Consider the following 70,239-nt stretch of genomic DNA (forward strand, 5'->3'; position numbering starts at 1 on the left):
TCTCCATTTCCCCATCATCATGATGGGTTTCTGCCCTGAAGACCACAGTACACCAGGCACCCTGCCTGGGCTTCTCCATTTCCCCATCATCATGATGGGTTTCTGCCCTGAAGACCACAGTACACCAGGCACCCTGCCTGGGCTTCTCCATTTCCCCATCATCATGATGGGTTTCTGCCCTGAAGACCACAGTACACCAGGCACCCTGCCTGGGCTTCTCCATTTCCCCATCATCATGATGGGTTTCTGCCCTGTAGACCACAGTACACCAGGCACCCTGCCTGGGCTTCTCCATTTCCCCATCATCATGATGGGTTTCTGCCCTGAAGACCACAGTACACCAGGCACCCTGCCTGGGCTTCTCCATTTCCCCATCATCATGATGGGTTTCTGCCCTGTAGACCACAGTACACCAGGCACCCTGCCTGGGCTTCTCCATTTCCCCATCATCATGATGGGTTTCTGCCCTGTAGACCACAGTACACCAGGCACCCTGCCTGGGCTTCTCCATTTCCCCATCATCATGATGGGTTTCTGCCCTGAAGACCACAGTACACCAGGCACCCTGCACCAGGCACACACACACACACGCACACACACACACACACAAACCCCATGCCCTCTCAAACAGGCAGTAATACTAAAAGCACTATGACAACATGCATAATTAAAGCTGCCCTACCCAAAAATAGCTGGATGACAGAGAGGGTGGGAGGAGTCTGGAAATAAGAGGATGGGAGAGGGAGAGACAGGGGGAGAAATGGAGGAAGAAGAGCAAGGGAGAGAAAGACAAAGAGAAGTAAGAGAACAGAGTGAAGACTGGGAAATAAAAGGGTAGAAGGTAGGAGGAGAGGTAGGGCGGAAGAGAAAGGAGGTTGAGGGAGAGAAAAGAGGTGGAGTAGGAGAGAAAAGAGGTGGAGTAGGAGAGAAAAGAGGTGGAGTAGGAGAGAAAAGAGGTGGAGTAGGAGAGAAAAGAGGTGGAGTAGGAGAGAAAAGAGGTGGAGTATTAGAGAAAAGAGGTGGAGTAGGAGAGAAAAGAGGTGGAGTATGAGAGAAAAGAGGTGGAGTAGGAGAGAAAAGAGGTGGAGTAGGAGAGAAAAGAGGTGGAGTAGGAGAGAAAAGAGGTGGAGTATTAGAGAAAAGAGGTGGAGTAGGAGAGAAAAGAGGTGGAGTAGGAGAGAAAAGAGGTGGAGTAGGAGAGAAAAGAGGTGGAGTATGAGAGAAAAGAGGTGGAGTAGGAGAGAAAAGAGGTGGAGTAGGAGAGAAAAGAGGTGGAGTAGGAGAGAAAAGAGGTGGAGTAGGATAGAAAAGAGGTGGAGTATGAAAGAAAAGAGGTGGAGTATGAGAGAAAAAAGGTGGAGTAGGAGAGTGGGTGGATCATTGTTTTAGTAATGTATATTTCACTGGGGTGCGTTCAGTTTGCTTGAAAGTTTGCTAAGTATGCAGTTCTGTCCTTGAGCTGTTCTTGTCTATTAATGTTCTTTATTGTTTCATGTTTCATGTGGACCCCAGGAAGAGTATCTGTGGCTTTTGCAACAGATAATGGGGATCCTAATAAAATAAAATAATACGAAATACTTTGCGGAACGGTTTGTACTGAACGACACATTTTCCCAAAACATTCTTGTATGCTGTTGAGCAGACTGTAATGAGCACGAGGGGAGACAGAGAGCTGGTTTCAAGGGCAGGATGCAGCAGGTGTTTATATGTAAGGGATCACAGGAGGAGGCGGGTAGCTGGGTCCAGGGGCAGGCAGAAGGGTCCAAAAGGGCAACATTACAGGCAGGGAAAACGCTAGTAACGTAGTCCGGGAGATCAAGCAATAGGTAGATAACAGGGAATCCGACAGGCTAAAGTACAGGCAGGGAATAGGCATGGTTAGTGAGGCGGACAAAAACTATCATACAAGGGAAGAGTCAATCATGGGAAAAACAGAGCTCTGAAAGCCATGTGTCACAAAACAAACAATACCTCACAGTTATGGGGTGCAAAGAACTGAACTAAATAGTGTGAGATAATGACATGTTTGGGATCTGGAGAGTGAGCTGCGTTCAGGGGATCTAGGTGTTTGAGAGTGTGAGTTGGACGCAGACGTTACACAGACTTTGAGTTACGTTTGCTCCATTCGGTGGGTGTGCTGGGATGTGGCTTGAAGCAATGAGTGACTTATTTAAAAGGCAGCAGTGCATTTTCAACCCACAACCCAACCAATCCCCGTTTTTCAACTAGTCGTTCAGTACAGTAGCGTTTCCGTTCAATTCAACATTCTATTCTGTTTTTGTATACTGAACGCAGCCCTGCATCTTCTTGTAGAGACTGCACATCCAGACTCTCTCAGTGCCAGGGTAAGTCTGAGAGGGTTATATAGTTTGACTTGCATGAAACCTGCATCTCAAGGATGGTCAATGGAAACAGGATGCAGCTGAGCTCAATTTCGAGTCTCATAGTAAAGGGTCTGAATACTTATGTAAATAAGGTATTTCTGTGTTTTATTTGTAATGCAAAATTCTAAAAACTATTTTTTTTCTTTGTTATTATGGGGTATTGTGTTGATGAGGGGAAAAAAACAATACATTTTAGAATAAGGCTGTAACATACTGTAACACAATGTGAAGACAAGTCAAGGGGTATAAATACTTTCCGAATGCCCTGTATTTACACGTTTAGCAATGTTTCACTTTGTTTCAATAGTCTAACTGGAGCCATCATCTGTCAGGGCCTTCATGGCTCAGGCCCCCTCTCCAACGCCAGGACCCCTCAGTGATATGACTGCCACCTACTGGTGGGATGAGTTTTTGGTGTTGAATGAAAATGGCTGAATTAATGTTAGCATAGTTTTACAGCTTGTACGCTTTGATGTATGGATCTTAATGTGTGTGTATAAATTACACTTTAGATATTCTGTATTTTCCCTGATTGTCTATGAAATTAAAATGTGGGTCAAAATGGAAATAAAAGTATTAGAGTTTTAATTTAGGCTATGCTATCATTCTATTGTAAATCATGTGCCATTTGTTAGCTTAAAATCGATGTGTAATCTCTTGATGGATTGGATAGCAGATGTAACATTAACAGAACTGCGAGAAAACAGTGCTCGTCGGACGGGGGCAAAGGACACTGTGTACCGTTCATACGTTCATTAGTTTAGACCTAAAGTGCGTTTTCAGTCGTTCGAATGCTGTCCTCTCTGAGGTAAATGGAACAAAAATCTTCCACGTCATGTGTTAGGCCCGGAAGTGACGGCTGGGGTGTTTGAGAGATGATGGGCCTGAGAGATGATGGGCCTGAGAGATGATGGGTCTGAGAGATGATGGGTCTGAGAGATGATGGGCCTGAGAGATGATGGGCCTGAGAGATGATGGGCCTGAGAGATGATGGGCCTGAGAGATGATGGGTCTGAGAGATGATGGGTCTGAGAGATGATGGGCCTGAGAGATGATGGGCCTGAGAGATGATGGGCCTGAGAGATGATTGGTCGGAAAGAACGTTCATATAGTGAATATACCTGTTTACTGGTGTGAATGGTTTATGCTAAATTAGGGTAATTCCTTTTAGGATGCCTGTGCTCATGATTCTAGGAGAGGTGGGCTATGTTGTTGCAGAGCACTACCAGATTATATTCAGCTATGTTGTTGCAGAGCACTACCAGATTATATTCAGCTATGTTGTTGCAGAGCACTACCAGATTATATTCAGCTATGTTGTTGCAGCGCACTACCAGATAATATTCAGCTATGTTGTTGCAGAGCACTACCAGATTATATTCAGCTATGTTGTTGCAGCGCACTACCAGATAATATTCAGCTATGTTGTTGCAGCGCACTACCAGATTATATTCAGCTATGTTGTTGCAGAGCACTACCAGATTATATTCAGCTATGTTGTTGCAGCGCACTACCAGATTATATTCAGCTATGTTGTTGCAGAGCACTACCAGATTATATTCAGCTATGTTGTTGCAGAGTACTACCAGATTATATTCAGCTGAATGGTTTATGCTAAATTCCTTTTAGGATGCCTGTGCTCATGATTCTAGGAGATGTTGTTGCAGAGCACTACCAGATTATATTCAGCTATGTTGTTGCAGAGCACTACCAGATAATATTCAGCTATGTTGTTGCAGAGCACTACCAGGTTATATTCAGCTATGTTGTTGCAGGGCACTACCAGATTATATTCAGCTATGTTGTTGCAGAGCACTACCAGGTTATATTCAGCTATGTTGTTGCAGCGCACTACCAGATTATATTCAGCTATGTTGTTGCAGCGCACTACCAGGTTATATTCAGCTATGTTGTTGCAGAGCACTACCAGATTATATTCAGCTATGTTGTTGCAGAGCACTACCAGATTATATTCAGCTATGTTGTTGCAGAGCACTACCAGATTATATTCAGCTATGTTGTTGCAGAGCACTACCAGATTATATTCAGCTATGTTGTTGCAGAGCACTACCAGATTATATTCAGCTATGTTGTTGCAGAGCACTACCAGATTATATTCAGCTATGTTGTTGCAGAGCACTACCAGATTATATTCAGCTATGTTGTTGCAGAGCACTACCAGATTATATTCAGCTATGTTGTTGCAGAGCACTACCAGATTATATTCAGCTATGTTGTTGCAGAGCACTACCAGATTATATTCAGCTATGTTGTTGCAGAGCACTACCAGATTATATTCAGCTATGTTGTTGCAGAGCACTACCAGATTATATTCAGCTATGTTGTTGCAGAGTACTACCAGATTATATTCAGCTATGTTGTTGCAGAGCACTACCAGATTATATTCAGCTATGTTGTTGCAGAGCACTACCAGATTATATTCAGCTATGTTGTTGCAGAGCACTACCAGATTATATTCAGCTATGTTCTTAGGGCACTACCAGATTATATTCAGCTGGGAGAGGTTCACTATGTTGTTGTTAGGGCACAACCAGGTTATATTCAGATAGGAGAGGTTCACTATGTTGTTGTTAGGGCACTACCAGATTATATTCAGATAGGAGAGGTTCACTATGTTGTTGTTAGGGCACAACCAGGTTATATTCAGATAGGACAGGTTCACTATGTTGTTGTTAGGGCACTACCAGATTATATTCAGATAGGAGAGGTTCACTATGTTGTTGTTAGGGCACAACCAGATTATATTCAGATAGGAGAGGTTCACTATGTTGTTAGGGCACCACCAGGTTATATTCAGCTCTGTTGTTGCATGGCACTAACAGGTTATATTCAGCTCTGTTGTTGCAGATCGCTACCAGATTATATTCAGATAGGAGAGGTTCACTATGTTGTTGTTAGGGCACTACCAGGTTATATTCAGATAGGACAGGTTCACTATGTTGTTGTTAGGGCACTACCAGATTATATTCAGATAGGAGAGGTTCACTATGTTGTTGTTAGGGCACAACCAGATTATATTCAGATAGGAGAGGTTCACTCTGTTGTTAGGGCAATACCAGGTTATATTCAGCTCTGTTGTTGCAGGGCACTAGCAGGTTATATTCAGCTCTGTTGTTGCAGGGCACAAGCTACTTTATTGGGGGAAATTTAGTTACTATCAGAGACGGAAGAGGAAGTGAGACTTCCCACTCCCACATTTTTTCGGTTCATATACAGTCAATGAACTCAGCAGACCAGACCCAGCTGCTATCACATTGGTGCCTGTCAGTGGAAGCTGGTGGGAGGAGCTATTGGAGGATGGGCTCATTATTATGGCTGGAATGGACGTTTGGAACGCTTGGGACAGAATGTAGTTTCCATGTTTGATGTGTTTTATACTGTTCCATGTATTCAATTCCAGCTATTACAATGAGCCTGTCCTCTTACAGCTCCTCCCACCACCAGCCTCCAGTGGTACCTGTGAGAGAGCCAGCCCCTTAAGCAGACCGGGACATGACAAAGACTGTGGAACTATGACTGTGATATGTGGTTATCAAAGCTAGCTAGGATGAATACACTAACTGTAACTCACTCTGAATAAGAGCCTCTGGTAAATGAATCAAATGTAATTCTATTGATTAAGTTTATTGTTTTTCAAGATAACAGTATATATTTTTGCCAACTATTTTTATAACATTTTGCCATGTGGACATTTTGTAAATACTCAACTCTTTTACTGCTCCACCCCAACTCAATAGACGACCGAGTCCTCTGTCTTAAAACACTACAGTGGGACTGTAATAGAAGACTATAGTATGGTACTGAGGACAGAAAGGGGAGGAAGATGGATGAGAGACAGGGATGAGAGAAAGAGAGAAAGAGGGATGTAGATAGAGGGATGGGGGGGAGAAAGATAGATTATAGAGAAAGAGGGATCGTGCCTGGTAATGCTATAGAAGAGGCTACTGGGTTTAGTTGGACAGAAAATGGTCCTGGAAGTTTCCGTGTAAGCCTACCCAATGCTGTTGCCGTTTTACATTTTCCTGGCAATCTTCAGAACGAAAAAAACATTTTTTTTCCCTTTCCTCTCTTCCCGAGCTTATTCTTCCTTCCACAGCGATTAAGGAAGAGAGACTGGCGCTGGTAAACCATGTTGAGATTATACACAGTAACTTCCAGAGACTGGCTGACTTCTCATGTTTGAATAGTAAGTAATCCTTGAGCAGACACACACACACACACACACACACACACACACACACACACACACATTCATTTATGCCTTGGTTCATGTTAGAAACCATGAGAACCCCGGTGCTGATCTTATTATCATAAGAGAACTCATTCCAAGCATATGTGTAACTTTTTCTTCTTAAAACGTACTCTGTGAAATTACTGAGGCAGCAACATGTCTGTCTCTGATTCATTATGTGGGAAAAAAAATAACAAGCATCAAACAGCAAGGTTTTCTGAGAGTTGCATTATAGGGAGAAGATTAAAACAGAACCTGAACTGCTCTATATTCAGAGGACACACTGAATTGTTTTGCCCAAAGCATCACATTCCTCTTTATTTTTTTTCCGGCCACTTCAATTAAACAAAAACCACCTTGCTGTTACAAATCAATCCATTATTTTTTGCTTTTTTCTTTCATTCTCCCACCTTCCCTCCATCAGCTAATTTCAGATATGCAATCTCCTTTTAGCTCCTTCTGCTCTCTCATTGACTGTGCTTCGGTGCTCCTTATTAAAATGTATATTTTCAAATCATTCTTCAAAGGGGAACTGTTAGCCCGGAGAGCCAAACCAATGCTCCGTGTAACAGGAAATTAAAAGAAGGCTGAGTGAAACGAGATATCCGTCTTTGCCGTTGCATTCTGCATTCGGCGCATCAGTGTGGTGACGCGAGGCGGCCGTGTATCTCCTGGCTGACAAAACACGGCAGAGGTATCTCTGACTCCATCTCTGACAGTTTACTGAGGCCTGGATGGAATAAAAACATGCGACTTTGTGCAGGTGTGTTGGAACATCTTGTGTTGACAACAGCTGCCTTGGGTAAATTGCGAAGATGGGGTTGGGGATGGTACTGTATCTCTTTGAAAACATTCACAATCACCATCCTTAGAGAGAATGTGAATCATAGAGGTGTTCACTGCTTGTGTCATTAACTGTTCAATTGCAAAACATTGACCAAGAGATGAAAACAAGGCCATCCACTAAATCCTCAAGAAGGTAATATGATGACTGGTATGGGAAAAGAGGCTTCTGGCTGATTGACTAATCATTTTGTTGTTCTCTACATTTGTCCTATTTAACACATGTACAAGTGTGTATTATCTGTATGAATTGGACATGTGTTTTTTCATATCCCAGCAGCCCCTGAGACACCCTCAGAGAGTGCGGTCACACTGGCAACTCTGGAGCAATTTGTGTTAAAGTACCTTGCAGAAAGCACAGCAACATATTTTTTTCACCTTTTTGGCCAGGGATTCAAACTAGTGACCATTCAGTTACTGGCCCAAAGCTCTAACCGCTCGGCTACCTGCCACCCACAACGTGATTGGCCCAGGCTGCCATGTTTAATTAACCACTGATTTATCAAACCCAACGCAGGCTCTTTAACCTGCACATCAAAAAGCTCCTATTGGATCAAACCAATAATTGACAATGAGTGATAACCCCCGCACATTGTCTCCTACCGGCCATATCCCTGCTCACTAACTAACCCAGACCTTCTTATAAAAGGGAAATAGAGAGAATGAAAGAGGGATGGAGAGACAGAACAGTTCTCTCCTCTGCCAGTACCTTTCTATCAATAAAGTGCAGGAAGCAGCAGCAAAAAGCAGGGCTAGGCCCCTTTTTCTCAATTTCCACCTGAATGACGTACCCAAAGTAAACTGCCTGTTGCTCAGGCCCTGAAGCCAGGATATGAACATAATTGGTACCATTGGAAAGGAAACACGTTGAAGTTTGTGGAAATGTTAAAACATGTAGGAGAATATAACATAATATAGATGGTAGGAGAAAATCCAAAGAAAAACCAACCAGACTTTTCTTTTGGAGAGACCATCCTTCTTTTGGAGAGACCGCGGTCATATTGAAAATTAGCTCCCTGGATGCAATTCCTATTGCTTCCACAGGGTGTCAGCAGTATATGTTCAAGGTTTCAGGCTTGTAACTTCAAAAACAAATAAGAAATGTGTGTTTGCGTGCACCATGAAGACAGGGCTCACCTGCTAAAATCTGTTTCCTATTGAACATACTGCTTTCCTTAAGAAATATTATGTAAGAAACGTATTTTGTATTTTGTTGAAAGAAAGTTTAGGGGTAGACTTTCGGATTCCTTTCTCTGCATGTTGTACGAGTGGATTACTCAAATCGATGGTGCCAACTAAACTGACTTTTTGGGATATAAAGAAGGATTTTATCTAACAAAACAACATTACATGTTATAGCTGGGACCCTTTGGATTACAAATCAGAGGAAGATTTTCCAAAAGTAAGTGAATATTTCATTACTATTTCTGAATTTATGAAACCTGTCCCGGTGTAAAAATATTTTGATGTGGGGTGCCGTCCTCAAACAATCGCATGGCATGATTTTGCTGTAATTGGACAGTGCATATGGATTAACAAGAATTTAAGCTTTCAACCGATATAAGCCCTGTGTACCTAAATGTTTAATATCCATAATTTCTATGATTATTTATTTGAATTGTGCGCCCTCCAGTTTCACCGGAAGTTGTCGCACTAGCAGGACGCCAAGGCCTAAAAGGTTAAATCAAATCAAATTTAATTTAATTTTGTTGGTCACATACACGTGTTTAGCAGATGTTATTGTGGGCGTTGTGAAATGCCTGTGCTTCTAGTACACTGCCAAATACATTTAAACTCAGTTTTTCACAATTCCTGACATTTAATCCTAGTAAAAATTCCCTCTCTTAGGTCAATTAGGATCACCGCTTTTATTTAAGAATGTGAAATATCAGAATAATCAGAGATTTTCGTCAGCTTATATTCTTTCATCACATTCCCAGTGGGTCAGAAGTTTACATACACTCAAGTAGTACTTGTTAGCATTGCCTTTAAATTGCTTAACTTGGGTCAAACGTTTCGGTAGCCTTCCACAAGCTTCCCACAATAACTTAGGTGAATTTTGGCCCATTCCTCCTGACAGAGCTGGTGTAATTGAGTCAGGTTTGTAGGCCTCCTTGCTTGCACACGCTTTTTCAGTTCTGCCCACAAATGTTCTATAGGATTGATGTCAGGGCTTTGTGATGGCCACTCCAATACCTTGACTTTGTTATCCTTAAGCCATTTTGCCACAACTTTGGAAGCATGCTTGGGGTCATTGTCCATTTGGAAGACCCATTTGCGACCAAGCTTTAACTTCCTGACTGTGGTCTTGAGATGTTGCGTCAATATATCCATATAATTTTCCTACCTCATAATGCCATCTATTTTGTGATGTGCACCAGTCCCTCCTGCAGCAAAGCACCCCCACAACATGATGCTGCCACCCCCGAGCGTCATGGATGGTGTTCCTCGGCTTGCAAGCCTCCCCCTTTTTCCTCCAAACATAATGATGGTCATTATGGCCAAACAGTTCTATTTTTTTTTCATCAGACCAGAGGTAATTTCTCCAAAAGTACAATCTTTGTCCCCATGTGCAGTTGCCAACCATAGTCTGGCTTTTTTATGGAGGTTTTGGAGCAGTGGCTTCCTCCTTGCTGAGTGTCCTTTTAGTAGGTCATGTCGATATAGGACTCGTTTTACTGAGGATATAGATACTTTTGTGCCTGTTTCCTCCAGCATCTTCACAAGGTCTTTTGCTGTTGTTCTGTGATTGATTTGTACTTTTCGCAACAAAGTATGTTCATCTCTAGGAGACAGAACGCATCTCCTTCCTGACGGCTACGTGTGCACATGGTGTTTATACTTGTGTACTATTGTTTGTACAGATGAACGTGGTACCTGCAGGCATTTGGAAATTTCTCCCAAGGATGAACCAGACTTGTGGAGGTCTTCTTTTCTGAAGTCTTGGCTGATTTCTTTTGATTTCCCCATGATTTCCAGCAAAGAGGCACCGCGTTTGAAGGTAGGCCTTGAAATACATTCACAGGTACAACTCCAATTGACTCAAATGATGTCAGTTAGCCTATAGGAAGATTCTAAAGCCATGACATAATTTTCTGGAATTTTCTAAGTTGGTTCAAGGCACAGTCAACTTAGTGTATGTAAACTTCTGACCCACTGGAAATGTGATAAAGTGAAATGTAAGTGAAATAATCTGTCTGTAAACAATTGTTGGAAAAATGACTTGTCATGCACAAAGTCATGCCAAAACTATAATTTGCTCACAAGAAATGTGTGGATTGGTTGAAAAACGAGTTTTAATGACTCTAACCTAAGTGTATGTAAACTACCGACTTCAAAACATTTCACAACAAACCTAACAATAATACCTCACAAACGTTTACTGCACAATCGAGAGCGTCCTGTCAGGCTGTATCACCGCCTGGTACGGCAACTGCACCGCCCTCAAATGCAAGGCTCCCCAGAGGGTAGTGCGGTCTGCACCACGCATCACCGGGGGCAAACACCTCCCCTCCAATACCCGATGTCACAGGAAGGAGAAAAAGATCATCAATGACAACAACCACCGAGCCACTGCCTGTACACCCCACTATCATCTAGAAGGCGAGGTCAGTACAGGTACACCAAGGCTGGGACCAGGAGACTGAAAAACAGCTTCTATCTCAAGGTCATCAGACTGTTAAACAGCCATCACTAACACAGAGAGGCTGCTGCCTACATACTGACTCAAATCTCTGGCCACTTTAATAAATTGACTTAATAAAGGTATCACTAGTCACTTTAAATAACGCCACTATAATAATGTTTACATACTCTACATTAGTCATCTCATATGTATATTCTGTATTCTAAACCATCCACGGCATCTTGCCTATGCCGTACGGCCATCGCTCATCCATTTATCTGTACATATTCCTATTCATCCCTTTACATTTGTGTGTATAAAGTAGTTGTTGTGAACTTGTTAGATTACTTGTTGGTTATTACTGCATTGTCGGAACTTGAAGCACAAGCATTTCGCTACACTCACATTAACATCTGCTTATCATGTGTATGTGACCAATAAAATCTGATTTGATTTTAATTTGATTAATACACACAAATCTAAGTAAAGGAATGGAATTAAGAATATATAAATATATGGATGAGCAACATCAGAGCAAACGCTGTGGGAGAAAGGCAAGACTGCCAAATGCCTGCCTGATGCCCGTCCAAATTTACCCACAATCCTCAGCGTCCGTCCCTGTCCTTTGCTCCCAGAATGCAAAGCCTCTTAGACGCTGGGACCCCACCACAGTTTGGCTGGGACAAAAGAATTGTGTGAAATACCCGGCGGGCCTGTGCTTTATGGCTGGCAGCTTTACATATAAAACAGGCAGGCCTATCTGTCTCCTCGCAGGCTGCGGCCACAAAGTCCGAATCCCAGCTTTGAGCACTCTGAGGATCCTCACTCTGGAGTTCTGAGGAGAGACAGATTAACACCACCAAACACGGCTCCTATCCTCCTTCCTGACTGACGGAGGGATGGGTGAGGGAGGGGGGAAAAGCTGGAGGATAGTGTTACAGAGGAAAGTTTATCCTCGTGAATGTCTCTGACTTACTTTCACATGTTCTGTAGCAGAATAGCTGGCCCTTGGTCAGGGAGTTGGTTTGTTGTGTGGAGTCACCATCTTGCTCTTGGCAGACTGAATGTAAAAGTGAATCCAATGTAGGAGTTTCAGCTGCTGAAGTTGACTGCTTGCCACTTCCATACAGTTGCTGTCCATGGTGCTGAATTAAACAGAGACATAGATAGTCAGAATTCAGCTAACAGTCAAGTCAGATGAGGAGAAACGTTAGATCAGTTTATTTGGTCATTTTCATACACCTGGCATTTTGAAGCAATAAAATCCAGTTATATTTAAGTAAACACTGACATCTTGTGGAAGTGTCCTGCACAGACTCAAACTGATATAAAGACAACTCAGCAGAGCTCCACCCTACTCCTGCTTAACAGGAAGGAGAAACGCTCACAACAGAACAGCGCTGTAACATGCAGCAATTAAATATTCAGTGAACTGTCTTATGGGATGACCAAAAAACTTTGTAAACAAACAAGAATCAAAACAACAATTAATGGCTAAGGAACACCGTCATCCAAGTATAGATTTTGACTTTTTTAATGTAAAACTTCATCAAAAGACTTCCAAAGCCATAACAGAAAGATAAGCAGTGAGACATGGCCTCTAAAGCATCTATCTCCGAGGTTCTACTGTCCTGTGTGTCGTAACATCTTCAAGGATCCTGTGGTCCTGTTGTGTAGCCACAGCTTCTGTAAAGCCTGTCTGGAGGAATACTGGAAACAGAAGACATCTTGGGAATGTCCAGTCTGCAGAAAGAAATCATCAATGGAATTTCCCCCCTGTAACCTGGTTTTAATGAACCTGTGTGAGGCCTACTTACAGGACAGAAGCCAGAGAGCTTCAGCAGGGTCTGAGGTGCTCTGCAGTCAACACAGTGAGAAACTCAAGCTCTTCTGTCTGGAGGATAAACAGCCCATCTGTTTGGTGTGTCAAACTTCAAAAAAGCATAAAAGCCATGACTGCTGCCCAATAGATGAAGCTGTACTGGATCATAAGGTAGGAGATGTATTTAACGCTACTTGACTTACGGCATATATTGTGGAATGTGAATAAAGATCTGTGTGAATCCAATCCTTTTACCCACAGCATATCGTTGAAATGTTGTTTCATTCCAGGAGGAACTCAAGACTTCACTGAAGCCCTTACAGGAGAAATTGAAGGTCTTTGGAGAAGTTAAACTAACCTGTCATAAAACAGCCAACCACATCAAAGTAAGAATACAGAGTGAAGCTGAAATACAATGATACTGTGAAGATTTATCATAACCCTGTGGAATTATGGATAATCAATTATTTATATTTTTGACATTCCTCTCTACTGTCTCCAGAGCCAGGCCCAGCACACAGAGAGGCTGATTAAGATGAGGTTTGAGAAGCTTCATCAGTTTCTATATGAGGAAGAGAATGATTGAGAATCATACTTAGGTAGCCTGGTTTCCCACTTGTGTTTCGTGGGTGTTTAATTTCCGTGTCAGTGTTTGTTCCACACAGAACTGTTTGGTTATTTCACGTGTCGTTTATGGTTTTGTTTCAGTGTTCGCTTGTTTAAATAAAGAGCATGAACACATACCACGCTGCACATTTGTCCTCCGATCCTTACTACTCCTCCTCGTCGAGGAAGACAGTCGTTACAGAAACACCCACCACCAAAGGGTCAAGCAGATTGGTAACGGGCAGCAGCAGCGATCTCAGGACTCCTGGACATGGGAGGAAATTCTGGACCGCAAGGGACCCTGAGCTCAGGCTGGGGAATATAGCCGCCCCAAGGCAGAGCTGGAGGCAGCGAAAGCGGAGAGGCGGCGGTATGAGGAGGTTGGAAGCCCGAGGCAGCCCCAAAAATGTATTGGGGCGGCACACAGGGAGTGTGGCTAAGTCAAGTAGGAGACCTGAGCCAACTCCCGTGCTTACCGTGGAGAAAGAGGGACCGGGCAGGCACCGTGTTATGCCGTGAGGTGCACGGTGTCCCAGGTGCGCAGGCATAGCCCGGTGCGGTACATAGCAGCGCCTCGTATCGGCCGGGCTAGAGTGAGCATCGAGCCAGGTGCCATGAAGCCAGCTCAGCGCATCTGGTCTCCAGCGCGTTTCCTCGGGCCAGGGTACATGACACCAGCCCCACGCATGGTGTCCCCGGTTCGCCAGCACAGCCCAGTGCGGGCTATTCCACCTCACCGCACTGGCCTGGCTACGGGGAGCATTCAGCCAGGTAGGGTTGGGCAGGCTCGGTGCTCGAGACCTCAAGTGCACCATCACGGTCCGGTCTATCCGGTGCCACCTCCACGCACCAGCCCTCCGGTGGCAGCTCCCCGCACCAGGCTGTCTCTCCGTCTCTCCGTCTCCCCCCAACAGGTGCTCCCGTCTGTCCTGAGCTGCCAGAGTCTCCCGTCTGTCCTGAGCTGCCAGAGTCTCCCGTCTGTCCTGAGCTGCCAGAACCGTCCGTCACTCCGGCGCTGCCGGAGTCGCCCTTCACTCTGGACCTGCCGGAGTCTCCCGCCTGTCCGGTGCTGCCGGAATTTCCCGTCCATTAGGGACCCATTGCTAGGGTCCCCAGTCCGAGGTCGGTGGCGAGGGTCGCCGTGTTAAAGAGGCCACAGAGGCGGGGTAAAAGGCGGACAAAGACTATGGTGGAGTCGGGTCAACGTCCCGCGCCAGAGCCACCACCGCAGACAGCTGTCAATCGTTGTCCCTGATTGAGAACCATACTTAGGTAGCCTGGTTTCACGTTTGAGTTGTGGGTGTTTATTTTCTGTTCTGTGTTTTAGTTCACCGTTCAGGACTGTTTCATTTATCGTGTTTATTATTTTTTTTTGTATTCGTAAAAGGCATAATGAATACTTACCACGCTACACCTTGGTCCTCCTCTCTTTCTCCCAACGACGAACGTTACAATATAACACAAAGCATACAACACATAGCATTATATATCATATACAGTAATGTATTCCCTCTTCATTTTAATTAACATAGTGTGTTTGTGTTCTCTCTGTCCAGCTCCAGTGACTCTGGACCCCAACACTTCCCACCCACATCTCATCCTGTCTGATGATCTGACCAGTGTGAGATACAGTGATGAGAAACAGCAGCTTCCTGACAACCCAGAGAGGTTTGATGAGGAAGAAACTGTCCTGGGTTTTGAGGGTTTTAACTCAGGAACACACAGCTGGGACATTGATGTTGGGGAGAATATATACTGGTACCTGGGTGTGATCACAGAGTCTGTCCAGAGGAAGGGAGACAGTGGATATTGGGATGGATCCTGGGGTGTGTTGTTTGGTGGTGGTGATTATAAAACACATGTACCAAAGCAGCCACTCACTCCCCTCACAGTGAGACAGAATCCCCAGAGGATCAGAGTGCAGCTAGACTGGGAAGGAGGAAAGCTGTCCTTCTCTGACCCTGTCAATAACACACATCTACACACATTCACACACACTTTCACGGAGAGAGTCCTTCCATTCATCTGCACTGGCTTTTGTCCCCTCCCTCTCAGGGTTTTACCAGGGAAGGTGTCTGTATCAGTGGATACTGTCTCTGTCTGAATCAGGGACTAACAGGATGTAAATGAGTCAGTAACACTCACTGATGTCCTTCATTAAGATTCTCACAGAGGGAGGACACACTGTGATGTAGTAGAGGGGACCTTCGTCCATTAACTCAGGAGCACACAGCTGGGACATTGATGTTGGGGAGAATACATTCTGGTGCCTGGGTGTGACCCCAGAGTCTGTCTGGATCTTCCTCCATTAAGAACACTCCTGCTGAAACATTTGCACCTGTCAGAAAATCGTCACTATTATAATACTCTATCACAATAATCACTGTTAATATTACAATAATCATTATTCATATTACAATAACAATTATTCATATGACAATAATCACTATTAATATTAGAATAACCATTATTAATATTACAATAATCACTACTAATACTACAATAACCATTATTCATATTACAATAACCACTATTAATATTACAATAATCACTATTAATATTACAATAACCATTATTAATATTACAATAATCACTGTTACTATACAATAATCAATATTAATACTATTTATCTAACACTTTCACCTGTCAGACAATAATCTCTAACATCTGAACAAGTTTCCCAACATTTTAGTTGTGTGTTAACAGAGATTGGTCAAACAGTGGTAGTCATCACTATTATAGAATATAAATGTCACCTGTTGGTTGTTGGGTTTTCTTTTTACCACATTTGGATGTTGTCACTGGTTATGTCAACACTGGCATGTATCCCAGTCAACTTGGGCTCCCTGAAAAACATTTGCTGTACAGTGTTGTGGCCTTGGACCAAGACTCCGTTAACTAGCTTATTAACACCAACACATGTAACACATGTCTATGGATTGTAACACATTTTCATCAAATTAACATGTTAAATTATCTCAACGGTCTTCCATCTGTGTTGGATCATGGGGTTAAATTAAGATCAGCTGCACACAAATACTGTGTACACATACATGCACACACACGTACATACACAAGCACACATTCACAAACACAACTCCAGGCTCTTGTTTGGGGAGTTGGTTTGTTGTGTGGAGTCACCATCTTGCTCTTGGTAGACTGAATGTAAACTCCAGTCCAATGTAGGAGTTTCAGCTGCTGAAGTTGACTGCTTGGCACTTCCATACAGTTGCTGTCCATGGTGCTGAATTAACCAGAGACATAGATAGTCAGAATTCAGCTAACAGTCAAGTCAGATGAGGAGAAACCTTAGATCAGTTTATTTGGTACATTTCATAAACCTGGCCTTTTGAAGCAATAAAATCCAGTTATATTTAACCAAACACTGACATCTAGCGGAAATGTCCTGCACAGACTCAAACTGATATAAAGACAACTCAGCAGAGAGCTCCACCCTACTCCTGCTTAACAGGAAGGAGAAACGCTCACAACAGAACAGCGCTGTGACATGCAGCTATTTAGAATTTTTGGTAAACAACCAAGAATCAAAACAACAATTGAAGACTAAGGAACACCGTCAGGAAAACAGAGATTTCAGATAAGTTCAGATAAGTTTTCGAAAGTGAACCTCAGTCAAAAGAGTTCAGAAGTCAGAAGTGAAAGTAAACCTTCATAACAGAGATAAGCAGTGAGAAATGGCCTCTAAAGCTTCACTCTCCGAGGTTGATTTCTCCTGTCCAGTATGCTGTGACATCTTCAAGGATCCTGTGGTCCTGTTGTGTAGCCACAGCTTCTGTAAAGCCTGTCTGGAGGAATACTGGAAACAGAAGACATCTTGGGAATGTCCAGTCTGCAGAAAGAAATCATCAATGGAATTTCCCCCCTGTAACCTGGTTTTAAAGAACCTGTGTGAGGCCTACTTACAGGACAGAAGCCAGAGAGCTTCAGCAGGGCCTGAGGTGCTCTGCAGTCAACACAGTGAGAAACTCAAGCTCTTCTGTCTGGAGGATAAACAGCCCATCTGTTTGGTGTGTCAAACTTCCAAAAAGCATAAAAGTCATGACTGCTGCCCAATAGATGAAGCTGTACTGGATCATAAGGTAGGAGATGTATTTAACGCTACTTGACTTACGGCATATATTGTGGAATGTGAATAAAGATCTGTGTGAATCCAATCCTTTTACCCACAGCATATCGTTGAAATGTTGTTTCATTCCAGGAGGAACTCAAGACTTCACTGAAGCCCTTACAGGAGAAATTGAAGGTCTTTGGAGAAGTTAAACTAACCTGTCATAAAACAGCCAACCACATCAAAGTAAGAATACAGAGTGAAGCTGAAATACAATAATACTGTGAAGATTTATCATAACCCTGTGGAATTATGGATAATCAATTATTTATATTTTTGACATTCCTCTCTACTGTCTCCAGAGCCAGGCCCAGCACACAGAGAGGCTGATTAAGATGAGGTTTGAGAAGCTTCATCAGTTTCTATATGAGGAAGAGAGAGCCAGGATAGCTGAACTGAAGGAGGAAGAGAAGCAGAAGAGTCAGATGATGAAGAAGAAGATTGAGAAGATGAGCAGAGAGATATCATCACTTTCAGACACAATCAGAACCATAGAAGAAGAGCTGGGAGCTGAGGACATCTCATTCCTGCAGGTAAGGACTAATCTACCTATAAATCAACTGCTATCAATTATGAAATAAATATTGTAGTAATTGATTTTCTAAGATCAATGCATCTTTAAACGTGTTATTTTGTTTCCCTACAGAACTACAAGGATACAGTGAAAAGGTAAGGGGACTTTATTATGTCTCTCTCTTCTCTGTGGTTCTGTATCAAACCCCACAGCAACACTGACTCCTGAATGTTCTTCCAGAGCCCAGTGTACACTGCCAGATCCAGAGAGGGTTTCAGGAGCGCTGATCGATGTGGCAAAGCACCTGGGAAACCTGCAGTTCAGAGTCTGGGAGAAGATGCAGGGAGTAGTTCAGTACAGTAAGTAGGTCTTTGAGATATAATGGGTATTAAACACTGAGTGTACAAAACATTAAGAACAACAGCTCTTTCAAAGATAAGGCTATGATCCCTTATTGATGTCACTTGTTAAATCCACTTCAATCATTGTAGATAAAGGGGAGGAGACAGGTTTAAGAAGGATTTTTAGCCCTTGAGACAGTTGAGAAATGGATTGTGTATGTGTGCCATTCACAGGGGGAATAGGCAAGACGTAAGTGCCTTTGAATGGGTATGGTAGTTGGTGCCAGGGACACTGGTTTGTGTCAAGAACTGCAACTCTGCTGGGCTTTTCACGCTCAACATTTTCCCGTGAATATCTACAATGATCCACTATGGGAAGCATTGGATTCAACATGCGCCAGCAAACTGAATATTAGGAATGTGTTCTTAAATGTTTTGTACACAGTGTATATTGGACCAATACTGTAACTCTCCAATACTGAAAAAAATAGAGAGTGAATGATATTTAGAATTACCTATATTCTGCCCTTGAGTTGCGTTCCCATGCAAAACGAGACAGATAGCTAACAACTGTCTTCAATAAAACTCCCAAGGCCTGACTTTTCTTGAATTAATATATTGAAAATGTTTATGTTGTGAAACTGCAAAATACAGAAAAGAATATACTTTAATATTCAATTCACGTCGAAATACTGTTGCTGTACATTATACATTTGAAGTTGCATAAATACAAAGCACGTGCTAAGGTACTGTAATGAAACAGACCTCGAACCCTCGACCTTCTCGCCCGAAGTCCAGCGCTCTATCGAAAGCATGTTCAAACGGCAGAGTCGATTTCCGCGATTATAAACCCCGGGTTGTTACAGTACCATGACTCTGGCATGATACCAAAGCATATAGCTAATTGTTACTCATATGGTAATTGGCTAACTTCTTTCATTACTCTAATAATATACAACCATCTCTGTAGAATAACAATGCATATTACACTAGAAACAGTAACACAACTACAAAATTGTATATTTTACCATTTGTTTGCATGACGCACGTGCAAAGTAATACAGCTGACAACATACATGAAAGGCAAGGCAATTTGTGTGAGTAAATGCAACCAACATTGATATGTAAGAAATTCTATCAATAACAACATTATCATCACTAGCAATATGCTTGAATCGAATTTACAAATGTTTTACGAGGCTGAAACGTGACAAGAGATCTGCACTGAAAGACCTGCACCGTTGCATTGTTTTTAGCTGCTTCTCGGCGTCTCCTCCTGTTGCCTTTTGCATGTCTCTTCCTGTTTTCCTTACAGTCTAAGTACCAGAAAGCTCCACTAGGGGGCGGAAAACACAGTGGAACACAATGAAATCCATTTAAACCATTGTATCCATTTAAATCCATTGAAACCATAAAATAATTACCTTCTAGGAGGATGGCAGCACAACCTACATAAAAAAACATACATTTGCTTTGTACGTTTTCAGAGGATCTTCCAATAAGTAATGTGCACATACAGTTGAAGTCAGAAGTTTATATACACCTTAGCCAAATGCATCTGTACTCAGTTTTTCACAATTCCTGACATTTAATCCTAGTAAAAATTCCCTGTTTTAGGTCAGTTAGGATCACCACTTTATATTAAGAATGTTAAATGTCAGAATAATAGTAGAGAGAATGATTTATTTCAGCTTTTATTTCTTTCATCACATTCCCAGTGGGTCAGAAGTTTACATAAACTCAATTGATATATAGTAACATTGCCTTTAAATTGTTTGACTTGGGTCAAACGTTTCAGGTAGCCTTCCACAAGCTTCCCACAATAAGGTGGGTGAATTTGGGCCCATTCCTCCTGACAGAGCTGGTGTAACTGTCAGAAGGAATGCTCCCCGTAGCCAGGCCCGTGCGGCGAGGTGGAATTGCCAGAGCTGCCGGTTTGTATAGGCCTCCTTGCTTGCACACGCTTTTTAAGTTCTGCCCACAATTTTTCTATGGGATTGAGGTCAGAGCTTTGTGATGGCCACTCCAATACCTTGACTTTGTTGTCCTTAAACCATTTTGACACAACTTTGGAAGTATGCTTGGGGTCATTGTCCATTTGGAAGACCCGTTTGCGACCAAGCTTTAACTTCCTGACTGATGTCTTGAGATGTTGCTTCAATATATCCACATAATTTTCCTACCTCATGATGCCATCTATTTTGTGAAGTGCACCAGTCCCTCCTGCAGCAAAGCACCCCCACAACATGATGCTGCCACCCCCGTGCTTCACGGTTGGGATGGTATTCTTCGGCTTGCAAGCCTCCCTATTTTTCCTCCAAACATAACGATGGTCATTATGGCCAAACAATTCTGGTCTTGTTTCATCAGACTGGAGGACATTTCTCCAAAAAGTACGATCTTTGTCCCCATGTGCAGTTGCAAACCGTAGTCTGGCTTTTTTATGGAGGTTTTGGAGCAGTGGCTTCTTCCTAGCTGAGCAGCCTTTCAGGTTATGTCTGCATTGTGTCCCACCACCCGCCAACCCCACTTTTTACGTTACTGCTACTCTCTGTTCATCATATATGCATAGTCACTTTAACCATACCTACATGTACATACTACCTCAATAAGCCTGACTAACCGGTGTCTGTATATAGCCTTGCTCCTCTTATTTTCAAATGTCTTTTTACTGTTGTTTTAATTCTTTACTTACCTACAAACACACACACATATACTTTTTTTTTTATCTCCGCACTATTGGTTAGAGCCTGTAAGTAAGCATTTCACTATAAGGTCTACCAACACCTGTTGTATTCGGTGCACGTGACTTTGATTTGATATAGGACTTGTTTTACTCTGGATATAGATACTTTTGTACCTGTTTCCTCCAGCATCTTCACAGGGTCCTTTGCTGTTGTTCTGGGATTGATTTGCACTTTTCACACCAAAGTACTTTCATCTGTAGGAGACAGAACGCGTCTCCTTCCTGAGAGGTATGACGGCTGTGTGGTCCCATGGTGTTTATATTTGAGTACTATTGTTTGTTCAGATGAATGTGGTACCTTCAGGCGTTTGGCAATTGCTCCAAAGGATGAACCAGACTTGTGGAGGTCTACAATTTTTTTCTGAGGTCTTGGCTGATTTCTTTTGATTTTCCAATGATGTCAAGCAAAGAGGCACTGAGTTTGAAGGTAGGCCTTGAAATACATCCACAGACACCTCCAATTGACTCAAATGATGTCAATTAGCCGAGCAGAAGATTATAAAGCCATGACATTTTCTGGAATTTTCCAAGCTGTTTAAAGGCACAGTCAACTTAGTGTATGTAAACTTCTGACCCACTGGAATTGTGATACAGTGAATTATAAGTGAAATAATCTGTCTGTAAACAATAGTTGGAAAAATGACTTGTGTCCTGCACAAAGTAGATGTCTTAACCGACTTGCCAAAACTATAGTTTGTCAACAAGACATTTGTGGAGTGGATGAAAAACAAGCTTTAATGACTCCAACCTCAGTGTTTGTAAACTTCCAACTTCAACAGTATATATGTCACGCTCTGACCTTAGTTCTTTTGTCTTTGTTTTAGTATGGTCAGGGTGTGCGTTGGGTGGGTTGTCTATATTATTTTTTCTATGATTTGTGATTTCTGTGTTTGGCCTGGTATGGTTCTCAATCAGAGGCAGTTGTCAATCGTTGTCCATGATTGAGAATCATACTTAGGTAGCCTGGTTTCCCACTTGTGTTTCGTGGGTGTTTAATTTCCGTGTCAGTGTTTGTTCCACACAGAACTGTTTGGTTATTTCACGTGTCGTTTATGGTTTTGTTTCAGTGTTCGCTTGTTTAAATAAAGAGCATGAACACATACCACGCTGCACATTTGTCCTCCGATCCTTACTACTCCTCCTCGTCGAGGAAGACAGTCGTTACAGAAACACCCACCACCAAAGGGTCAAGCAGATTGGTAACGGGCAGCAGCAGCGATCTCAGGACTCCTGGACATGGGAGGAAATTCTGGACCGCAAGGGACCCTGAGCTCAGGCTGGGGAATATAGCCGCCCCAAGGCAGAGCTGGAGGCAGCGAAAGCGGAGAGGCGGCGGTATGAGGAGGTTGGAAGCCCGAGGCAGACCCAAAAATGTATTGGGGGGCGGCACACAGGGAGTGTGGCTAAGTCAAGTAGGAGACCTGAGCCAACTCCCCGTGCTTACCGTGGAGAAAGAGGGACCGGGCAGGCACCGTGTTATGCCGTGAGGTGCACGGTGTCCCAGGTGCGCAGGCATAGCCCGGTGCGGTACATAGCAGCGCCTCGTATCGGCCGGGCTAGAGTGAGCATCGAGCCAGGTGCCATGAAGCCAGCTCAGCGCATCTGGTCTCCAGCGCGTTTCCTCGGGCCAGGGTACATGACACCAGCCCCACGCATGGTGTCCCCGGTTCGCCAGCACAGCCCAGTGCGGGCTATTCCACCTCACCGCACTGGCCTGGCTACGGGGAGCATTCAGCCAGGTAGGGTTGGGCAGGCTCGGTGCTCGAGACCTCAAGTGCACCATCACGGTCCGGTCTATCCGGTGCCACCTCCACGCACCAGCCCTCCGGTGGCAGCTCCCGCACCAGGCTGTCTCTCCGTCTCTCCGTCTCCCCCCAACAGGTGCTCCCGTCTGTCCTGAGCTGCCAGAGTCTCCCGTCTGTCCTGAGCTGCCAGAGTCTCCCGTCTGTCCTGAGCTGCCAGAACCGTCCGTCACTCCGGCGCTGCCGGAGTCGCCCTTCACTCTGGACCTGCCGGAGTCTCCCGCCTGTCCGGTGCTGCCGGAATTTCCCGTCCATTAGGGACCCATTGCTAGGGTCCCCAGTCCGAGGTCGGTGGCGAGGGTCGCCGTGTTAAAGAGGCCACAGAGGCGGGGTAAAAGGCGGACAAAGACTATGGTGGAGTCGGGTCAACGTCCCGCGCCAGAGCCACCACCGCAGACAGCTGTCAATCGTTGTCCCTGATTGAGAACCATACTTAGGTAGCCTGGTTTCACGTTTGAGGTGTGGGTGTTTATTTTCTGTTCTGTGTTTTAGTTCACCGTTCAGGACTGTTTCATTTATCGTGTTTATTTTTTTTTTTGTATTCGTAAAAGGCATAATGAATACTTACCACGCTACACCTTGGTCCTCCTCTCTTTCTCCCAACGACGAACGTTACAATATAACACAAAGCATACAACACATAGCATTATATATCATATACAGTAATGTATTCCCTCTTCATTTTAATTAACATAGTGTGTTTGTGTTCTCTCTGTCCAGCTCCAGTGACTCTGGACCCCAACACTTCCCACCCACATCTCATCCTGTCTGATGATCTGACCAGTGTGAGATACAGTGATGAGAAACAGCAGCTTCCTGACAACCCAGAGAGGTTTGATGAGGAAGAAACTGTCCTGGGTTTTGAGGGTTTTATTTCAGGAACACACAGCTGGGACATTGATGTTGGGGAGAATATATACTGGTACCTGGGTGTGATCACAGAGTCTGTCCAGAGGAAGGGAGACAGTGGATATTGGGATGGATCCTGGGGTGTGTTGTTTGGTGGTGGTGATTATAAAACACATGTACCAAAGCAGCCACTCACTCCCCTCACAGTGAGACAGAATCCCCAGAGGATCAGAGTGCAGCTAGACTGGGAAGGAGGAAAGCTGTCATTCTCTGACCCTGTCAATAACACACATCTACACACATTCACACACACTTTCACGGAGAGAGTCCTTCCATTCATCTGCACTGGCTTTTGTCCCCTCCCTCTCAGGGTTTTACCAGGGAAGGTGTCTGTATCAGTGGATACTGTCTCTGTCTGAATCAGGGACTAACAGGATGTAAATGAGTCAGTAACACTCACTGATGTCCTTCATTAAGATTCTCACAGAGGGAGGACACACTGTGATGTAGTAGAGGGGACCTTCGTCCATTAACTCAGGAGCACACAGCTGGGACATTGATGTTGGGGAGAATACATTCTGGTGCCTGGGTGTGACCCCAGAGTCTGTCTGGATCTTCCTCCATTAAGAACACTCCTGCTGAAACATTTGCACCTGTCAGAAAATCGTCACTATTATAATACTCTATCACAATAATCACTGTTAATATTACAATAATCATTATTCATATTACAATAACAATTATTCATATGACAATAATCACTATTAATATTAGAATAACCATTATTAATATTACAATAATCACTACTAATACTACAATAACCATTATTCATATTACAATAACCACTATTAATATTACAATAATCACTATTAATATTACAATAACCATTATTAATATTACAATAATCACTGTTACTATACAATAATCAATATTAATACTATTTATCTAACACTTTCACCTGTCAGACAATAATCTCTAACATCTGAACAAGTTTCCCAACATTTTAGTTGTGTGTTAACAGAGATTGGTCAAACAGTGGTAGTCATCACTATTATAGAATATAAATGTCACCTGTTGGTTGTTGGGTTTTCTTTTTACCACATTTGGATGTTGTCACTGGTTATGTCAACACTGGCATGTATCCCAGTCAACTTGGGCTCCCTGAAAAACATTTGCTGTACAGTGTTGTGGCCTTGGACCAAGACTCCGTTAACTAGCTTATTAACACCAACACATGTAACACATGTCTATGGATTGTAACACATTTTCATCAAATTAACATGTTAAATTATCTCAACGGTCTTCCATCTGTGTTGGATCATGGGGTTAAATTAAGATCAGCTGCACACAAATACTGTGTACACATACATGCACACACACGTACATACACAAGCACACATTCACAAACACTCACAAACTCCAGGCTCTTGTTTGGGGAGTTGGTTTGTTGTGTGGAGTCACCATCTTGCTCTTGGTAGACTGAATGTAAACTCCAGTCCAATGTAGGAGTTTCAGCTGCTGAAGTTGACTGCTTGGCACTTCCATACAGTTGCTGTCCATGGTGCTGAATTAACCAGAGACATAGATAGTCAGAATTCAGCTAACAGTCAAGTCAGATGAGGAGAAACCTTAGATCAGTTTATTTGGTACACATTTCATAAACCTGGCCTTTTGAAGCAATAAAATCCAGTTATATTTAACCAAACACTGACATCTAGCGGAAATGTCCTGCACAGACTCAAACTGATATAAAGACAACTCAGCAGAGAGCTCCACCCTACTCCTGCTTAACAGGAAGGAGAAACGCTCACAACAGAACAGCGCTGTGACATGCAGCTATTTAGAATTTTTGGTAAACAACCAAGAATCAAAACAACAATTGAAGACTAAGGAACACCGTCAGGAAAACAGAGATTTCAGATAAGTTCAGATAAGTTTTCGAAAGTGAACCTCAGTCAAAAGAGTTCAGAAGTCAGAAGTGAAAGTAAACCTTCATAACAGAGATAAGCAGTGAGAAATGGCCTCTAAAGCTTCACTCTCCGAGGTTGATTTCTCCTGTCCAGTATGCTGTGACATCTTCAAGGATCCTGTGGTCCTGTTGTGTAGCCACAGCTTCTGTAAAGCCTGTCTGGAGGAATACTGGAAACAGAAGACATCTTGGGAATGTCCAGTCTGCAGAAAGAAATCATCAATGGAATTTCCCCCCTGTAACCTGGTTTTAAAGAACCTGTGTGAGGCCTACTTACAGGACAGAAGCCAGAGAGCTTCAGCAGGGCCTGAGGTGCTCTGCAGTCAACACAGTGAGAAACTCAAGCTCTTCTGTCTGGAGGATAAACAGCCCATCTGTTTGGTGTGTCAAACTTCCAAAAAGCATAAAAGCCATGACTGCTGCCCAATAGATGAAGCTGTACTGGATCATAAGGTAGGAGATGTATTTAACGCTACTTGACTTACGGCATATATTGTGGAATGTGAATAAAGATCTGTGTGAATCCAATCCTTTTACCCACAGCATATCGTTGAAATGTTGTTTCATTCCAGGAGGAACTCAAGACTTCACTGAAGCCCTTACAGGAGAAATTGAAGGTCTTTGGAGAAGTTAAACTAACCTGTCATAAAACAGCCAACCACATCAAAGTAAGAATACAGAGTGAAGCTGAAATACAATGATACTGTGAAGATTTATCATAACCCTGTGGAATTATGGATAATCAATTATTTATATTTTTGACATTCCTCTCTACTGTCTCCAGAGCCAGGCCCAGCACACAGAGAGGCTGATTAAGATGAGGTTTGAGAAGCTTCATCAGTTTCTATATGAGGAAGAGAGAGCCAGGATAGCTGAACTGAAGGAGGAAGAGAAGCAGAAGAGTCAGATGATGAAGAAGAAGATTGAGAAGATGAGCAGAGAGATATCACTTTCAGACACAATCAGAACCATAGAAGAAGAGCTGGGAGCTGAGGACATCTCATTCCTGCAGGTAAGGACTAATCTACCTATAAATCAACTCCCAAATCAAATCAAATTTTATTTGTCACATACACATGGTTAGCAGATGTTAATGCGAGTGTAGCAAAATGCTTTTGCTTCCAGTTCAGACAATGCAGTAATAACCAACAAGTAATCTAACTAACAATTCCAAAACTAATTTCTTATACACAGTGTAAGGGGATAAAGAATATGTACATAAAGATATGAATGTGTGATGGTGCAGAGCAGTATAGGCAAGATACAGTAGATGGTATCGAGTACAGTATATACATATGAGATGAGTATGTAAACAAAGTGGCATAGTTAAAGTGGCTAGTGATACATGTATTACATAAGGATGCAGTAGATGATAGAGTACAGTATATACATATACATATGAGATGAATAATGTAGGGTATGTAAACATTATATAAGGTAGCATTGTTTAAAGTGGCTAGTGATATATTTTACATCCTTTCCCATCAATTCCCATTATTGAAGTGGCTGGAGTTGAGTCAGTGTGTTGGCAGCAGCCACTCAATGTTAGTGGTTGCTGTTTAACAGTCTGATGGCCTTGAGATAGAAGCTGTTTTTCAGTCTCTCGGTCCCAGCTTTGATGCACCTGTACTGACCTCGCCTTCTGGGTGATAGCGGGGTGAACAGGCAGTGGCTTGGGTGGGTGTTGTCCTTGATGATCTTTGTGGCCTTCCTGTAACATCGGGTGGTGTAGGTGTCCTGGAGGGCAGGTAGTTTGCCCCCGGTGATACGTTGTGCAGACCTCACTACCCTCTGGAGAGCCTTACGGTTGAGGGTGGAGCAGTTGCCGTACCAGGCGGTGATACAGCCCGCCAATTAGCCCGCCCTATCAATTATGAAATAAATATTGTAGTAATTGATTTTCTAAGATCAATACATCTATTAACATGTTATTTTGTTTCCCAACAGAACTACAAGGATACAGTGAAAAGGTAATGGGACTTTATTATGTCTCTCTCTTCTCTGTGGTTCTGTATCAAACCCAACAGCAACACTGACTCCTGAATGTTCTTCCAGAGCCCAGTGTACACTGCCAGATCCAGAGAGGGTTTCAGGAGCGCTGATCGATGTGGCAAAGTACCTGGGAAACCTGCAGTTCAGAGTCTGGGAGAAGATGCAGGGAGTAGTTCAGTACAGTAAGTAGGTCTTTGAGATATAATGGGTATTAAACACTGAGTGTACAAAACATTAAGAACAACAGCTCTTTCAAAGATAAGGCTATGATCCCTTATTGATGTCACTTATTAAATCCACTTCAATCATTGTAGATAAAGGGGAGGAGACAGGTTTAAGAAGGATTTTTAGCCCTTGAGACAGTTGAGAAATGGATTGTGTATGTGTGCCATTCACAGGGGGAATAGGCAAGACGTAAGTGCCTTTGAATGGGTATGGTAGTTGGTGCCAGGGACACTGGTTTGTGTCAAGAACTGCAACTCTGCTGGGCTTTTCACGCTCAACATTTTCCCGTGAATATCTACAATGATCCACTATGGGAAGCATTGGATTCAACATGCGCCAGCAAACTGAATATTAGGAATGTGTTCTTAAATGTTTTGTACACAGTGTATATTGGACCAATACTGTAACTCTCCAATACTGAAAAAAATAGAGAGCGAATGATATTTAGAATTGCCTATATTCTGCCCTTGAGTTGCGTTCCCATGCAAAACGAGACAGATAGCTAACAACTGTCTAAAATAAAACTCCCAAGGCCTGACTTTTCTTGAATTAATATATTGAAAATGTTTGTGTTGTGAAACTGCAAAATACAGAAAAGAATATACTTTAATATTCAATTCACGTCGAAATACTGTTGCTGTACATTATACATTTGAAGTTGCATAAATACAAAGCACATGCTAAGGTACTGTAATGAAACAGACCTCGAACCCTCGACCTTCTCGCCCGAAGTCCAGCGCTCTATCGACCGTGCCGCAAAAGCATGTTCAAACGGCAGAGTCGATTTCCGCGATTATAAACCCCGGGTTGTTACAGTACCATGACTCTGGCATGATACCAAAGCATATAGCTAATTGTTACTCATATGGTAATTGGCTAACTTCTTTCATTACTCTAATAATATACAACCATCTCTGAATAACAATGCATATTACACTAGAAACAGTAACACAACTACAAAATTGTATATTTTACCATTTGTTTGCATGACGCACGTGCAAAGTAATACAGCTGACAACATACATGAAAGGCAAGGCAATTTGTGTGAGTAAATGCAACCAACATTGATATGTAAGAAATTCTATCAATAACAACATTATCATCACTAGCAATATGCTTGAATCGAATTTACAAATATTTTACGAGGCTGAAACGTGACAAGAGATCTGCACTGAAAGACCTGCACCGTTGCATTGTTTTTAGCTGCTTCTCGGCGTCTCCTCCTGTTTCCTTTTGCATGTCTCTTCCTGTTTTCCTTACAGTCTAAGTACCAGAAAGCTCCACTAGGGGGCGGAAAACACAGTGGAACACAATGAAATCCATTTAAACCATTGTATCCATTTAAATCCATTGAAACCATAAAATAATTACCTTCTAGGAGGATGGCAGCACAACCTACATAAAAAAACATACATTTGCTTTGTACGTTTTCAGAGGATCTTCCAATAAGTAATGTGCACATACAGTTGAAGTCAGAGGTTTATATACACCTTAGCCAAATGCATCTGTACTCAGTTTTTCACAATTCCTGACATTTAATCCTAGTAAAAATTCCCTGTTTTAGGTCAGTTAGGATCACCACTTTATATTAAGAATGTTAAATGTCAGAATAATAGTAGAGAGAATGATTTATTTCAGCTTTTATTTCTTTCATCACATTCCCAGTGGGTCAGAAGTTTACATAAACTCAATTGATATATAGTAACATTGCCTTTAAATTGTTTGACTTGGGTCAAACGTTTCAGGTAGCCTTCCACAAGCTTCCCACAATAAGGTGGGTGAATTTGGGCCCATTCCTCCTGACAGAGCTGGTGTAACTGTCAGAAGGAATGCTCCCCGTAGCCAGGCCCGTGCGGCGAGGTGGAATTGCCAGAGCTGCCGGTTTGTATAGGCCTCCTTGCTTGCACACGCTTTTTAAGTTCTGCCCACAATTTTTCTATGGGATTGAGGTCAGAGCTTTGTGATGGCCACTCCAATACCTTGACTTTGTTGTCCTTAAACCATTTTGACACAACTTTGGAAGTATGCTTGGGGTCATTGTCCATTTGGAAGACCCGTTTGCGACCAAGCTTTAACTTCCTGACTGATGTCTTGAGATGTTGCTTTAATATATCCACATAATTTTCCTACCTCATGATGCCATCTATTTTGTGAAGTGCACCAGTCCCTCCTGCAGCAAAGCACCCCCACAACATGATGCTGCCACCCCCGTGCTTCACGGTTGGGATGGTATTCTTCGGCTTGCAAGCCTCCCTATTTTTCCTCCAAACATAATGATGGTCATTATGGCCAAACAATTCTGGTCTTGTTTCATCAGACCGGAGGACATTTCTCCAAAAAGTACGATCTTTGTCCCCATGTGCAGTTGCAAACCGTAGTCTGGCTTTTTTATGGAGGTTTTGGAGCAGTGGCTTCTTCCTAGCTGAGCAGCCTTTCAGGTTATGTCTGCATTGTGTCCCACCACCCGCCAACCCCACTTTTTACGTTACTGCTACTCTCTGTTCATCATATATGCATAGTCACTTTAACCATACCTACATGTACATACTACCTCAATAAGCCTGACTAACCGGTGTCTGTATATAGCCTTGCTCCTCTTATTTTCAAATGTCTTTTTACTGTTGTTTTAATTCTTTACTTACCTACAAACACACAAACACACACACATATACTTTTTTTTTTATCTCCGCACTATTGGTTAGAGCCTGTAAGTAAGCATTTCACTATAAGGTCTACCAACACCTGTTGTATTCGGTGCACATGACTTTGATTTGATATAGGACTTGTTTTACTCTGGATATAGATACTTTTGTGCCTGTTTCCTCCAGCATCTTCACAGGGTCCTTTGCTGTTGTTCTGGGATTGATTTGCACTTTTCACACCAAAGTACTTTCATCTCTAGGAGACAGAACGCGTCTCCTTCCTGAGAGGTATGACGGCTGTGTGGTCCCATGGTGTTTATATTTGAGTACTATTGTTTGTTCAGATGAATGTGGTACCTTCAGGCGTTTGGCAATTGCTCCAAAGGATGAACCAGACTTGTGGAGGTCTACAATTTTTTTTCTGAGGTTTTGGCTGATTTCTTTTGATTTTCCAATGATGTCAAGCAAAGAGGCACTGAGTTTGAAGGTAGGCCTTGAAATACATCCACAGACACCTCCAATTGACTCAAATGATGTCAATTAGCCGAGCAGAAGATTATAAAGCCATGACATTTTCTGGAATTTTCCAAGCTGTTTAAAGGCACAGTCAACTTAGTGTATGTAAACTTCTGACCCACTGGAATTGTGATACAGTGAATTATAAGTGAAATAATCTGTCTGTAAACAATAGTTGGAAAAATGACTTGTGTCCTGCACAAAGTAGATGTCTTAACCGACTTGCCAAAACTATAGTTTGTCAACAAGACATTTGTGGAGTGGTTGAAAAACAAGCTTTAATGACTCCAACCTAAGTGTTTGTAAACTTCCAACTTCAACAGTATATATGTCACGCTCTGACCTTAGTTCTTTTGTCTTTGTTTTAGTATGGTCAGGGTGTGCGTTGGGTGGGTTGTCTATATTCTTTTTTCTATGATTTGTGATTTCTGTGTTTGGCCTGGTATGGTTCTCAATCAGAGGCAGTTGTCAATCGTTGTCCATGATTGAGAATCATACTTAGGTAGCCTGGTTTCCCACTTGTGTTTCGTGGGTGTTTAATTTCCGTGTCAGTGTTTGTTCCACACAGAACTGTTTGGTTATTTCACGTGTCGTTTATGGTTTTGTTTCAGTGTTCGCTTGTTTAAATAAAGAGCATGAACACATACCACGCTGCACATTTGTCCTCCGATCCTTACTACTCCTCCTCGTCGAGGAAGACAGTCGTTACAGAAACACCCACCACCAAAGGGTCAAGCAGATTGGTAACGGGCAGCAGCAGCGATCTCAGGACTCCTGGACATGGGAGGAAATTCTGGACCGCAAGGGACCCTGAGCTCAGGCTGGGGAATATAGCCGCCCCAAGGCAGAGCTGGAGGCAGCGAAAGCGGAGAGGCGGCGGTATGAGGAGGTTGGAAGCCCGAGGCAGCCCCAAAAATGTATTGGGGGGCGGCACACAGGGAGTGTGGCTAAGTCAAGTAGGAGACCTGAGCCAACTCCCCGTGCTTACCGTGGAGAAAGAGGGACCGGGCAGGCACCGTGTTATGCCGTGAGGTGCACGGTGTCCCAGGTGCGCAGGCATAGCCCGGTGCGGTACATAGCAGCACCTCGTATCGGCCGGGCTAGAGTGAGCATCGAGCCAGGTGCCATGAAGCCAGCTCAGCGCATCTGGTCTCCAGCGCGTTTCCTCGGGCCAGGGTACATGACACCAGCCCCACGCATGGTGTCCCCGGTTCGCCAGCACAGCCCAGTGCGGGCTATTCCACCTCACCGCACTGGCCTGGCTACGGGGAGCATTCAGCCAGGTAGGGTTGGGCAGGCTCGGTGCTCGAGACCTCAAGTGCACCATCACGGTCCGGTCTATCCGGTGCCACCTCCACGCACCAGCCCTCCGGTGGCAGCCCCCCGCACCAGGCTGTCTCTCCGTCTTTCCGTCTCCCCCCAACAGGTGCTCCCGTCTGTCCTGAGCTGCCAGAGTCTCCCGTCTGTCCTGAGCTGCCAGAACCGTCCGTCACTCGCCCTTCACTCTGGACCTGCCGGAGTCTCCCGCCTGTGCGGTGCTGCCGGAATTTCCCGTCCATTAGGGACCCATTGCTAGGGTCCCCAGTCCGAGGTCGGTGGCGAGGGTCGCCGTGTTAAAGAGGCCACAGAGGCGGGGTAAAAGGCGGACAAAGACTATGGTGGAGTCGGGTCAACGTCCCGCGCCAGAGCCACCACCGCAGACAGCTGTCAATCGTTGTCCCTGATTGAGAACCATACTTAGGTAGCCTGGTTTCACGTTTGAGTTGTGGGTGTTTATTTTCTGTTCTGTGTTTTAGTTCACCGTTCAGGACTGTTTCATTTATCGTGTTTATTTTATTTTTTTGTATTCGTAAAAGGCATAATGAATACTTACCACGCTACACCTTGGTCCTCCTCTCTTTCTCCCAACGACGAACGTTACAATATAACACAAAGCATACAACACATAGCATTATATATCATATACAGTAATGTATTCCCTCTTCATTTTAATTAACATAGTGTGTTTGTGTTCTCTCTGTCCAGCTCCAGTGACTCTGGACCCCAACACTTCCCACCCACATCTCATCCTGTCTGATGATCTGACCAGTGTGAGATACAGTGATGAGAAACAGCAGCTTCCTGACAACCCAGAGAGGTTTGATGAGGAAGAAACTGTCCTGGGTTTTGAGGGTTTTAACTCAGGAACACACAGCTGGGACATTGATGTTGGGGAGAATATATACTGGTACCTGGGTGTGATCACAGAGTCTGTCCAGAGGAAGGGAGACAGTGGATATTGGGATGGATCCTGGGGTGTGTTGTTTGGTGGTGGTGATTATAACACACATGTACCAAAGCAGCCACTCACCCCCCTCACAGTGAGACAGAATCCCCAGAGGATCAGAGTGCAGCTAGACTGGGAAGGAGGAAAGCTGTCCTTCTCTGACCCTGTCAATAACACACATCTACACACATTCACACACACTTTCACTGAGAGAGTCCTTCCATTCATCTGCACTGGCTTTTGTCCCCTCCCTCTCAGGGTTTTACCAGGGAAGGTGTCTGTATCAGTGGATACTGTCTCTGTCTGAATCAGGGACTAACAGGATGTAAATGAGTCAGTAACACTCACTGATGTCCTTCATTAAGATTCTCACAGAGGGAGGACACACTGTGATGTAGTAGAGGGGACCTTCGTCCATTAACTCAGGAGCACACAGCTGGGACATTGATGTTGGGGAGAATACATTCTGGTGCCTGGGTGTGACCCCAGAGTCTGTCTGGATCTTCCTCCATTAAGAACACTCCTGCTGAAACATTTGCACCTGTCAGAAAATCGTCACTATTATAATACTCTATCACAATAATCACTGTTAATATTACAATAATCATTATTCATATTACAATAACAATTATTCATATGACAATAATCACTATTAATATTAGAATAACCATTATTAATATTACAATAATCACTACTAATACTACAATAACCATTATTCATATTACAATAACCACTATTAATATTACAATAATCACTATTAATATTACAATAACCATTATTAATATTACAATAATCACTGTTACTATACAATAATCAATATTAATACTATTTATCTAACACTTTCACCTGTCAGACAATAATCTCTAACATCTGAACAAGTTTCCCAACATTTTAGTTGTGTGTTAACAGAGATTGGTCAAACAGTGGTAGTCATCACTATTATAGAATATAAATGTCACCTGTTGGTTGTTGGGTTTTCTTTTTACCACATTTGGATGTTGTCACTGGTTATGTCAACACTGTTATGTATCCCAGTCAACTTGGGCTCCCTGAAAAACATTTGCTGTACAGTGTTGTGGCCTTGGACCAAGACTCCGTTAACTAGCTTATTAACACCAACACATGTAACACATGTCTATGGATTGTAACACATTTTCATCAAATTAACATGTTAAATTATCTCAACGGTCTTCCATCTGTGTTGGATCATGGGGTTAAATTAAGATCAGCTGCACACAAATACTGTGTACACATACATGCACACACACGTACATACACAAGCACACATTCACAAACACAACTCCAGGCTCTTGTTTGGGGAGTTGGTTTGTTGTGTGGAGTCACCATCTTGCTCTTGGTAGCCTGAATGTAAACTCCAGTCCAATGTAGGAGTTTCAGCTGCTGAAGTTGACTGCTTGGCACTTCCATACAGTTGCTGTCCATGGTGCTGAATTAACCAGAGACATAGATAGTCAGAATTCAGCTAACAGTCAAGTCAGATGAGGAGAAACCTTAGATCAGTTTATTTGGTACATTTCATAAACCTGGCCTTTTGAAGCAATAAAATCCAGTCATATTTAACCAAACACTGACATCTTGTGGAAGTGTCCTGCACAGACTCAAACTGATATAAAGACAACTCAGCAGAGCTCCACCCTACTCCTGCTGAACAGGAAGGAGAAACGCTCACAACAGAACAGCGCGCTGTAACATTCAGCTATTTAGAATTTTTGGTAAACAACCAAGAATCAAAACAACAATTGAAGACTAAGGAACACCGTCAAGAAAACAGAGATTTCAGATAAGTTCAGATAAGTTTTCGAAAGTGAACCTCAGTCAAAAGAGTTCAGAAGTCAGAAGTGAAAGTAAACCTTCATAACAGAGATAAGCAGTGAGAAATGGCCTCTAAAGCTTCTCTCTCCGAGGTTGATTTCTCCTGTCCTGTGTGTCGTAACATCTTCAAGGATCCTGTGGTCCTGTTGTGTAGCCACAGCTTCTGTAAAGCCTGTCTGGAGGAATACTGGAAACAGAAGACATCTTGGGAATGTCCAGTCTGCAGAAAGAAATCATCAATGGAATTTCCCCCCTGTAACCTGGTTTTAAAGAACCTGTGTGAGGCCTACTTACAGGACAGAAGCCAGAGAGCTTCAGCAGGGTCTGAGGTGCTCTGCAGTCAACACAGTGAGAAACTCAAGCTCTTCTGTCTGGAGGATAAACAGCCCATCTGTTTGGTGTGTCAAACTTCCAAAAAGCATAAAAGCCATGACTGCTGCCCAATAGATGAAGCTGTACTGGATCATAAGGTAGGAGATGTATTTATCACTACAATTAACAAAATCGGTACCGGTGCCCCCTGTATATAGCTTCCACACTGACTTTGTACCGGTGCCCCCTGTATATAGCTTCCACACTGACTCCATACCGGTGACCCTGTATATAGCTTCCACACTGACTTTGTACCGGTGCCCCCTGTATATAGCTTCCACACTGACTTCGTACCGGTGCCCCCTGTATATAGCTTCCACACTGATTTTGTACCGGTGCCCCCTGTATATAGCTTCCACACTGACTTCGTACCGGTGCCCCCTGTATATAGCTTCCACACTGATTTTGTACCGGTGCCCCCTGTATATAGCTTCCACACTGACTTTGTACCGGTGCCCCCTGTATATAGCTTCCACACTGACTTTGTACCGGTGCCTCCTGTATATAGCTTCCACACTGACTTTGTACCGGTGTCCCCTGTATATAGCTTCCACACTGACTTTGTACCGGTGTCCCCTGTATATAGCTTCCACACTGACTTTGTACCGGTGCCCCCTGTATATAGCTTCCACACTAACTCGGTACCGGTGCCCCCTGTATATAGCTTCCACACTGACTTTGTACCGGTGCCCCCTGTATATAGCTTCCACACTGACTTTGTACCGGTGCCCCCTGTATATAGCTTCCACACTGACTTTGTACCGGTGCCCCCTGTATATAGCTTCCACACTGACTTCGTACCGGTGCCCCCTGTATATAGCTTCCACACTGACTTCGTACCGGTGCCCCTTGTATATAGCTTCCACACTGACTTCGTACCGGTGCCCCCTGTATATAGCTTCCACACTGATTTTGTACCGGTGCCCCCTGTATATAGCTTCCACACTGACTCGGTACCGGTGCCCCCTGTATATAGCTTCCACACTGACTCGGTACCGGTGCCCCCTGTATATAGCTTCCACACTAACTCGGTACCGGTGCCCCCTGTATATAGCTTCCACACTGACTTTGTACCGGTGCCCCCTGTATATAGCTTCCACACTAACTCGGTACCGGTGCCCCCTGTATATAGCTTCCACACTGACTTTGTACCGGTGTCCCCTGTATATAGCTTCCACACTGACTTTGTACCGGTGTCCCCTGTATATAGCTTCCACACTGACTTTGTACCGGTGCCCCCTGTATATAGCTTCCACACTAACTCGGTACCGGTGCCCCCTGTATATAGCTTCCACACTGACTTTGTACCGGTGCCCCCTGTATATAGCTTCCACACTGACTTTAAGCTTCACACTGACTTTGACTCGGTACGGTGCCCCCTACCGGTGCCCCCTGTATATAGCTTCCACACTGACTTTGTACCGGTGCCCCCTGTATATAGCTTCCACACTGACTTCTGTACCGGTGCCCCCTGTATATAGCTTCCACACTGACTTCGTACCGGTGCCCCCTGTATATAGCTTCCACACTGACTTCGTACCGGTGCCCCCTGTATATAGCTTCCACACTGATTTTGTACCGGTGCCCCCTGTATATAGCTTCCACACTAACTCGGTACCGGTGCCCCCTGTATATAGCTTCCACACTGACTTTGTACCGGTGCCCCCTGTATATAGCTTCCACACTGACTTTGTACCGGTGCCCCCTGTATATAGCTTCCACACTGACTTTGTACCGGTGCCCCCTGTATATAGCTTCCACACTGACTTCGTACCGGTGCCCCCTGTATATAGCTTCCACACTGACTTCGTACCGGTGCCCCCTGTATATAGCTTCCACACTGACTTCGTACCGGTGCCCCCTGTATATAGCTTCCACACTGATTTTGTACCGGTGCCCCCTGTATATAGCTTCCACACTAACTCGGTACCGGTGCCCGCCGTATATAGCTTCCACACTGACTTTGTACCGGTGCCCCCTGTATATAGCTTCCACACTGATTTTGTACCGGTGCCCCCTGTATATAGCTTCCACACTGACTCGGTACCGGTGCCCCCTGTATATAGCTTCCACACTGACTCGGTACCGGTGCCCCCTGTATATAGCTTCCACACTAACTCGGTACCGGTGCCCCCTGTATATAGCTTCCACACTGACTTTGTACCGGTGCCCCCTGTATATAGCTTCCACACTGACTTTGTACCGGTGCCCCCTGTATATAGCTTCCACACTGACTCGGTACCGGTGCCCCCTGTATATAGCTTCCACACTGACTTTGTACCGGTGCCCCCTGTATATAGCTTCCACACTGACTTTGTACCGGTGCCCCCTGTATATAGCTTCCACACTGACTTTGTACCGGTGCCCCCTGTATATAGCTTCCACACTGACTTTGTACCGGTGCCCCCTGTATATAGCTTCCACACTAACTCGGTACCGGTGCCCCCTGTATATAGCTTCCACACTGACTTCGTACCGGTGCCCCCTGTATATAGCTTCCACACTAACTCGGTACCGGTGCCCCCTGTATATAGCTTCCACACTGACTTTGTACCGGTGCCCCCTGTATATAGCTTCCACACTGACTTTGTACCGGTGCCCCCTGTATAAAGCCTCATTATTGTTATTCTTATTGTGTTACTTTTATTATTACTTTTTATTTTAGTCTACTAGGTAAATATTTTCTTAACTCTTCTTGAACGGCACTGTTGGTTAAGGGCTTGTCAGTTAAGTTAGCATTTCATGGTGAAGTCTACACTTGTTGTATTTGGCGCATGTGACAAAGAACGTTGGATTTGATTTGACTTACAGAATGTGGGTAGCAGGTAGCCACCCACGGGTCGCTGTTGATAATAGCAGACCTTTACCATCCTCTCCAAGGGTGTCTCAGGTGAAGTTAGGATATACAGAAACCACCCTTCCAATTCACATGTGTATTAAAAATCAAATCAAATCAAATCAAATTTTATTTGTCACATACACATGGTTAGCAGATGTTAATGCGAGTGTAGCGAAATGCTTGTGCTTCTAGTTCCGACAATGCAGTAATAACCAACAAGTAATCTAACTAACAATTCCTAAACTACTGTCTTATACACAGTGTAAGGGGATAAAGAATATGTACATAAGGATATTTGAATGAGTGATGGTACAGAGCAGCATAGGCAAGATACAGTAGACAGTATCGAGTACAGTATATACATATGAGATGAGTATGTAAACAAAGTGGCATAGTTAAAGTGGCTAGTGATACATGTATTACATAAGGATGCAGTCGATGATATAGAGTACAGTATATACGTATGCATCTGAGATGAATAATGTAGGGTAAGTAACATTATATAAGGTAGCATTGTTTAAAGTGGCTAGTGATATATTTACATCATTTCCCATCAATTCCCATTATTAAAGTGGCTGGAGTTGAGTCAGTGTCAGTGTGTTGGCAGCAGCCACTCAATGTTAGTGGTGGCTGTTTAACAGTCTGATGGACTTGAGATAGAAGCTGTTTTTCAGTCTCTCGGTCCCAGCTTTGATGCACCTGTACTGACCTCGCCTTCTGGATGATAGCGGGGTGAACAGGCAGTGGCTCGGGTGGTTGATGTCCTTGATGATCTTTATGGCCTTCCTGTAACATCGGGTGGTGTAGGTGTCCTGGAGGGCAGGTAGTTTGCCCCGGTGATGCGTTGTGCAGACCTCACTACCCTCTGGAGAGCCTTACGGTTGAGGGCGGAGCAGTTGCCGTACCAGGCGGTGATACATCCCGCCAGGATGCTCTCGATTGTGCATCTGTAGAAGTTTGTGAGTGCTTTTGGTGACAAGCCGAATTTCTTCAGCCTCCTGAGGTTGAAGAGGCGCTGCTGCGCCTTCTTCACGATGCTGTCTGTGTGAGTGGACCAATTCAGTTTGTCTGTGATGTGTATGCCGAGGAACTTAAAACTTGCTACTCTCTCCACTACTGTTCCATCGATGTGGATAGGGGGTGTTCCCTCTGCTGTTTCCTGAAGTCCACAATCATCTCCTTAGTTTTGTTGACGTTGAGTGTGAGGTTATTTTCCTGACACCACACTCCGAGGGCCCTCACCTCCTCCCTGTAGGCCGTCTCGTCGTTGTTGGTAATCAAGCCTACCACTGTTGTGTCGTCCGCAAACTTGATGATTGAGTTGGAGGCGTGCGTGGCCACGCAGTCGTGGGTGAACAGGGAGTACAGGAGAGGGCTCAGAACGCACCCTTGTGGGGCCCCAGTGTTGAGGATCAGCGGGGAGGAGATGTTGTTACCTACCCTCACCACCTGGGGGCGACCCGTCAGGAAGTCCAGTACCCAGTTGCACAGGGCGGGGTCGAGACCCAGGGTCTCGAGCTTGATGACGAGCTTGGAGGGTACTATGGTGTTGAATGCCGAGCTGTAGTCGATGAAGAGCATTCTCACATAGGTATTCCTCTTGTCCAGATGGGTTAGAGCAGTGTGCAGTGTGGTTGAGATTGCATCGTCTGTGGACCTATTTGGGCGGTAAGCAAATTGGAGTGGGTCTAGGGTGTCAGGTAGGGTGGAGGTGATATGGTCCTTGACTAGTCTCTCAAAGCACTTCATGATGACGGAAGTGAGTGCTACGGGGCGGTAGTCGTTTAGCTCAGTTACCTTAGCTTTCTTGGGAACAGGAACAATGGTGGCCCTCTTGAAGCATGTGGGAACAGCAGACTGGTATAGGGATTGATTGAATATGTCCGTAAACACACCAGCCAGCTGGTCTGCGCATGCTCTGAGGGCGCGGCTGGGGATGCCGTCTGGGCCTGCAGCCTTGCGAGGGTTAACACGTTTAAATGTTTTACTCACCTCGGCTGCAGTGAAGGAGAGACCGCATGTTTCCGTTGCAGGCCGTGTCAGTGGCACTGTATTGTCCTCAAAGCGGGCAAAAAAGACATCCTGGTCCGTGACTGGGCTGGATTTCTTCCTGTAGTCCGTGATTGACTGTAGACCCTGCCACATGCCTCTTGTGTCTGAGCCGTTGAATTGAGATTCTACTTTGTCTCTGTACTGACGCTTAGCTTGTTTGATAGCCTTACGGAGGGAATAGCTGCACTGTTTGTATTCGGTCATGTTACCAGACACCTTGCCCTGATTAAAAGCAGTGGTTCGTGCTTTCAGTTTCACGCGAATGCTGCCATCAATCCACGGTTTCTGGTTAGGGAATGTTTTAATCGTTGCTATGGGAACGACATCTTCAATGCACGTTCTAATGAACTCGCACACCGAATCAGCGTATTCGTCAATGTTGTTATCTGACGCAATACGAAACATGTCCCAGTCCACGTGGTGGAAGCAGTCTTGGAGTGTGGAGTCAGCTTGGTCGGACCAGCGTTGGACAGACCTCAGCGTGGGAGCTTCTTGTTTTAGTTTTTGTCTGTAGGCAGGTATCAGCGAAATGGAGTCGTGGTCAGCTTTTCCGAAAGGGGGGCGGGGCAGGGCCTTATATGCGTCACGGAAGTTAGAGTAACAGTGATCCAATGTTTTTCCACCCCTGGTTGCGCAATCGATATGCTGATAAAATTGAGGGAGTCTTGGTTTCAGATTAGCCTTGTTAAAATCCCCAGCAACAATTAATGCAGCCTCCGGATAAATGGTTTCCAGTTTGCAAAGAGTTAAATAAAATTCGTTCAGAGCCATCGATGTGTCTGCTTGGGGGGGATATATACGGCTGTGATTATAATCGAAGAGAATTCTCTTGGTAGATAATGCGGTCTACATTTGATTGTGAGGAATTCTAAATCAGGTGAACAGAAGGATTTGAGTTCCTGTATGTTTCTTTCATCGCACCATGCCTCGTTAGCCATAAGGCATACGCCCCCACCCCTCTTCTTACCAGAAAGGTGTTTGTTTCTATCGGCGCGATGCGTGGAGAAACCCGTTGGCTGCACCGCTTCGGATAGCGTCTCTCCAGTGAGCCATGTATCCGTGAAGCACAGAACGTTACAGTCTCTGATGTCCCTCTGGAATGCTACCCTTGCTCGGATTTCATCAACCTTGTTGTCAAGAGACTGGACACTGGCAAGAAGAATGCTAGGGAGTGGTGCACGGTGTGCCCGTCTCCGGAGTCTGACCAGAAGACCGCCTCGTTTCCCTCTTTTTCGTTTCCCTCTTTTCCCTCTTTTTGTATATGTTAGAATATCAGCTCCCACCTAATTATGTTTTTGTATGTGCATACAGTCAATGTGAATGAAGATCTGTGTGCCAATCCACTTATTTTACACACAGCACCTCTTTATAATGTTGTTTCATTCCAGGAGGAACTCAAGACTGCACTGGAGCCCTTACAGGAGAAGATGAAGGTCTTTAGAGAAGTTAAACTGAGCTGTGATCAAACAGCCAACCACATCAAGGTAAGAATACAGAGTGAAGCTGAGATACAGTGATACTGTGAAGATGTATCATAACCGTGTGGAATTATGGATATTGATGATTTCTTTGACATTCCTCTCTACTGGGGCGGCAGGGTAGCCTAGTGGTTAGAGCGTTGGACTAGTAACCGCAAGGTTGCAAGTTCAAACCCCTGAGCTGACAAGGTACACATCTGTCGTTCTGCCCCTGAACAGGCAGTTAACCCACTGTTCCTAGGCTGATTGAAAATAAGAATGTGTTCTTAACTGACTTGCCTAGTTAAATAAAGGTAAATACTGTCTCCAGAGCCAGGCCCAGCACACAGAGAGGCTGATTAAGATGGGGTTTAAGAATTTTCATCAGTTTCTATATCATGAAGAGAGAGCCAGGATAGCTGAACTGAAGGAGGAAGAGGAGCAGAAGAGTCAGATGATGAAGAAGAAGATTGAGAAGATGAGCAGAGAGATATCATCACTTTCAGACACAATCAGAACCATAGAAGAAGAGCTGGGAGCTGAGGACATCTCATTCCTGCAGGTAAGGACTAATCTACCTATAAATCAACTCCCAAATCAAATCAAATTTTATTTGTCACATACACATGGTTAGCAGATGTTAATGCGAGTGTAGCAAAATGCTTGTGCTTCCAGTTCAGACAATGCAGTAATAACCAACAAGTAATCTAACTAACAATTCCAAAACTAATTTCTTATACACAGTGTAAGGGGATAAAGAATATGTACATAAGGATATATGAATGAGTGATGGTGCAGAGCAGTATAGGCAAGATACAGTAGATGGTATTGAGTACAGTATATACATATGAGATGAGTATGTAAACAAAGTGGCATAGTTAAGTGGCTAGTGATACATGTATTACATAAGGATGCAGTAGATGATAGAGTACAGTATATACGTATACATATGAGATGAATAATGTAGGGTATGTAAACATTATATAAGGTAGCATTGTTTAAAGTGGCTAGTGATATATTTTACATCCTTTCCCATCAATTCCCATTATTGAAGTGGCTGGAGTTGAGTCAGTGTGTTGGCAGCAGCCACTCAATGTTAGTGGTTGCTGTTTAACAGTCTGATGGCCTTGAGATAGAAGCTGTTTTTCAGTCTCTCGGTCCCAGCTTTGATGCACCTGTACTGACCTCGCCTTCTGGGTGATAGCGGGGTGAACAGGCAGTGGCTTGGGTGGGTGTTGTCCTTGATGATCTTTGTGGCCGTCCTGTAACATCGGGTGGTGTAGGTGTCCTGGAGGGCAGGTAGTTTGCCCCCGGTGATACGTTGTGCAGACCTCACTACCCTCTGGAGAGCCTTATGGTTGAGGGCGGAGCAGTTGCCGTACCAGGCGGTGATACAGCCCGCCAATTAGCCCGCCCTATCAATTATGAAATAAATATTGTAGTAATTGATTTTCTAAGATCAATACATCTATTAACATGTTATTTTGTTTCCCAACAGAACTACAAGGATACAGTGAAAAGGTAATGGGACTTTATTATGTCTCTCTCTTCTCTGTGGTTCTGTATCAAACCCAACAGCAACACTGACTCCTGAATGTTCTTCCAGAGCCCAGTGTACACTGCCAGATCCAGAGAGGGTTTCAGGAGCGCTGATCGATGTGGCAAAGTACCTGGGAAACCTGCAGTTCAGAGTCTGGGAGAAGATGCAGGGAGTAGTTCAGTACAGTAAGTAGGTCTTTGAGATATAATGGGTATTAAACACTGAGTGTACAAAACATTAAGAACAACAGCTCTTTCAAAGATTTAGACTGACCAGGTGAAGCCACGATTCGTTATTGATGTCACTTGTTAAATCCACTTCAATCAGTGTAGGTAAAGGGGAGGAGACAAGTTTAAGAAAGATTTTAATCCTTGAGACTGTTGAAACATGGATTTTGTGCCATTCAGAGGGTGAATAGGCAAGACAAAAGATTGAATTGCCTTTGAACTTGGTGTGGTAGTTGGTGCCAGGCACACCGGTTTTTGTCAAGATCTGCTGCAACACGGATGGGGATTTCATGCTCAACAGTTTCCTGTGAGTATCAAGTATGAGCCACCACCCAAGGGACAACCAGCCATCTTGAAAGAACTGTGTGAAGCATTGGAGTCAGGATTGGATTGGATTGGATGGGCTTCCGACACTTTCTAGAGTCCTTTCCTGACGAATTGAGCCTGTTCTGATTGCAGAAAATATTAGGAAGATGTTATTAATGTTTTGTACACACTGTATATTGGACCACCACTATTACTCTCCAATACTGAAAAAATAGACAGTGAATGGTATTTAGAATTATTTACATACTGTACATTTATTTTGTACGTTTACAGCGGATCTTCCAATAATTAATCAAATCAAATTTTATTGGTCACATACACATGGTTAGCGGATGTTATTGCGACTGTAGCGAAATGTTTATCATGTGCACATACACTACCGTTCAAAAGTTTGGGGTCACTTAGACATTTCCTTGTTTTTGAAAGATAAGCTAAATATTTTGGCCATTAAAATAACATCAAATTGATCAGAAATACAGTGTCGACATTGTTAATGTTGTAAATTACTATTGTAGCTGGAAACGGCAGACTTTTAATGGAATATCTACATAGTCGTACAGCTGCCCATTATCAGCGACCATCACTCCTGTGTTCCAATGGCACGTTGTGTTAGCTATTCCAAGTTTATCATTTTAAAAGGCTAATTGATCATTAGAAAACCATTTTGCAAACATGTTAGCACAGCTGAAAACTATTGCGCTAAAGAAGCAATAAAGTTGTCCTTCTTTAGACTAGTTGGGTATCTGGAGCATCAGCATTTGTGGGTTCGATTAAAGGCTCAAAATGGCCAGAAACAAAGAACTTCATTCTGAAACTCGTAAGTCTATTCTTGTTCTGAGAAAGTAAGGCCATGCAAGAAACTGCCAAGAAACTGAAGATCTCGTACAATAGTGTGTACTACTCAAATCAAATCAAAGTTTTTGTCACGGGCACCGAATACAACAAGTGTGTACCTTACAGTGCTTACTTACAGGCTCTAACCAACAGAGCATAAAATGTGTTAGGTGAACAATGGTAAGTAAAGAAATAAAACAACAGTAAAAAGACATGCTATCTACAGTAGCGAGACTATAAAAGTAGTGAGGCGACATACAGACACCAGTTACTCAGGCTGATTGAGGTAGTATGTACATGTAGATATGGTTAAAGTGACTATGCATATATGATGAACAGAGAGTAGCAGTAGCGTAAAAGAGGGGTTGGCGGGGGTTGGGGGGCACACAATGCAAATAGAACTGATTTAAGTTTCCCTGCATTAACTTCTTATTTCACTTATCCAGTGAAATGTGTCCGAAATTCAAACTACAGAATTATAAATATTTAACTTCCATAACATCACAAGTGTAATACATCAAAATAAAGCTTAACTTCTTGTTATTAATCCAGCCGCTGTGTCAGATTTCAAAAAGGCTTTACGGCGAAAGCACACCATGCGATTATCTGAGGACAGCACCCGCATAGAAAAGCATGAAAAACATATTTCAACCAGGCAGGTGCGCCACGGAAGTCAGAAATAGCGATATAATAAATGCCTTACCTTTGATCTTCTACTGTTGGCACTCCAAAAGGTCCCAGATACACCACAAATGGTCATTTTGTTTGATAATGTCCTTTATATCCATAAAAACTCAGTTTAACTGGCGCGCTTCAGTCAATAATCCACCCAGTTTCCCTCCATCAAAATGCACACAAAATGATTCCCAAACGTTTCTAATAAACTTTTCCAAACAAGTCAAACAACGTTTATAATCAAACCTTAGATACCCTAATACGTAAATAAATTATCAAATTTAAGACAGAGAATTGTTATTGTCTTTACCGGAGAAAAATACAAAAGAGCACGCTCTCTTCCATGCGCTTGGAAACACTACAGCCAAAATGGGAGCCACCTAGAAAAACTTCAATTTCTGGCTCATTTTTCCAAAAACCAGCATGAAACTCTTTCCAAAGACTGACATCTAGTGGAAGCCCTAGGAACTGCAATCTGGGAGGATTTCGCCTTATAATAGAAGTGACAGCTATTGAAAACAGTGGTAGACTGAAATATTGTTTTTTTGGGATGGTTTGTCCTCAGGGTTTCGCCTTCCATATCAGTTCTATTATACTCACAGACCAAATTGTAACAGTTTTAGAAACTTTAGAGTGTTTTCTATCCAAATCTACCAATTATATGGATATGCTAGCTTGGGCCTGAGTAACAGGCAGTTTACTTTGGGCACGCTTTTCATCTGGACGTGAAAATACTGCCCCCTACCCAAGAGAGGTTAAGGTCTTCGGCCACTAGGAGCGCCACCTCTGGGTGAGTTGTTTCCTGTTTCATTTTCCTTATACAGCTGACTGAGTGTGGTCTTAGTTCCAGCATCTGTCTGTGGTGGTAAATAAACAGCCACAAAAAGTATAGCTGAAAACTCTCTAGGTGAGTAGTGTGGCCTGCAATTTATCACAATATACTCCACTTCAGGCAAGCAAAATCTAGAGACTTCCTCAGATTTCGTGCACCAGCTGTTGTTTACAAATATGCGCAGACCGTTCCCCCCCCCCCTAGTCTTACTGGAGTGTGTTGTACTATCTTGCCGGTGCAGCGTATATCCCGCTAGCTCTATATCCATGTCGTCATTCAGCCACGATTCCGTGAAACATAGGTATATTACAGTTTTTGAAGTCCCGTTGGTAGGATATTCGTGATCGTACTTCGTCTAATTTATTGTCCAGTGATTGCACGTTGGCGAGTAGTATAGACGGTAGCAGCAGCTTTCCCAGTCGCTTTCGCCAGGGCCTGACCTGGCATCCGGTTCTTTGTCCTATGTACCTGCGTCGCTTACTCTTGCAAATAACCGGGATGTTGGTCCTGTGGGGTGTTTGGAGAATGTCTTGTGTGTCGTCTTTGTTGTAGAAAAAAATCTTAGTCTGATCCGAGGTGAGTGATCGCTGTCCTGATATCCAGAAGCTCTTTGTCTAATCCGAGGTGAGTAATCGCTGTCCTGATATCCAGAAGCTCTTTGTCTAATCCGAGGTGAGTGATCGCTGTCCTGACATCCAGAAGCTCTTTGTCTAATCCGAGGTGAGTGATCGCTGTCCTGACATCCAGAAGCTCTTTGTCTAATCCGAGGTGAGTGATCGCTGTCCTGACATCCAGAAGCTCTTTGTCTAATCCGAGGTGAGTAATCGCTGTCCTGATATCCAGAAGCTCTTTGTCTGATCCGAGGTGAGTGATCGCTGTCCTGACATCCAGAAGCTCTTTGTCTAATCCGAGGTGAGTAATCGCTGTCCTGATATCCAGAAGCTCTTTGTCTGATCCGAGGTGAGTGATCGCTGTCCTGATATCCAGAAGCTCTTTGTCTGATCCGAGGTGAGTGATCGCTGTCCTGACATCCAGAAGCTCTTTGTCTGATCCGAGGTGAGTGATCGCTGTCCTGACATCCAGAAGCTCTTTGTCTAATCCGAGGTGAGTGATCGCTGTCCTGACATCCAGAAGCTCTTTGTCTGATCCGAGGTGAGTGATCGCTGTCCTGATATCCAGAAGCTCTTTGTCTAATCCGAGGTGAGTAATCGCTGTCCTGACATCCAGAAACTCTTTGTCTAATCCGAGGTGAGTGATCGCTGTCCTGATATCCAGAAGCTCTTTGTCTGATCCGAGGTGATAAAAGAAATCTGCTTTTCCTTACAAAAACAAGGACATTTCTAAATGACCCCGATCTTTTGAACAGTGGTGTATGTAACACAAAACATACAACACATAGCATTATATATCATATGCAGTAATATATTCCCCCTACATTTGAATTAATCCAGTGTGTATGTGTTCTCTCTCCAGCTCCAGTTACTCTGGACTTCAACACTGCCCACCCAGATCTCATCCTGTCTGATGATCTGACCAGTGTGAGATACAGTGATGAGAAACAGCAGCTTCCTGACAACCCAGAGAGGTTTGATAGCCATAGAATGGTCCTGGGCTCTAAGGGTTTTAACTCAGGAACACACAGCTGGGACATTGATGTTAGGAAGAATAAAGGCTGGGACCTGGGTGTGATCACAGAGTCTGTCCAGAGGAAGGGATACAATGGTTATTGGCATAGATCCTGGGGTGTGTTGTTTGGTGGTGGTGATTATAACACACATGTACCAAATAAGCCACTCACTCCCCTCACAGTGAGACAGAATCCCCAGAGGATCAGAGTGCAGCTAGACTGGGAAGGAGGAAAGCTGTCATTCTCTGACCCTGTCAATAACACACATCTACACACATTCACACACACTTTCACTGAGAGAGTATTTCCATACATCAGGAATCTCTGTTTTCTCCACCCTCTGAGAGTGTTACCAGGTAAGGTGTCTGGATCAGTGGATACTGTCTCTGTCTGAATCAGGGACTAACAGGATGTAATTGAGTCAGTAACACCCCTTGATGTCCTTCATTAAGATTCTCACAGAGGGAGGACGCACTGTGATGGAGATTATCATTGTCTGACTCACCTGTTACTAATATAGAATGAATATGTAATCTGTTCTTTGTTGGTTTTATTTTTTACCACATTTACATTTTGTCTGGTTGTTTTAACCCCTGCACTATGTATCCCAATAAACTTGGGCTGCCTGAATGGCATTTGGCGTATAGTGTTGTGGCCTTGGACCATGCCTCTGTTAGCTAGCTTGTAGACAATGACACCATTAATGTATGTCTGTAGAGTGCAACACATTTTCAACCAATAAACATGTTTGAATTACCTGGAGCTGCTTCCCTCTGTGTTAGGATTATGGGGTTAAAGGTCAACTGTACACATATACTGTGTACACAGACAGTCAGGCAGGCAGGCAGGCAGGCAGGCAGACAGACAGACAGACAGACAGACAGACAGACAGGCAGGCAGGCAGGCAGGCAGGCAGGCAGGCAGGCAGGCAGGCAGGCAGGCAGACAGACAGACAGACAGACAGACAGACAGACAGACAGACAGACAGACAGACAGACAGACAGACAGACTCAATTCCTACAACCCTTTTGCCTCTTTCTGGGAACCACAGGTTAACATTAGGAAAAGTCTATAATCTATCATTGTTTCAGTTACTGTGACATCATAAAGCCCTTGATAAAACCTCACTCACCCATGAAGGGACATAACATTGTTCAGTCAGTAGAAAGGACTGTAGATTACCCCAGGATATCTAGTCAATCCCAACGTCCCATTGTTATCTAAAGTTCCTCTTATGTCACATAAGGACAGTGTGTTACACAAAGCCAGTTTGACTGACAGGTGGTCCCTGGGAACAGCAGACCCTCTCCAACTCCTCTAGTTAGCAGTGGATCATGCAGCAAAGCTATCAAGGAAAGTGCAATCAGAGATCCCTCAGGAATTGAGCCCCCCTGAATTATTGACCCCTCAATCCGGATCTAGGGATTTAGTTGGTTTTATCTCTTATAATCTACAGCCTCTCTCTACTGAGTAGCTTTATAAGGACAGAGTGGTCCAGATTCTGAGTCTCTGAATCTGTAGAGCCATTACCAGGCTACTACACTACACAGCTATAGGGCCTCGATTAGACTGCTGGATCTATTATTGATCTGCTACTAGACTACTTTATCTACTATAGATCAGCTACTGGACTGCTTTATCTATTATAGATCTGCTACTGGACTGCTTTATCTATTATAGATCTGCTACTGGACTGCTTTATCTATTATAGATCTGCTATTGGACTGCTTTATATATTATAGATCAGCTACTGGACTGCTTTATCTATTATAGATCTGCTATTGGACTGCTTTATAAATTATAGATCAGCTACTGGACTGCTTTATCTATTATAGATCAGCTACGGGACTGCTTTATCTATTATAGATCTGCTATTGGACTGCTTTATAAATTATAGATCAGCTATTGGACTGCTGTATATATTATAGATCAGCTACTGGACTGCTTTATATATTATAGATCTGCTACTAGACTGCTTTACCTATTATAGATCAGATACTGGACTGCTGTATCTATTATAGATCTGCTATTGGACTGCTTTACCTATTATAGATCAGATACTGGACTGCTGTATCTATTATAGATCTGCTATTGGACTGCTTTTGCGCTTTTATAGATTAGGAATACCATCGGACTAAAAGCCGACTCTACGCCCTTCCAGTGTGTTTCTTAGATATTATAACACAGGTGTCTGGCCAGGTGGGTAGTGCAGGGGGGTAGTGCAGGTGGGTCGTGCAGGTGGGTCGTGCAGGTGGGTAGTGCTCACCACTCGACTCCACTGCCCCAAAAAGAACAGAATGGACCACCGACAGCTTCTCCCCAATCTCCATGGAAACATCTCCTCCTCCCCGGGCTCGGTCAGTGAAGCGCTGCTCTCCAGGACGGGCTTCACCTTCCTGGCGGTGATCATTGGTGTGTTCTCGGTGTCCGGAGTCTGTATGAACGTCCTGGTCATCGTGGTGACGATGAGACACCGGAAGCTGCACCAGCCTCTGAACTACGCCCTAGTCAACCTGGCAGTGGCTGACCTGGGCTGTGCTCTGTTCGGGGGACTGCCCACTATGGTCACCAACGCTATGGGCTACTTCAGCATGGGGCGGCTAGGCTGCGTGCTGGAGGGTTTTGCTGTGGCTTTCTTTGGTGAGTTACCATCGAGGACCACTTTGGAAACAAGTGTTTTAATAAATACGTTTAAATCCTATCCTCTGGGAATACATTGTGCATCTAGTTGTATATGTTTTCACCCAAAAAAATTCAATTAAATTCAATACAACAGTTTAGGGGTAGTAAATGGATGTGTCTGACTATGCAGAGAGAGTTAGATTTGTCAAATCTACTAGGCCTATTGATGTCAGTTGATTGGATGTGTTTGCTGGGTTATTGCATGTACATGTAGTGTTTTGATGTTTGATGTTGTCCTTCCCAGGTATTGCAGGTCTGTGTTCAGTGGCCGTGATAGCTGTGGACCGTTATGTGGTGGTGTGTCGACCAATGGGGGCGGTCATGTTCCAGACCAGGTCAAGTATTCCATTTAACTCTGGTAACTGTGCATATACAGAGGGAAAGATAGCAGTTGCGTAGAAGTAAGGATACATGTGTGATGAAGTTAACTGTAATGTATTCGTACTGTAACATAGGCACGCAGTCGGAGGGGTGGTCCTGTCCTGGGTGTGGTCGTTTTTATGGAACACCCCGCCTCTGTTTGGCTGGGGCAGCTTTGAACTGGAGGGGGTTAGGACCTCCTGCTCCCCAAACTGGTACAGCAGGGAACCAGGAAACATGTCTTACATCATCCTTTACTTCCTGCTCTGCTTTGCCATTCCTTTCTCCATCATCATGGTCTCCTACGCTCACATCCTCTTCACACTGCACCAGGTGGGCATGGGATGTGTGTGTGTGTGTGTGTGTGTGTGTGTGTGTGTGTGTGTGTGTGTGTGTGTGTGTGTGTGTGTGTGTGTGTGTGTGTGTGTGTGTGTGTGTGTGTGTGTGTGTGTGTGTGTGTGTGTACTCATGTGTGTGTTTGTCCCAGGTGTCCAAGCTGAAGGTGTTGGAGGGCAACAGCACCACCCGCGTGGAGATACAGGTTGTGCGTATGGTGGTAGTCATGGTGATGGCCTTCCTGCTCAGCTGGTTGCCCTACGCGGCCTTCGCCCTCTCTGTGATCCTTGACCCCAGCCTCCACATCAACCCTCTCATTGCCACGGTGCCCATGTACCTGGCCAAGAGCAGCACTGTCTACAACCCCATCATATACGTGTTCATGAACAGACAGGTGAGGGACAACACACACAGTACACAAGGAAAGAGGAGACCTAGTCAGTTGCACAACTGAATGGATTCAACTGAAAAATGTCTTTCGTATTTAAACCAACCCCTCTGAATCAGGGAGGCTGCCTATGGACATCCACGTCAGCGCCCAGGGAGCAGTTGTTGTTTCATTGGCTTGTTCAAGGGCAAAAAAAAATGTTGCCCACCTTACTGGCTCTGGGATTTGAACCAGCAACCTCTTGGTTACAGGCCCAACACTCTTAACCGCTAGGCTGAGAGTTGTATAACAAGCACAGACACACATACAGTTGAAGTCGGAAGTTTACATACACTTAGATTGGAGTCATTAAAACTCATTTTTCAACCACTCCACAAATTTCTTGTTAACAAACTATAGTTTTAGCAAGTCGGTTAGGACAACTTCTTTGTGCATGACACAAGTAATTTATCCAGCAATTGTTTACAGACAAAATATTTCACTTATAATTCACTGTATCATAATTCCAGTGGGTCAGAAGTTTACATACACTAAGTTGACTGTGCCTTTAAATAGCTTGGAAAAATCCAGAAAATTGTGTCATGGCTTTAGAAGCTTCTAATAGGCTAAATGACATCATCTGAGTCAATTGAAGGTGTACCTGTGGATGTATTTCAATGTCTACCTTCAAACTCAGTGCCACTTTGCTTGACATCATGGGAAAATCAAAAGAAATCAGCCAAGACCCCGTAAAAATAATTGTAGACCTCCCCAAGTCTGGTTCATCCTTTGGAGCAATTTCAAAATGCCTGAAGGTACCACGTTCATCTATACAAACAATAGTACGCAAGTATAAACACCATGTGCACATGCAGCCATTATACCGCTCAGGAAGGAGATGCGTTCTGTCTCCTAGAGATGAAAGTACTGTGGTGCGAAAAGTGCAAATCAATCCCAGAACAACAGCAAAAGACCTTGTGAAGATGCTGGAGGAAACAGGTACAAAAGTATCTATATCCACAGTTAAATGAGTCCTATATCGACATAACCTGAAAGGCCGCTCAGCAAGGAGGAAGCCACTGCTTCCAAAACCTCCATAAAAAAATGCCAGACTACGGTTTGCAACTGCACATGAGGACAAAGATCGTACCTTTTGGAGAAATGTCCTCCGGTCTGATTAAACAAAAATAGAACTGTTTGGCCACAATTACCATCGTTATGTTTGGAGGAAAAAGGGGGAGGCTTGCAAGTCGAAGAATACCATCCCAACCGTGAGACACCGGGGAGGCAGCATCATGTTGCGGGGGTGCATTGCTGAAGGAGGGACTGGTGCACTTCACAAAGTGATGTGGATATATTGAACATCTCAAGAAATCAGTCAGGAAGTTAAAGCTTGGTTGCAAATGGGTCTGCCAAATGGACAATGACCCCAAGCATACTTCCAAAGTTGTGGCAAAATGGCTTAAGGACAACAAAGGCAAGGTATTTGAGTGGCCATCACAAAGCCCTGACCTCAATCCCATAGAACATGTGTGGAAAGAACTGGAAAAGCATGTGCGAGCGAGGAGGCCTACAAACCTGACTCAGTTACACCAGCTCCGTCAGGAGAAATGGGTCAAAATGCACCCAACTTATTGTGGGAAGCTTGTGGAAGGAGACCTGAAATGTTTGACCCAAGTTAAACAATTCAAAGACAATGCTACCAAATACTGAGTGTATGTAAACTTCTGACCCACTGGGAATGTGATGAAAGAAATAAAAGCTGAAATAAATCATTCTCTGTACTATTATTCTGACATTTCACATTCTTAAAATAAAGCTGTGATCCTAACTGACCTAAGACAGGGAATTTTTACTACGATTAAACGTCGGGAATTGTGAAAAACTGAATTTAAATGTATTTGGCTAAGGTGTATGACCTTAGAGATCCTTTTAATGATCTATTTGGTTAGGTTAGGGTGTGACTCGGGTGGGCAATCTATGTTTTCTATTTCTTTGTTGGCCGGGTATGGTTTTGGGGGCTGGCCAAAAAAATGGGGGGTAGCACACGGGGTGGTTGGTGGAGCCAGGGTTTAAACCAGAGCCAACTCCCCATACTCACTGTGGGGAGCGTGTGACCGGGCAGGCACCATGTTTTACGGTGATACGCACTGTGTCTCCAGTGCGCATCCACAGCCCAGTGCGTCCTGTGCCAGCTCCCCGTACATGCTGTGCGAAGGTGGCCTTTTGTCCAGGACGCGTTGTGCCAGCTCTACGCTCCAGACCTCCAGTGCTCCTCCACAGTCCAGTATATCTTGTGCCAGCTCCATGCACCCGGCCTCCAGTGCGTGTCTCCAGCCTGGTACGTGCTGTGCCTGCTCCACGCATGAAGCCTCCAGTGATGATCCTTGGCCCAAAGCCTCCAGTGATGATCCATGGCCCCGAGCCTCCTGTGATGATCCATGGCCCCGAGCCTCCTGTGATGATCCATGGCCCAGAGCCTCCAGTGATGATCCATGGCCCCGAGCCTCCTGTGATGATCCATGGCCCCGAGCCTCCTGTGATGATCCATGGCCCGAGCCTCCTGTGATGATCCATGGCCCGGAGCCTCCAGCGACGGTCTGCAGTCCAGATCCTCCAGCGACGCTTCCCAGTCCAGATCCTCCAGCGACGCTTCCCAGTCCAGATCCTCCAGCGACGCTTCCCAGTCCAGATCCTCCAGCGACGCTTCCCAGTCCAGAGCCTCCAGCGACGGTCTGCAGTTCAGATCCTCCAGCGACGCTTCCCAGTCCAGATCCTCCAGCGACGGTGCCCTGACCTCAGAGATCCTTTTAATGATCTATTTGGTTAGGTCAGGGTGTGACTAGGGTGGGCAATCTATGTTTTCTATTTCTTTGTTGGCCGGGTATGGTTCCCAATCAGAGGCAGCTGTCTATCGTTGTCTCTGATTGGGGATTATTCTTAGGCAGCCTTTTTTCACCTGTAGTTTGTGGGATCTTGTTTTGGTACTGTGCTGTTTAACCCTACTAGACGTTACGTTTCATATTTGTTGTTTTTTCGGTGTTCATTTACTAAATTAAAATGTACGCCTACCACGCTGCACCTTGGTCTGATCTTTCCATCAACGAGCATAACACTAACTGACCTAAGACAGAGAATTTTTACTAGGATTAAATGTCAAATCTGAAAAACTTAGTGTAAATGTATTTGGCTAAGGTGTATGTAAACTTCCGACTTCAACTGTACATACAAACACACAACACTGTGGTCTTCATATTCATGAGCATAGGTATAATTGTGTACTCTATAAAAAATCTGAGATACATTCTAGAATCATAATTTGAAAGATGGAATAGGTGTACTTTATTTTACTATTTTTTTTTTGACTACTTTTACTTCACTACTTTCCTGAAGAACAAAAGGTACTTTTTACTCCCTTCATTTTCCATGACACCCAAAAGTACTCATTACATTTTGAATGCTTAGCAGGACAGGAAAATGGTCCAATTAATGTATTTATTAAGAAAACATCCCTGGTCATCCTTACTGCCTCTTATCTGGTGGATTTACTAAACACACATGCTCCATTAGTAAAAAATAATTATAAAAACAAGTGGCGCCTGGTTTGCTTAATATAAGGATTTTAAAATTATTTATACTTTACTTTTGATACTTCAGTATATTCAAAACCAAATATTTTTTTACTGTGTGACTTTCACTTTTACTTGAGTCATTTTCTATTAAGGTATTTTTTACTTTTACTCAAGTATGACAATATGGTACTTTTTCCATCACTGTGTCCATGAGTGTGTTGTGTATCTGTCTCTCTCCAGTTCCGGGACTGTGCTGTTCCTTTCTTGCTGTGTGGTCTGAACCCCTGGGCCTCAGAACCAGTGGGCTCTGAAGCTGATACCGCCCTGTCCTCCGTCAGCAAGAACCCACGAGTCTCACCCCAATGACAGCAACTTTCTATTTTTTTGTACAATGTAAAGTTGCTGTTATAAAATATAGTTTGATGTGCGACTTTGGTTGTAACTGTTTCAAGAATACTAATAAAAGTATAGTCCATGATATATGAACAGAGACATCTCCAAGTGTATTGGCAATCATTAGTGTCACAAGGGCTTTAGGTGGATCCGGGTTCCTAATCTTAATCTGATTTACTACAAATATATTTAAATCACATGCTGCCATATCCCGGTTTAATCTAATCTAAATTAAATTCATCTAAATTGATAACATGATCAAAGGGAGCAATACAAAAGTAATTGCTGCAAACCATGAATTCACGAAAGAAACGATTGCTGTTTTTAACATTGCTTTTATTGCCTCACACACATGTAAATGGCAGCAAACGAGATTATAATGTGTGGAAGTTAAGTGGAGAACCCTCCCAACCTACACCCCCTCAGTCTCTCAGACGTTTTCTCCTTCAACCTGGAAGAGAAGGAAGCCACTGAAGGTGCTGAGGTTTTTGAAAGCATTACTGGTCACCTGGAAACCAGACGGTAGGACCAGGTAAACGATGTCTCCTTTGGCCAGCTGCAGGGTGGCCCCGTTGGATGCAAAGTCTTCATTGTCCCCCTTGTCCTGAAACTCATAGACCAGAGCTACCTGCTCTTGGTTCTTGTAAAGGGCCACACCGATGTTGACCTCATTTTTCCAGGTATAGGAGGTGAAAGTGAAGTAGTAGACTCCATGTACTGGTGCTGTGAATGCTCCTGTATGTGTCGACAAGGAAATTCATGAGAATTTCTGATTTATTAAACTATTTATAACGGCAAGTTATCCTACTCTAAAGGTCCTGCTTTATTCGTAGTGTATCTTTATGAATCCTTTATAGAGCATGAAATACAGTTATACATGATTTGTTACCCATTGATATGTAGTTCTTATAAAGCCAATATGTTATCTGGGAATGTTTCAGCCAGACAAAGCAAGAATTATATGGGAAAATTTGGATGCAGTGGGAGTTGTCTATGTAAATCATAATAATATTTCAATGGCTGACCTGTCTGGGAGTTGAACGCGTTGCCAACGTTGGTGATGACTTGAGTGTGGACCAGGTTGGTGTCTGCCTGGAAGGGCCCGGTGTTGCCGTAGCCCTGATTGTCCTGGGTAGGAGGTCGCAGGGCAGCTGAGAAGGCCACACCTACAGCTGAGTATAACAAAACAAATAAATGAGTTGATTTCAGTAGATTTGACATTTACATTTTTTTGCGCCCATCACCCACAGACATGTTTAACGAGCAGTGGCTAAAGAGTAACACTTTATTTGGATAGTCCATGCTTTACAGAACTATCAGTAGCATTTCAACAAACTATCTGCTAACCCTAACCCTAGCTCTAACCTTAACCTTAACCCCTACCCTAACCCTAACTTTTACCCTTATTCTAAACCTAACCCTAACCTTTACCCTAATTCTAAACCTAACCCTAACCCTAACCTTTACCCTTAGTCTAAACCTAACCCTAACCCTAACCTTTACCCTTAGTCTAAACCTAACCCTAACCCTAGCTCTAACCTTAACCTTTACCCTTATTCTAAACCTGTCACGCCCTGGTCGAAATATATTATGTTTATTCCTCATTTATTCGGTCAGGCCAGGGTGTGACATGGGTTATTGTGGTGTGTTTTTGTCTTGGGGTTTTGTGGGATGTCTAGCGTTAGTCTATGGCTGCCTGAGGCGGTTCTCAATCAGAGTCAGGTGATTATCGTTGTCTCTGATTGGGAACCATATTTAGGCAGCCATATTCTTTGTGTGTTTCGTGGGTGATTGTCCTTAGTGTCCTTGTTCCTGTATCTGTGTGAGTTTACACTAGTATAGGCTGTTTCGGTTTTCGTTACGTTCTTTGTTTTGTAGTGTTTATATTTAGATTCGTGTTACGTTTTGTTCATTAAACATGGATCGCAATCTACACGCTGCATTTTGGTCCGACTCTCTTTCACCGCATGAAAACCGTTACAGAATCACCTACCACAAACGGACCAAGCAGCGTGTCAACAAGCAGGAGCCACAGGAGAAACAGCAAAGGCAGCAGCAGGAGCAGCGTAAAAAGGACTTTTGGACTTGGGAGGAAATCCTCGATGGGAGAGGACCCTGGGCTAAACCAGGGGAGTGTAGCCGCCCCATGAAGCAACAAAAGGAGGTATCGACATGGGAGGACGAATTGTTTGGAGAAGGACCCTGGAATCAGCCTGGAGAATATCGCTGCCCCAAAGAAGAACTGGAGGCGGCGAGAGCTGAGAGGCTTTGGTATGAGGAGAAGCAACAGCAACAGCAGGAGCAACAATATCGGGACTACACTACTTGGGAGGAAATAGACAGGTGGGCGGTCGACCCAGGGAGAGTGCCGGAGCCCGCCTGGGATTCACTGGAGCAGTGCGAAGAAGGTTATAGGAGAATGGAGTTGGCGAAGCAAGCATGGCGGCGCGGAAGGAAGCCCGAGAGTCAGCCCCAAAAATTTCTTGGAGGGGGCTCACAGGGAGTATGGCTATGCCAGGTAGGATACCTGCGCAAACTTCCTGTGCTTACCGGGGGGCTAAAGAGACTGGGCAGGCACCGTGTTATGCTGTGGAGCGCACGGTGTCTCCAGTGCGGGAGCATAGCCCGGTGCGGTATATACCAGCTCCTCGTATTGGCCGGGCTAGAGTGGGCATCGAGCCAGGTAAAGTTGGGCAGGCTCGGTGCTCAAGAGCTCCAGTGCATCTGCACGGTCCGGTCTACCCAGTACCACCTCCACACCCCAGCCCTCCGGTGGCAGCTCCCCGCACCAGGCTTCCTGTGCGTGTCCTCGGCCCAGTACCACCAGTGCCAGCACCACGCATCAGGCCTACAGTGCGTCCCGCCTGTTCAGTGCTATCGGAGCCTTTCTCCTCTCCAGCGCTGACGGAGTCTCCTGCCTGTTTAGCGCAGCCAGAGCCTTCCTCCTCTCCTGCGCTGCCGGAGCCTCCCGCCTGTTCAGCGCTATCGGAGCCTTTCTCCTCTCCAGCGCTGCTGGAGTCTCCCGCCTGTTTAGCGCAGCCAGAGCCTTCCTCCTCTCCTGTGCTGCTGGAGTCTCCCGCCTGTTTAGCGCAGCCAGAGCCTTCCTCCTCTACAGCGCTACTGGAGTCTCCCGCCTGTTTAGCGCAGCCGGAGCTGTCAGTCTGCAAGGAGCTGTCAGTCTGCAAGGAGCTGTCAGTCTATATGGAGCAGCCAGAGCTGTCCGTCTACATGGAGCAGCCAGAGCTGTCCGTCTTCATGGAGCAGCCAGAGCTGTCAGTTTTCATGGAACAGCCAGAGCTGTCAGTCTGCATGGAGCAGCCGGAGCTGCCAGTCTGCATGGAGCTGCCATTCTACAAGGAGCTGTCAGTCTGCATGGAGCAGCCAGAGCTGTCAGTCTGCAAGAAGCCGCCAGAGCTGTCAGTCTAAATGGAGCAGCCAGAGCTGTCAGTCTGCATGGAGCAGCCGGAGATGCCAGTCTGCATGGAGCTGCCATTCTACAAGGAGCTGTCAGTCTGCATGGAGCAGCCAGAGTCTTCCAGATCTGCCAGTCAGCCAGACTCTTCCAGGTCAGCCAGACTCTTCCAGATCTGCCAGTCAGCCAGACTCTTCCAGATCTGCCAGTCAGCCAGTCAGCCAGATCTGCCAGTCAGCCAGATCTACCAGTCAGCCAGATTCTTCCAGATCCGCCAGTCAACCAGACTCTGCCGGATCCAACTACCTGGCTGAGCTTCCTCTCAGTCCCGAACTTCCCCTCAGTGCTGAGCTGCCCCTCAGTGCTGAGCTGCCCCTCAGTCCAGTGGGGTTCTGGGTGAGGACTACTACTACCATGGTCGGCGGCGAAGGTGGACTATCCTAGGACGCGATGAGGGGGGACTAAGACATTTATAGAGTGGGTTCCACATCCCGCGCCGGAGCCGCCACCATGGACAGACGCCCACCCGGACCCTTCCTATTGTTTTGATGTGCGTCCGGGAGTCCGCACCTTAGGGGGGGGGGGTGTTCTTTTTTTTATTTTACCTTTATTTTACTAGGCAAGTCAGTTAAGAACAAATTCTTATTTTCAATGACGGCCTAGGAACAGTGGGTTAACTGCCTGTTCAGGGGCAGAACGGCAGATTTGTACCTTGTCAGCTCGGGGATTTGAACTTGCAACCTTTCGATTACTAGTCCAACGCTCTAACCACTAGGCTGCCCTGCCGCCCTGGTCGAAATATATTATGTTTATTCCTCATTTATTTGGTCAGGCCAGGGTGTGACATGGGTTATTGTGGTGTGTTTTTGTCTTGGGGCTTTGTGGGATGTCTAGCGTTAGTCTATGGCTGCCTGAGGCGGTTCTCAATCAGAGTCAGGTGATTATCATTGTCTCTGATTGGGAACCATATTTAGGCAGCCATATTCTTTGTGTGTTTTGTGGGTGATTGTCCTTAGTGTCCTTGTTCCTGTATCTGTGTTAGTTTACACTAGTATAGGCTGTTTCGGTTTTCGTTATGTTCTTCGTTTTGTAGTGTTTATATTTAGATTCGTGTTACGTTTTGTTCATTAAACATGGATCGCAATCTACACGCTGCATTTTGGTCCGACTCTCTTTCACTGCATGAAAACCGTTACAAAACCTAACCCTAACCTTTACCCTAATTCTAAACCTAACCGTAACCTTTACCCTTATTCTAAACCTAACCCTAACCTTTACCCTTATTCTAAACCTAACCCTAACCTTTACCCATATTCTAAACCTAACCCTAACCCTAACCTTTACTCTTATTCTAAACCTAAACCTAACCCTAACCTTTACTCTTATTCTAAACCTAAACCTAACCCTAACCTTTACTCTTATTCTAAACCTAAACCTAACCCTAACCTTATCCAGAGCAAGCAGTTGCACATCAACAGATTTGTTGATCTTATCTGTAGAGCATCTACAGATGAAACATCCAGATTAGCCATAAAGTGTTAGTGGCTAAAGTTAGTTGATGTTTTTAGTGGCGGTAAAAAGAAAACCAAACCTATGTATTTAAGGTTTATCTTGGCCCATAGACAGACAACTTTCAATTTGAGTAACCGGTAACTTGTTATGGCTGCAATCCCGCTAACGGTATCGATAAGACACCTGCCAGTGAAAGTAGAGGGCGCCAAATTCAAACCACAAAAATCTCATAATTACAATTCCTAAAACATACATGTGTTTTATATCATTTTAAAGGTAATCTTGTTGTTAATCCCACCAAAGTGTCCGATTTCAAATATGCTTTTCAACAAAAGCACTACAAACGATTATGTTAGGTCTCCACCAAACCACAATAAGCACAGCCATTTTCCAGCGAAATATAGCATTCACAAAAAGCAGAAATAGAGATCAAATTAATCACTAACCTTGAATTATCTTCATCAGATGACACTCATAGGACTTCATGTTACACAATACATGCATGTTTTGTTTGATAAAGTTAATATTTATATAAAAAAATGGAGTTTACATTGACGTATTAGATTCACTAGTTCCAAAAACATCAAGTGATTTTGCATAGCCACATCGTTTCAACAGAAATACTCATCATAAATGTTTATGATAATACAAGTTCTACACATGGAATTATAGATATACCTCTCCTTAAAGCAACCGCTGTGTCAGATTTTTTTTAAAGCTTACGGAAAAAGCAACCCATGCAATAATCTGAGACGGAGCTCAGAATTGTAGCCAAATTAGCCACCATGTTGGAGTCAACAGAAACCAGAAAATACATGATAAATGTTTCCTTGCCCTTGATGAACTTTATCAGAATACAGTCCTAGGAATCCCATGTCCACAATAAATGCTTGATTTGTTCGAAAATGTCCGTTATTTATGTCCAATTAGCTACTTTGGCTAATTAGTCACAAAGTCACAAAGTCACAAAGCGCGTCCACTATAACGTGACGAAATGTCCAAAAGTTCCATAACTTTAACGCGTCTGGGGAATGAGAGGAGGACCAAGGTGCAGCGTGGTGTTCATATTTTAAATATTTTAATAAACACTGAAAACAACATAATAAACAACCAACGAACAGTCCTGTAAGGTACAACACTAAACAGAAAATAACCACCCACAAAACACAATGGAAAACAGGCTACCTAAATATGGTTCTCAATCAGGGACAACGATTGACAGCTGCCTCTGATTGAGAACCATAACAGGCCAAACACAGAAATAGAAAATCATAGACAAACTAACATAGACAACCCACCCAACTCACGCCCTGACCATACTAAAACAAAAGACAAAACAAAGGAACTAAGGTCAGAACGTGACAGTAACAGTCAGTAGAAACATGTCAAACAATGTACTGAATCAATCTTTAGAATGTTGTTTTCATATATCTTGAATAACGTTCCAACCGGATAATTAGAATGACTTCAGATGACCGGTGGAATGCAGGTCCTTCCCCTGTGAACACGCCTGGTGAAGCATGGTCAACTCATGGCAGTGGTGACTATTTCCTGTCTCATTCGACCCCCCTTCACATTAGAGTCATCAGACAAAGTTCTATTGACTGTTGACATCTAGTGGAAGGCGTAGGAAGTGAAAACTCATCCATATCTCGCTGTGATTTCAATGAGAGCTTGGTTGAAAATCTGCCACCCCAAGAAAAAATCCAAACAGGAAGTGGAATTTCTCAGATTTTTGCCTGCAATATGAGTTCTGTTATACTCACAGACATAATTCAAACAGTTTAGAAATTTCAGAGTGTTTTCTATCCAATACTAATAATAATATGCATATATTAGCAACTGAGACTGAGCAGCTGGCCGTTTACAATGGGCACCTTTTCATCCAAGCTACTCAATTCTGCCCCTGCAGCCATAAAAATTTTAACATTCATTTTTAAAATACTTAACATCCCCTTTAAATTCAAATCAACTTATTCAGTCATATCAGATAATTAAATTATTGGCCATTGTTTTGTCATTGTTCATTTTCTGTGCATGTACATAATTTATATCTGGTGCATCTAGTTACTATTATATTAAGAAAAATATATATAAAAATCCAAAGAGACTTACAGTTGCGTGACTTTCTCAAGTCCTCAACCTCCCTCCTTAGGTTCCCCACCTCGGCAGACAGGCTAGAGAAAAGGGTAATGAAAGGGTCACGGCTGCAATCAGAGATGGATTGCTTGTTGGTGGAATCATCTGCCTGTCCATAAGACAGACAAATGATCACAATCAGCTGGAGAGGAAGTATCGTCTTCTTCGTCTTCTTCATCATTGTCTTCATCTGGACCTGCAAGAGTCTGTGGAGTTAGGTAGTTCCAAGGACTTGTTTATATAGCCTAGTGGTAAGAGTGTTGCACTAGTAACTGTAAAGGTTGCAAGTTCATATCCCTGAACTGACAAGGTACAAATCTGTTGTTCTGCCCATGAACAGGCAATTAACCCACTGTTCCTAGGCTGTCATTGAAAATAAGAATTTGTTCTTAACTGACTTGCCTATTTAAATAGGTTAAATAAATGTGACCAAAGTAAAGGACTTATTGGGAATTTAATGTTCGAGTGTGGAAAAGAGAAATAAAAGTTTGTCAGTCATTTTAACTGGGACTGTTCCTGCCTTCTGTACAAACACATTTGTTGGGCCTGGGCCAAATAACACATAAGTATCTGCAAGAGCAGACTTCAACCTCATTTCCCAAAATCCTATCAACTGTTCAAATACAGGAAAACTTCTGTCAATTATTGCTTCATTTTTCTCTTCTATTGATTTGTAAATATAGTATCATGCAGTCAATGATATTCAGTCTTTTCGTCAGTCCGCCACATTGCATTGGACTGAGAATCTAGCTTCAAGTCTGAAGGTGACACAACGGCCTCTAGTTCTCAGGTATCAAGACCGTGGCCACATCCCAATTATCTCTCCTTCCTCCCAAAGCGTGCACTAGTTCACTTCCCTTCACCGACTTAACAGAAAATGACTGTTATAAGAAACATTGAAACACAACTCTATCCCGTACCTACACCAATCCACAGCGTTTACATTTTGTTGGAAGTAGTGGACATACAGATCACACACTCAGAACAAACAATAAATCAGTCACGAAAGAGGCCCTAACATGGAACCCACATGGCAAACACAAAAGAGGAAGACCCACCTGGAGACAGCACAGGACAGGAGATGAAGGCAAAGGCTCTGACATGGCAACGCCTAGAGCAGAAAACACAAGACCGAAGGGGATGGAGGCGACTCATCCAGGGCCTGAAAATCAATGGGCTGTTTACCTCAAAGAATACAAAGGCCTAAGTAAGTAAGTGAACGAGTGGACACTTCAGGAGGATGGAGATATTATTGGGACACACCCTGTGACTATGCATGCTACTTCTTGTCTCACCACGTCTCAGTACGTCAGGCATTAGAGAGTTGATACTGAGAACTACAGGGTATAATTTATCAGTAAGGCCCGAGAGGGTGTGGTATATGGCCAATATACCACATCTAAGTGCTGTTCTTAGCACAACGCAATACGGAGTACCAGACAACTGCCCTTATATTGGCCATATACCACACCCCCTCGGGCCTTATTGCTATTATAAACGGATTCCCAATGTCATTTGAGCAGTAAACATAAATGTTTTGTCATACTCATGGTATACGATCTGATATACCACGTCGGTCAGCCAATCAGCATTCAGGGCTGGAACCACCCAGCTTACAATATACCGTATGTCCAGAGCATCCTGAAGCTACATCTGACCTTTGACCCCTCTCACTCTGCTCCCGTTGTGACACTTGGTCTGATATCAGCCAGCTTTTTAGATTGGTTGTTTGTATTTTATTTCCTTAAAACAAACAGTTTATCTGGACCTATGTCCACGTGTCAGAGTACTAGGGCTTGTACCAATTTTTACAGTGGTGTGTAAGTATAGGGGTGTTAAGGTTAAACAATGTGAGATCATTGGATTAGAATGAACCCACTATAAAGTCAAATATTTCTTTGTCTATGGAGGTTTTCCTTGGAAAGGAGGATTTATCTAAATGCTACTTCTGTTGTGGAAAATATTAAATCAAATTCTTCTTTGACAACGGAGCTTGTAAATTCAATTAGATTTTATTACAAAAGTAACAGAAGTGGAGCCTTTCTGTGGAAAAAACAGCCTCCTCATTCTTACTGCTCGGCTTTTATACAGTTTTACCCTTACATAACGTCATCACCCCACTTTACAAATCATGTTGTCTTACTTAGTTTCCATTCTCTTATTGGCTCAGACATTGGGGCATAGATTCTATTGGTAGCGTGACATGCATACTCCCACTGGTGCCTATCACTGATTAGCTAATTTTCCTGTCCAAAGGTCTTCAGAAGTTTAGACCATTTCACAATATCAGATATGGCCCAGACCAGACATGTATTGTTGGTTTGCCTTGCCTCATCAACACAGATTCTGCTTTTTACATGTGCAATGGTCAATTTGATGTTGATCCAGCTGGATACTCACATGGGTTTAGCCTTCATTCAGCTTACACATGTCTAATATTTAAACTTTTATTGATTCTTCTTTCTACTTCAAAGAGAACAGTACAGGTTACTGAAAATCAACCCTAGTCATGAATATTCACCTACACTTCCTTATGCAAATAACGCTTGAATATGAACATTAACAGATGTACTATAGCTTAGGATGGCGCTCTCTCTTGAGGAAAGTGTCTGTAACCAGGATGGATCCGTGGTAAGACAGATAGCAGAAGTCAGCACCATCTTCATCCTCCTTTACATCTCACCATCATCTTCATCCTCCTTTACGTCTCACCCTCATCTTCATCCTCCTTTACATCTCACCCTCATCTTCATCCTCCTTTACATCTCACCCTCATCTTCATCCTCCTTTACATCTCACCCTCATCTTCATCCTCCTTTACATCTCACCCTCCTCTTCATCCTCCTTTACATCTCACCCTCATCTTCATCCTCCTTTACATCTCACCATCATCTTCATCCTCCTTTACATCTCACCCTCATCCTCCTTTACATCTCACCCTCCTCTTCATCCTCCTTTACATCTCACCCTCATCTTCATCCTCCTTTACATCTTACCCTCATCTTCATCCTCCTTTACATCTCACCGTCATCTTCATCCTCTTTTACATCTCACCATCATCTTCATCCTCCTTTACATCTCACCCTCATCTTCATCCTCCTTTACATCTCACCCTCATCTTCATCCTCCTTTACATCTCACCATCATCTTCATCCTCCTTTACATCTCACCCTCATCTTCATCCTCCTTTACATCTCACCCTCCTCTTCATCCTCCTTCACATCTCACCATCATCTTCATCCTCCTTTACATCTCACCATCATCTTCATCCTTCTTTACATCTCACCATCATCTTCATCCTTCTTTACATCTCACCGTCATCTTCATCCCCCTTTACATCTCACCCTCATCTTCATCCTCCTTTACATCTCGCCCTCATGATCACCATTTCCAGCTTCATCAACCACAAGCCATTACTTCTATTTCATCACAGTTCTGTCAATTATCCACATGAGGGAGACCAAACTGAATGACATCAATTTTCAGACTTGTTTATTAGTATCAGCAATGTACAAATGTAAGGAGAACATGAAAGGAAAACCCCTCTTTTTACTCTACTGCTACTCTCTGTTTATCATATATGCATAGTTACTTTAACCATATCTACATGTACATACTACCTCAATCAGCCCAACTAACCGGTGACTGTATGTAGCCTCGCTACTGTTATAGCCTGTATATAGCCTCGCTACTGTTATAGCCTGCATGTAGCCTCGCTACTGTTATAGCCTGCATGTAGCCTCGCTACTGTTATAGCCTGTATATAGCCTCGCTACTTTTATAGCCTGTATATAGCCTTGCTACTGTTATAGCCTGTATATAGCCTCGCTACTGTTATAGCCTGTATATAGCCTCGCTACTTTTATAGCCTGTATGTAGCCTCGCTACTGTTATAGCCTGTATATAGCCTCGCTACTTTTATAGCCTGTATATAGCCTTGCTACTGTTATAGCCTGTATATAGCCTCGCTACTGTTATAGCCTGTATATAGCCTCGCTACTATCATAGCCTGTATATAGCCTCGCTACTGTTATAGCCTGCATGTAGCCTCACTACTGTTATAGCCTGTATATAACCTCGCTGCTTTTATAGCCTGTATATAGCCTTGCTACTGTTATAGCCTGTATATAGCCTCGCTACTGTTATAGCCTGTATATAGCCTCGCTACTGTTATAGCCTGTATATAGCCTCGCTACTGTTATAGCCTGTATATAGCCTCACTACTGTTATAGACTGTATATAGCCTCACTACTGTTATAGCCTGTATATAGCCTCGCTACTGTTATAGCCAGTATGTAGCCTCGCTACTGTTATAGCCTGTATGTAGCCTCTCTACTGTTATAGCCTGTATGTAGCCTCGCTACTGTTATAGCCTGTATGTAGCCTCGCTACTGTTATAGCCTGTATGTAGCCTCTCCACTGTATGTAGCCTCGCTACTGTTATAGCCTGTATGTAGCCCTCTACTGTTATGCTCTCTACTGTATGTAGCCTCGCTACTGTTATAGCCTGTATGTAGCCTCGCTACTGTTATAGCCTGTATGTAGCCTCTCTACTGTATGTAGCCTCGCTACTGTTATAGCCTGTATGTAGCCTCGCTACTGTTATAGCCTGTATGTAGCCTCGTTACTGTTATAGCCTGTATGTAGCCTCGCTACTGTTATAGCCTGTATGTAGCCTCTCCACTGTATGTAGCCTCGCTACTGTTATAGCCTGTATGTAGCCTCTCTACTGTTATGCTCTCTACTGTATGTAGCCTCGCTACTGTTATAGCCTGTATGTAGCCTCGCTACTGTTATAGCCTGTATGTAGCCTCTCTACTGTATGTAGCCTCGCTACTGTTATAGCCTGTATGTAGCCTCGCTACTGTTATAGCCTGTATATAGCCTCGCTACTTTTATAGCCTGTATATAGCCTTGCTACTGTTATAGCCTGTATATAGCCTCGCTACTGTTATAGCCTGTATATAGCCTCGCTACTATCATAGCCTGTATATAGCCTCGCTACTGTTATAGCCTGCATGTAGCCTCGCTACTGTTATAGCCTGTATATAACCTCGCTGCTTTTATAGCCTGTATATAGCCTTGCTACTGTTATAGCCTGTATATAGCCTCGCTACTGTTATAGCCTGTATATAGCCTCGCTACTGTTATAGCCTGTATATAGCCTCGCTACTGTTATAGCCTGTATATAGCCTCACTACTGTTATAGACTGTATATAGCCTCACTACTGTTATAGCCTGTATATAGCCTCGCTACTGTTATAGCCAGTATGTAGCCTCGCTACTGTTATAGCCTGTATGTAGCCTCTCTACTGTTATAGCCTGTATGTAGCCTCGCTACTGTTATAGCCTGTATGTAGCCTCGCTACTGTTATAGCCTGTATGTAGCCTCTCCACTGTATGTAGCCTCGCTACTGTTATAGCCTGTATGTAGCCTCTCTACTGTTATGCTCTCTACTGTATGTAGCCTCGCTACTGTTATAGCCTGTATGTAGCCTCGCTACTGTTATAGCCTGTATGTAGCCTCTCTACTGTATGTCGCCTCGCTACTGTTATAGCCTGTATGTAGCCTCTCTACTGTATGTAGCCTCGCTACTGTTATTTTTCACTGTCTTTTTACTGTTGTTTTTTCTTCTTTACTTACCTATTGTTCACCTAATACCTTTTTTGCACTGTTGGTTAGAGCCTGGAAGTAAGCATTTCATTGTTGTATTCGGCGCACGTGACGAATAAACTTTGATTTGAAAAGAGGATCACATGTAATGTTTTGTCTCTGACCCTGGGCCACACCATTCTGGACATTAGTATGAGCCGTTCTCCCCTCAGCAGCCTTCTGTGTGTGACCCTATGACGACCTGAATGGATTTCATTTAGCCTGTTGCTAGGATCTAAGACACTATTGCTTATATCTATTCAGTCCTATCATACAATGACCGAAGCGTGCAGGCGGGTGTCGTGGCTAGGTGTTGATGTCCAGAGGACTAGCTCCAGACACCGTTGATGAGTAAAGTAATGGAGGAAAATAGATGGGATATGAATGAGGATGTGTATTTGGTCCAGGCAGACCAGTGCTGTGGCCTTATATACAGACTCAGAAGAAAAGACCAGGGAAGTGTCCCAATACTCAGACTCTTTCAGAGAACAGGTTTTATTTTTCACTGTAAGGTCAAGAGTAACACATTGCGTTGACTAGCAGATCCCCTTATGCACAGATCTAGGATCAGCAAGCGTAGCTTCCTGAGCCCCAAAACGTTAACCGTCGGGGGAAACTGCAAAACTGACCTTAGATCAGTGTCAAGGGGTAACAAACACGAATGGGGTAACTGGTCCAACAGGCATTACATAGTACAGTTCAGCATCACCATGGATACCTGCAGACCTGGGTTCAAATACTATTTCAAATATCTCATTTACTCTCACATACATTTGAAGTAAGTATTAAGATATTGTTTATTTGAGAAGACAAGTAGTTGAATATTTTAATGTATTTGGAAATACACTTGGAAAGTAGTTGACAATAGTCAAATATACTCTCCATGCATTTAATCCGGGTATTTGAAAATAGTATTTGAAAAAAGTATCCCTGGCTCATTTACAATGCCCTATAAGATAATGTAAGTAAAATGAACATGCACTTAAGTAAAACAATATATTGACTTAAGTCCATGTTAAGTATTTTTTATCTCAAGTCTGAAGCAGGCCCTTGGTGACCTCCCCATGTCCTTCTGTTCAGCGACATTGGCAGGCAGAATTACAGCAAACAAGGACTCCATCAGTAGAGGCTTCTGAGAGGAGGACAGCTCATAAATATGGCTGGAATGGAGTCAATGGAATGGTAACAAACACATAGAAACCATGTCTTTGATGTGTTTGGTGCCATTCCATTGATTCCATTCCAGACATTACTATGAGCCGTCCTCCCCTCATTAGCCTCCACTGGACTCCATGGGTGATGTTGGAAATCCTTGTGTTTCACGGTGATGCTGTCAGTAGTATTGGTACAGGAGTGTGATCCTGTCCTGTACTCCTCCACAAAGACAGGCTGGGAGGTTGTAATAAACCACACACACTTACTGCATGAAGGCTTCAAAGGAAGACAAAATATTTAAAGTATTTCATGAGAAAAACACTCCATTAAACTAAGGATTTTTATTTAGTGTTCACAACTATTTCACCCATCATTGCACGAGCTCTGTGATGCACACACACCGAACCTCTTCCTAAGCTCACACACTCGCGTCACATCACACGCACTCCACTCCCGTTAAACTGTGTGGGGAAACTGTGATTATGTTGTGTGACCACTAGGTGTCACCAAAGCACAGTAA

The 70,239-nt window shown here is 43.8% G+C and overlaps 7 protein-coding genes and 1 pseudogene across 8 annotated transcripts in view; 6 read left to right on the forward strand and 2 right to left on the reverse strand.

The window, feature by feature from the left end:
* The first annotated feature begins 12,382 nt into the window (after positions 1 to 12,382).
* Positions 12,383 to 13,913, forward strand: LOC135527858 (E3 ubiquitin-protein ligase TRIM39-like; annotated as a pseudogene).
* Positions 13,659 to 16,514, forward strand: LOC135527415 (E3 ubiquitin-protein ligase TRIM15-like). The gene is made up of 3 exons (XM_064955955.1): positions 13,659 to 13,940; positions 14,069 to 14,303; positions 15,089 to 16,514. The coding sequence occupies exons 1-3, from the start codon at positions 13,659 to 13,661 to the stop codon at positions 15,634 to 15,636; spliced, it is 1,065 nt and encodes a 354-aa protein (XP_064812027.1). The 3' UTR covers positions 15,637 to 16,514.
* Positions 16,515 to 16,611: 97 nt separating this feature from the next.
* On the forward strand, positions 16,612 to 25,210 carry LOC135527853 (E3 ubiquitin-protein ligase TRIM39-like). The gene is made up of 6 exons (XM_064956462.1): positions 16,612 to 17,632; positions 17,752 to 17,847; positions 17,964 to 18,194; positions 18,308 to 18,330; positions 18,416 to 18,534; positions 23,785 to 25,210. Exons 1-6 carry the CDS (start codon positions 17,228 to 17,230, stop codon positions 24,330 to 24,332), a joined length of 1,422 nt encoding a protein of 473 aa, XP_064812534.1. The 5' UTR covers positions 16,612 to 17,227; the 3' UTR covers positions 24,333 to 25,210.
* Positions 25,211 to 25,307: 97 nt separating this feature from the next.
* On the forward strand, positions 25,308 to 34,708 carry LOC135527854 (E3 ubiquitin-protein ligase TRIM39-like). Its single transcript, XM_064956463.1, has 6 exons — positions 25,308 to 26,335; positions 26,455 to 26,550; positions 26,667 to 26,894; positions 27,830 to 27,852; positions 27,938 to 28,056; positions 33,283 to 34,708. Exons 1-6 carry the CDS (start codon positions 25,931 to 25,933, stop codon positions 33,828 to 33,830), a joined length of 1,419 nt encoding a protein of 472 aa, XP_064812535.1. The 5' UTR covers positions 25,308 to 25,930; the 3' UTR covers positions 33,831 to 34,708.
* A 97-nt stretch (positions 34,709 to 34,805) lies between these two features.
* Positions 34,806 to 48,900, forward strand: LOC135527852 (zinc-binding protein A33-like). Its single transcript, XM_064956461.1, has 6 exons — positions 34,806 to 35,826; positions 42,008 to 42,103; positions 42,408 to 42,638; positions 43,575 to 43,597; positions 43,683 to 43,801; positions 47,985 to 48,900. Exons 1-6 carry the CDS (start codon positions 35,422 to 35,424, stop codon positions 48,530 to 48,532), a joined length of 1,422 nt encoding a protein of 473 aa, XP_064812533.1. The 5' UTR covers positions 34,806 to 35,421; the 3' UTR covers positions 48,533 to 48,900.
* A 1,445-nt stretch (positions 48,901 to 50,345) lies between these two features.
* parapinopsina (parapinopsin a) lies at positions 50,346 to 55,907 on the forward strand. The gene is made up of 5 exons (XM_064956464.1): positions 50,346 to 50,778; positions 51,065 to 51,155; positions 51,276 to 51,513; positions 51,668 to 51,910; positions 55,696 to 55,907. The coding sequence occupies exons 1-5, from the start codon at positions 50,436 to 50,438 to the stop codon at positions 55,819 to 55,821; spliced, it is 1,041 nt and encodes a 346-aa protein (XP_064812536.1). The 5' UTR covers positions 50,346 to 50,435; the 3' UTR covers positions 55,822 to 55,907.
* Positions 55,908 to 56,167: 260 nt separating this feature from the next.
* LOC135527857 (complement C1q tumor necrosis factor-related protein 3-like) lies at positions 56,168 to 63,244 on the reverse strand. Its single transcript, XM_064956465.1, has 3 exons — positions 62,888 to 63,244; positions 56,874 to 57,020; positions 56,168 to 56,583 (listed from the first exon to the last, which is right to left on the reverse strand). Exons 1-3 carry the CDS (start codon positions 63,099 to 63,101, stop codon positions 56,279 to 56,281), a joined length of 666 nt encoding a protein of 221 aa, XP_064812537.1. The 5' UTR covers positions 63,102 to 63,244; the 3' UTR covers positions 56,168 to 56,278.
* Positions 63,245 to 69,041: 5,797 nt separating this feature from the next.
* LOC135527865 (cyclin-dependent kinase 17-like) overlaps positions 69,042 to 70,239 on the reverse strand; it is a 116,154-nt gene continuing 114,956 nt past the window's right edge. For both annotated transcript variants that reach the window (XM_064956481.1, XM_064956478.1), the window contains one exon: positions 69,042 to 70,239. This exon is cut by the window's right edge and continues 4,707 nt beyond it. The gene's annotated coding sequence lies outside the window, so the exon portion shown is untranslated.

The sequence above is a fragment of the Oncorhynchus masou genome, chromosome 33 (assembly GCF_036934945.1).
Source record: "Oncorhynchus masou masou isolate Uvic2021 chromosome 33, UVic_Omas_1.1, whole genome shotgun sequence".
NCBI classification, from domain to species: Eukaryota; Metazoa; Chordata; class Actinopteri; order Salmoniformes; family Salmonidae; genus Oncorhynchus; species Oncorhynchus masou.

Excerpts from the sequence above, each read along its gene's own strand:
- LOC135527857 (XM_064956465.1), bottom strand. The coding sequence starts at position 63,101 with ATGAAGACAATGATGAAGAAGACGAAGAAGACGATACTTCCTCTCCAG. Across the intron at positions 57,021-62,887 it reads CTTGAGAAAGTCACGCAACT|CTGTAGGTGTGGCCTTCTCA; the intron begins GTAAGTCTCTTT and ends TGTTATACTCAG. Across the intron at positions 56,584-56,873 it reads CGCGTTCAACTCCCAGACAG|GAGCATTCACAGCACCAGTA; the intron begins GTCAGCCATTGA and ends CGACACATACAG.
- LOC135527852 (XM_064956461.1), top strand. The coding sequence starts at position 35,422 with ATGGCCTCTAAAGCTTCTCTCTCCGAGGTTGATTTCTCCTGTCCTGTG. Across the intron at positions 35,827-42,007 it reads AAGCTGTACTGGATCATAAG|GAGGAACTCAAGACTGCACT; the intron begins GTAGGAGATGTA and ends GTTTCATTCCAG. Across the intron at positions 42,104-42,407 it reads AAACAGCCAACCACATCAAG|AGCCAGGCCCAGCACACAGA; the intron begins GTAAGAATACAG and ends TACTGTCTCCAG.
- parapinopsina (XM_064956464.1), top strand. The coding sequence starts at position 50,436 with ATGGACCACCGACAGCTTCTCCCCAATCTCCATGGAAACATCTCCTCC. Across the intron at positions 51,156-51,275 it reads GCGGTCATGTTCCAGACCAG|GCACGCAGTCGGAGGGGTGG; the intron begins GTCAAGTATTCC and ends ACTGTAACATAG. Across the intron at positions 51,514-51,667 it reads TCCTCTTCACACTGCACCAG|GTGTCCAAGCTGAAGGTGTT; the intron begins GTGGGCATGGGA and ends TGTTTGTCCCAG.
- LOC135527854 (XM_064956463.1), top strand. The coding sequence starts at position 25,931 with ATGGCCTCTAAAGCTTCACTCTCCGAGGTTGATTTCTCCTGTCCAGTA. Across the intron at positions 26,551-26,666 it reads AAACAGCCAACCACATCAAA|AGCCAGGCCCAGCACACAGA; the intron begins GTAAGAATACAG and ends TACTGTCTCCAG. Across the intron at positions 28,057-33,282 it reads GCAGGGAGTAGTTCAGTACA|CTCCAGTGACTCTGGACCCC; the intron begins GTAAGTAGGTCT and ends CTCTCTGTCCAG.
- LOC135527415 (XM_064955955.1), top strand. The coding sequence starts at position 13,659 with ATGAACACATACCACGCTGCACATTTGTCCTCCGATCCTTACTACTCC. Across the intron at positions 13,941-14,068 it reads CCCGAGGCAGCCCCAAAAAT|GTGCGCAGGCATAGCCCGGT; the intron begins GTATTGGGGCGG and ends ACGGTGTCCCAG. Across the intron at positions 14,304-15,088 it reads TACGGGGAGCATTCAGCCAG|CTCCAGTGACTCTGGACCCC; the intron begins GTAGGGTTGGGC and ends CTCTCTGTCCAG.
- LOC135527853 (XM_064956462.1), top strand. The coding sequence starts at position 17,228 with ATGGCCTCTAAAGCTTCACTCTCCGAGGTTGATTTCTCCTGTCCAGTA. Across the intron at positions 17,633-17,751 it reads AAGCTGTACTGGATCATAAG|GAGGAACTCAAGACTTCACT; the intron begins GTAGGAGATGTA and ends GTTTCATTCCAG. Across the intron at positions 17,848-17,963 it reads AAACAGCCAACCACATCAAA|AGCCAGGCCCAGCACACAGA; the intron begins GTAAGAATACAG and ends TACTGTCTCCAG.